This window comes from Manis pentadactyla, chromosome 8 (genome assembly GCF_030020395.1).
Source record: "Manis pentadactyla isolate mManPen7 chromosome 8, mManPen7.hap1, whole genome shotgun sequence".
NCBI lineage: Eukaryota > Metazoa > Chordata > Mammalia > Pholidota > Manidae > Manis > Manis pentadactyla.
In genome coordinates, this window is record NC_080026.1 from 4,425,307 (window position 1) to 4,496,321 (window position 71,015).

A 71,015-nucleotide genomic window follows, 5' to 3' on the forward strand; every position below is an offset into this window, starting at 1 on the left:
TCGGGGGTGGGGCGGGCCGCCCTCCTCACAGGGTGCCCGGGGCAAGCGGGCACCTGGGTCCCCGACGGCCTCCCGACGGTTTTGGGGGGCCCGCCTTGCTTTGGCCCTGTCACCACTCCTCCTGCTGAGTTTGCCTTCCTCCAGCGTACTTCCCACCTTTTAAAACTGTGTTGGCTGCTGAGTCAACTGGTTTTTGGCCATGCAGGTGCCCTGCATTCTCTCTTCCCCTACAGAGCACTGCCAGTTAAAAAAAAAAAAAAAAAAACAACTGTGTTGGGCCTCATCTTGTCTCACCTTTCTCCTTGTCCTTGCGGACTGATGCCTTTTCACAGATTTCGTCCCTCTTTTTGGAGGTGGGGCGTGGATTTGGGAGGCGGTGAGATGAGGTGTGCGTGCTCAGGTAGCCGTCTTGAGTCAGAAGTCTGTGTCTCTCTCCATCTTCCAGAGGCCGCCCGGCCCCGGAGGAGCCGGAGGGTATGTGCCTGGGCTTCTGGAGCGGCCCAGTTCAATGAGGCTGCTCTCCCGCTGCGGGCCAAGCAAGCAGGCCTCAGCCTGGCCTTCAGGGGCCCGGACAGGGCCCGGAGCTGCGGAGGGGCCTTTCTGATGGTGTCTGTGGCGGACCTGTGAGGGTGTATGTGTCTCGGCTGGGGGAGGTGGGTGAGCGTCTGCCCCAAAAGGGAGGCTGGTGCCCAGGACCCTGGGGTGGGCTGTAGGAGGAGAGGTAGTGATCACGTGCCCCGTGCCTAGGGATGGCCTTTCCACATGTGCTTGCTGGTGCCTCTCGGTTACACACGCGTGGTCATGATTTCTCATGTATTTTTCACAATGACCTTGGAAGTTGCTGCTATTACTCCCATTTAAAATGAGGACGTTCAGGCCCAGATGGGGCCAGTGTGAGTCTGACATTGCAGAGCCAGGACGTGGGAAGTGCCTTGAGTCCTGACGCCACATTCCGAGTCTTTGAAGCGTGTGGGGAACAAGTTAGGGGCAGAGGCCACACAGAGCAGCGGGGTGTGGGTGTTCATGATTGGAAGCTGAGTTATCTGTCTGATTTTAAGCACTACACCCAGTTCTCCTCTGTTCATCCTGTGGTCAATATTTATTCTCTGGTGAAGGAAACGCTCAGAAAGAGAAATAGTTTTGAAAAGAAGCAGTCATTGCCGGGAGCCTGCGTGGGCTCATTGAACACAAGTCATGGCTTTGTGACATGCAGTTTCATGGGGCAGATGTGCGGAGCCATAAGACCCGGTGCTTTAAATAAGTACATTGTGAGTTCTGAAAAAGATCTGACATTTCTAATTTTGTTACTGTGGACAAAATGGGAACATGGGCCCAAATTCAGGTCTGCAATTAGGTGGACACAGTGTAGGCTGAGCTTCATGCCTCAGCCTGAGGAAGGAGCCTTGTTCGGTCCGGATGCATTTCCTGCACTGTGGCTGCAGCCTCCGTGGCCGTGACCTAGATCGTGGCAGGTTCCCTTACACTGTGCTGGAGGAAGGAGCTGGGCAGCTGCCGTGTTGGACGAGAGCCTCCCAGCAGTATTGGAATGGTAACTAAACGAGGGTGGTGGGCCTCAAAGACACAGCTGGGGGCCTCGGAAGCCAAGCCGAGGGGCTTGGACGCAGGGGTTGTGATGTGAAACGTAAGCTTTCGCAGATGGTTCATGGTGTTTTATACTCAGCCCCGCTATTGAGACCATAGCCAGCCTGTCAGGGTTGCAGCAGAGTCAACCGTGAGAGCCCGTGGGTCTTCCTTCTTTCATACCCACTGCCCATCTGCACCCCACTCATGTGTGCCCCTTTGCCATCTATCCATCAATTGACATCAACAGATCTACCTGCTCACCACCCATCTGTGCAGCTACCCATCCATCTACCCAAACACCCATCCACCTGTTTACCCACCCACTCATCAACTCAATATCCACATCAACCCGCCCACAGCCCATCCTCCTGGGTACAGCACCCATCGGGTGCCTTCTCGGCCTCAGGCACTGTCCCAGGGGCTGCAGAGCTGACAGGTGAACTAGATGCAGCTCCTACTTTTAAAGCCCTCCCAGCCTATCTATGGGTGGGCACGTTGAGGGGGGGGCATTACCATAAGAGGAAAGGAAGGCTGGGGTTTTTGGAGGAAAGTGAAGGATGGCAAAGGAAATCCACTGAGGAGCTAAGCAGAAAGTGCCCTGGCAGGGTTTACATTTTAGGACCATCCCTCTGGCAGCTCTGGGCGGGATGGATTTCAGGGAGAGGAGAGGCCAGGTAGGTGGTGGGTTCTAAGTCTCCCTGAGGGATGATGTAGCCCTAGGGAACAGGGGGAGAAGGATCAAGGAAGGCCACGGGGCAATGCCAGGCTGGGGTCCAGGATGTCTGATGTTTCTGACTGGATGGGTATTTTAAGGTGTGGAGGCAGAGATCAGGCAGAGGCCCTGGGCCCTGAAGGCTGAGATGTGGTGCTGGCCTGGTGAACGGTATTCTCTCATTCCCCAGCTGGTGCCCTTCAGTTCTTCCTCTGCCTACCGCCCTTGCTTCCCCTGCCTCACACTTCCTGGTTCTAGAATTATGAGAGCTGACAGCTGCCAAGGGTCAGGGGAGAATAAGTGAATTTCCTGCTTGTAAATCACCCGAGAGCTCAGACCATTCTTTGCAGTTTCACACTGGCTGCAGCCATTTGTCTGGATGATACATTTATTTATTACCACATTGAGATGTATGTGCAAACTTAAAGTGCCAATGATTTGCTTGCAAACATCAAAGGTAGGAAAAGAAAATGAAATTGGGCATATTAGATTATTTTTTGTATTGAATTCAATGTCTGCAGCCTCCCATTTTTCTCCATTTCCTGCCTTTTCTACAGATCAATTTGTTTGACTTTCGCTGGAAATATTATTTGGTATCAAACTCTGTGGGCAAAACCTAGGCGTGGTGATCTCTGTCCTCCTAGAAGGGCTGTTGAGCAGGTCTGTTCCTGGGCCGTGTGGGGGTGGCTGCCTCCCTGCCTCCACCCCTCACACCCCAGCGCCCCAGTGTGGGGCATAGCCACACACATGGGCACACGTGCATGCACTGCACACACACACGCACACACTTACTGTCATTGCATAGTGATGGGGGTTAAAAGAATGAGCCCCTCATGGCTGGAGGGTAATCCGTTTGTCTGTGAAGCCTTCTGGGCTTCATAAGGAGGGGCTCCAGGTTCCTTCTTAGGAAAGATGCAGGGTGCGGGGTCACACCTGTGTCTTGGGTGTGTGAGAACAGGGCACATGTGCAAAGTGCAGCCCCGATCAGGATTCAGGCCCCTCTGCCCCATCCTCTTCCTGGTGAGGCACAGCAGGCCTCACATCCAGCCATGTGTCTGGGGAAGGTGGTCACCATCCATGCCTGCAATTGTGCAGGCAGCGTCCCCAGCGCCCCCTCTCCCCCCACAGCCCGCTCCTGTCCCTCGTCTTGGGTCCTCTGTCCCTCCCCAGGTTCCAACCTCATCTCCAAGCTCATCCCACCATCTCCTCACCTCTCCCTAAAACCCCTCCCAATCCAAGGGATTTCTCTGCTACCCTGAGCTTGACCTGGTCACAATATCACATTACCCATCTTAATTTTTAATCTTTTTGTTATTGCTTCCCCAGGAACATTTCCCTGGCAGAGCAGAATGATGTATAGGTCAGCACGTGGAATGTCTGCATTCTAGCTGGCTTTGCCCACCTGGCTCTGTAGCTCTTTGGGTCTCAGTGCCCATTTTTGTTAAATGGGGCGATTCTTGCATTGCCAGGTTTGGGAACCACAGGAGGGAATGAATGTAAACACACCCATCTAAGTTAAAAATGCTCTAGAGCAGTGACTTACCCTGGGCCCCTCAGGGTCCCTGGCTTCCGCCCCATTGACTAGCTGTGTGGCTCAGTGTCTCTGATCTTGGGGTACCTCCCCTGTGGCCGTTCTTCAGAGGGCTGTTCTGACCAGGGGGCAGCAGGGCTGACTGACCGCGTAACCACATGCTTTGCTCAGGCGAGCTTCCGAGCCCTCAGCGAACTGCAGGGACCATTGTTCATTTTAAAGGGGCGTCAAAACACGTGAAAGTTGGATGATGGAGGAAATGTCATTATTCATGAATCAGGAAAAATTCAGGAAACTTGGGATCCGGAGGGGGAAGGGGAACCTCAACCCCGTGGAATCTCTGTTCTACTCTGGGGTAAAATGACCTGCCCCAGGGAGGCGGGGAAGAATCTCCGAGCCGAGCTCCCCATGGCCTGCGGCCTCTTCTTCACAGTACTTCCTGCCGTCTGTCTGTCCTCCCCCATCCTGGGTCTGGTGTGAGCGGAGGGGCAGGGGGCTGTGCAGGCGCCCGGTGGCCCCGTGCGCTGGTCCCGGGAGTTGGGCTCTGTGGGCGCTCCCCAACCCGGGGCTGGCGGCTCCCTCCCCACCCCCCACCCCGCTGCCCTCAAGCTCAGCTCTGCCTTCGCCTACAGGAAGCTGGTCTAATGAGGCGCACTTGGCGGCCTGCTGGGGTGCGCAAAACTGCTCTGTCAGCATTTTTTCAGCCTCTAATAAATTCATAGGAAAAGTTCTTGCAGACAAAAGCTCTGTGCTGGGGAGCTCCGCTCAGAAAGGCGTTTCCTCCCGGAGTCAGTGAGGAATCAGACTCCAGGGCTGTCCGCTGCCCTGGTTTCCTTTCGGGGCAAGGATGTAGGGGTGGGGGGGCTGATGGGGGAGGAGGGCGGGAGATGCCGCTGAAGATTCCAGGCTTGCCCTCTCCCTCCCTCTCCCTCCGTCCCACTACGGGGTCTGTGGCTGCCCTGCTGTTACTGTTTAAAGACCTTAAACTCTTCGGTCACAACCTCTGCCAGAAGGGTGCGTGGGGTTTTGTTGGTGAAGCGTTCGGTCCCTGAGATGGCACACCTAATGCTAGTGGCCTCTTCGCATGCTGACCCTTGGTCCTGGCTGAGAACCCTGGGGTTTCTGGAGTCCGATGGGCCTGGCTTATGTTCCCAGACCTTCCTCTTAGTAGACTGGAGACGTGCATGCACACAGCGCCCGGCTCGGAAGGCACAGCGTCGCCCTGACTCGCAGGTGCCTCTGCAGCTTCTCACACACAGCCTCGCTTTTGGGCAGCACGCAGCCATTATGAAATAGTCTATCAAGTCAGAGGTCGTGCCAAAGATGAACACAGCCGGACGCTGGCTATAGCACTGAACCCCGCTTTTAGTTTGTGAGCACTGTGGTAGAGCTGCACCCAACTTGAGCAGGTGTCTGGGCTCTGAAGGGGGGATGAGGGAATGGGTGGGGAGCTTGAGCAGAGCCAGGCAAGGGGACACCACACAGAGCGGGTGGAGGGTGGGGGGCGGCAGTCCTGTGCCTGCCAGCTGGCATTTAGGAAGCCAGGCTTCTACCCTCCCACAGAGAAGGGGACAAGGGGCCCATCCTTCCCGATGATTCCGTTTCAGAGCGCTGGCTCCCAGGTACTCCCAAGTGGGGGGGCGGTCCACATACAATTCCCCAGGAAGAGGGCACAGTGGAGGTTTACAGCTGTAAGCTCCCCAAGGAACCGCTCTAACTGGGGGCTGGGGCCTGGAGTCAGGCATTGGCTAAAACAAATGGCAAATGCTTTTGGCAGCCTTGAGCTTTCCTCAGCAGGCTTTTCAAGAGGGCTGGGCTGTCCCAGGGATGTGGCTGTAGGCTTCTAGAAGCCACCTTAGAGTTTAAGTCTCTTGGAGTGGGTGTGGGCGGGTGGAGGAAATGCCTTGAAAGTGGCAATTCTCAGGCCAAGGACGAGGCCTTGCTGAGGAGGCCCCCCAGGAGCCCGACTGGGCTTTGGTCCAGGAGAGTGTGTCGCCGTCAGCAGGAAGGCCAGCAGCTGCTGCTCCTCTCCGACTGCAGCGGAGAGACCTGCCCCGGCCTCACATCGGGATCGAGTCCAGCGTGTTGCTGCCATTGTGGGCCCGTGCCAGACCTGCCCCTCCGGGTGCAAGACGAATGTAGTGATTCTGTCTGACATGCACACGAAGGGGCAATGAGCATCTGTCCTGCAGGCCCAGAGCTGCTCAGACCCTGGCCTGGGCCTCTTGTGCCCATTGCCTGAGTGCCCGGGAAGGGTTCTTTGCTATCTTGTTTCTTCCACAGATGGGTTTGTTCTCAAAGTGGGTGGAGGCCAGTGAAGTCGCCCCTTTTTGCAGGGACGGGGCTCTGTGCTCCCCAGGGCCTCCTCCTGCAGAGTCCTCGGGTAGGAGCTCCGAGGCCAGGGCAGGTGAGGCCGTCTTCATCTGCATCTCCCTGGTCCTGCACTGGGTGGGCCTGTCCAGCTCGGGGTGCAGGCTGGAGCCCACCCGTCCTTATCTCCACCTCCAGAGGGCTGGGCTGTTCTCTGTCCGGTCTGGGCTGCGCTGCTTTCCAGGTGAGCGGATCACCACCCAGCTGACTGCAGTGCCCTGGAGGTGGCCTGGGCCTGTTTGGGAGGGAGAATGCAGGCCAGCACTTGGCTCCAGCCTCCTGGCGTCTCCTGCACCTCTTTGGCATCTAGCTCTGTGTGGTGGCTGCCATGCTGGGCCTCGGGGGCCCACCTTCCAGAAGCTCTGTGACGGTGAGAAGCGTGGGACCCGCCGCTGTGTCTAAGGACCTCCCTTGTGGCCCCTTGTGTCCTGTTCTCAGTCTGAGAAGCTCTGCTCCTGGGCTCTGCTCACATTACACCAGCACTCAAATAGCTGAGGCGCCGGTGCAGGGGCACACGTGTGTGCCGGGGGGGACTGGTGCTGATGGCTGGGGCCATGCACGTGTCAGCTGTGAGTGCGGCTGAGGACAGACAGGCTGTGCCTGGAAGGGGCCGATCCCACTGGGAAGACTGGGCCCAGCCACACGAGTGCTGGGAGAGTGGAGAGGATGCACTCAGGGACAGAGGGCAGAGGGACCTCACAGGCTGGACCCCCGGGCTGCCATCAGGCCATGGCCCCGGGTCAGGCTCTCACAAGCTGACCAACTCGGGGGAAATTCAGAACATCAGGCTCAGTTAACAGAAGCAGGTGGTTTAGGACGCTGGGTTCCCCGGGGAAGAGGAGGGCGAGAACCGCCTCAGGCGCCCCCTGGTAGGGAAGCCCTGTCTGGCCCTGAGAGCTTCTCCCAGGACCCTCCTAGGACTCCACCTCTGAGTCTGGGCCGCGGACTCAGGGGAAGACGGTGGCATTGGGCTCAGGCCTGGGGTGGCACATAGGACCCATCACTTGTTGCTCCTTCTGGACCATCAGTGCCTGAGGACCTGCTTCCGGGAGGAGGGTGCGGACTGCCTCTGTCAGCTCCTGGCCACACAGCGCGACCAGGCCCACCAGGCCCTCGCCCCCCAGCTCCGCCCTGAGGACCCCCTCTCTGTTTCTTTCTATGTCTCGTAAGAACACCATTCTCAGTCCTTTTTAGAGGAAGCTCTTTTCCTTCAACATCTGGGTCTTTGTTATTATTATTATTTCTCCTTCTTCTTCTAGGATTCAGGAAGGAACCCCCTCCTTCCTTTCCTAAACTGTAGTGTCTTGAGGACCATCCGTTTATAACCGGCTGGGCAGGGGCCCAGCGCACGTGGCTGGCTGGGGGGACACTTCCCAGGACCCACCTGACACCATCTCTTGCAGTTTCCTCTCCAGTGCCCTGATTTCCCCCTCGTTCCAGGACTGAGGGTGCAGGTGTTAGGCCAGCTGGTGTTGGCTGACCTGAGGCGTCATTCTGCCCCGCCGGGTTTCTCCAGGTGTGGGATGCAGGTCCACCAGGCGGGCTGCCGGGATGGAGGTGGGGCAGCAGCCTCACTTCCCTGGGCACCTCCAGGAGGGGCACAGGCTGGCTGGGACGCCCTTCCCATTTGCTATATATGTCTCTTTGCACAGCCTCACGGGGGACTTGCAACCCCCTTAGGATAGGGCAGGAGTGTCCTCGGTGGCCAGGTGAGCTGCCTTCTTATACCTGCATGAGAAGGGCTGGGGGCGGGGCTGCAGCTTGGGGCCTGAGCCTTCCGCAGTCACTCACCCGGGTGGCTGGTCTCGTCAGCTTTCCCAGATCAAACCTGGGGTAACAAAACCACGTTCCCTCGGAGGCGGTGGGTGGGGCCTCTGTCCACGGTCATCAGGCGTCTGGGCAGCGCCCGGCTTCCTCCGTCTGCTCCTCTTGATGGGAGGCCCTCCGTGTTGGGGATGCAGTCTCCTTCCCGAATCTGCCGCTTCCTAGTGGCAGTGCTGTGAGGTGGGGGGAGAGCGGCCCACGGGGTGGAGTTGACCCGGGTAGGGGCCCCAGCACACCGCTCACACCCGGGGCAGGGGGCAGGCACGTTTGCTCACTTGAGCGCCCCCATTCCCAGACTGTGTGGTGGGGGCACAGTGAATACCTGCTAAATACATGTATGGATTTGGCACCAAAGAACTTAAATGTGAGAAACAAAGTAACAAGATAACCCCAAACTGCTGGGCCTTTTCCCAGGCCCCTGCCCAGCCAGCAATCCCTCACTCTGTGTTTGTGCAATGACGTTTTAACTTTGGAGCTTGAATCCAGGCAGACGGCCACCTCCTGGGGCAGCTGCTCAGGAAGTGTGTGGGGGCTCCCCTCTGCCTCACTGGTCTGCAGAGGGGGCCTCAGCTTGCGGCAGCCAGCCGCACCAGATTCCTTCCCTTGGGGCTGGCACAGCTGGCTCCTTGCTCTCAGGAGCCTGGCGGGCCTCTCGCCTGGCTGCCCTCCCGGTGCACAGGAGCCAGGCCTGCCCACTGTGCACAAGGAGCGCCCAGTGCCCTCGCGTCCGGCCTCGCTGCCGACATGCTGCCTCGCCTGCTGTCGTGTCCCTGGTCTTCTGTGGCTGATGTCTGGTTCTGGTGCTCCGGCCCCTGGGCTCCTCCTAAGCAGGGTGTACTCCCCTGTCTGGCTCCTTCTTGAAGCTGCCAGCATTCCTGGCTCATGAACACATCACTCCAGTCTCTGCTTTCATCATCTCGGAGCTTCTCCCTGTGTGACTCTCCTGCCCCTTCCTACAGGGACCCTTGTGATTAGAGGAGCCCCCCTGGGCAGTCCACGGTGATGTTCCCAATTCAAGGCCCATAATTTGATCACATTTGCAAAGTCTCCTTTGCCATATAAAGCAGCATTCACAGCTCCAGGGATCCGGATGTAGACATCTTAGGGGGGCGGGGTGCTCCCTAGGCTGAGCGAGGACTTCACCATTTCCCGAACGCGCCCAGTGTTGAGAGAGCAGAGCAGAACGAGTACCAGCTGGAATTCAGGGGTTGCGCTGGGACTGTGGCCTTCCCGCGTCTGTGTCCTGGCAGGTGACGTTGCCCCTCCGGGCCCAGCTGGCTGGAGCGGGTCTCGGCGTCCAGCTTCCTGAGGCACAGGCAGTGCCTCATACAGCCTGGTGACAGGAAATCAAACAACCGAGTGTCTTTGTTACAGGCTGGGAAAAAGACAAGGGTTGGGTTAAGGCATCAGAAAATGAGGTGCAAAATGGTGTCGGAGCCTTTATTTCTCAGCCCAAGCTCAGTCACTGCTGATTAACCCCCATATTAGTTCCAGAGGTCTGAGGACCACACATTTGCCCACCACTGTTTAAAATCATTTGCCAGGCACTGCCCAGTGACTGCAATTCACTTAGGGGTGGGTTCCGGAAAGCAGGAAGCTTCCTCCTGGGATGCAGGTCAGTTCAGGAGGTGTTGGGTCTACGCAGGCCTGGACAGAGGGCCCAGCTGAGCAGCACTGGCTCCGTTGTCCCCGCTGGGAGCTCTGGAGCTGGGGTGACCGGCAGAGCACAATGGCCTTGGGGTGAGGAGGGAGCAGGCCTGTATGCCAGGTGCCCACCAGTCATACGTGTGGCCATCTGGGGAGGGCTGTGGCCCAGGGCAGCCCCCAGGGGGCAGCACTCCTAGCAGCTGGGGGACCCAGGTGGAGCATCACAGCCCCGCAGACACCTGTTTCATCTTCCCTGCTTGCCCCACCCCTTTGCCAGAGGTGGCCCCATGCCCGGATGCTTTTCTCTTCTGCCTGGTCCCAGAGCCCATAGGTAGCTTCTCCGTGTGCCCGGCTCTGCTGGGGGAGCACTTCACCCACAGCCTCTGGTTTGCTGGTGGAGACTGGCCATGTCCACACCCCACAAGCTCTTGTGGCCGGATTGCAGAAGAGTGTTTGCTGGTGAGTGCACACTATGGGCTAAATGTCTGTGTCTTCCCCAGATCCATGTTGAAACCCTAACTCCCCCAAAAGTGATAGTATTGGTACCTGGGGCCTTTGGGAGATGCTTAAGTTGTGAGAATGGAGCCCTTAAGAAAGGGATTAGTGGCCGACCCCACGGAGCTCCCGAGTCCCTCCCCTATGTGAAGCTGGGAGAGTCTGTGACCCGCCACGCTGGCCCCCTGATCTCGCACTTCCGGTCTCCAGAACTGTGAGCAACAGGCTTCCCTGTTTCTGAGCCACCTGGTCCGTGGGTTTTGTTGTACCCACCCGAACAGACGTCGTCAGCCCCTCTCCCCAGCAGCCTGCCTGCTGGACGGCAGCTCTACGTCCTGTACCTTTTTCAATCAGGCCCTGGGTAAGCGTGTAGTTCATTTATGTTGCATGATCTTCTGAGTACAGAGGCTGTAAATGACTTGAAATCTAGGACAAGTGACTTTTCAAGCCTCCAGATCAGAACACTAACCTTCTAATCTTCTTGATAGAGTGGCAAATGCAGGGTTTAATTGAGTTGTGTTGGGATGACGACAGCCCAGGCAGCTTAATGAAAGCGGGTGCGGAGCAGAATCTGAGGCAGAACTTGCTCTGTGAGCCATTTTGAACTATCACGGGGTGGGAGGAAATGCAGGGTGCCGGTGGGGGTTTCCGGGCTGGAATGTGTGACACCCGTGTATAGACCCCATCTTTTAACGTGAAGTCTATTACAAATAACAGGCTTAAATGCAAGTATGAGGGGCTTAATATGCACAAAGGTGAGCTTTATTCCCCGTTTATACATGGGGACCCCATGTATAGACCTAATGGGCCTGGTCTGCATGGACATCTCAAAACAGCAGTGCACAGGAAACACTGGCCCTTCTTGAAGTAAATAAGTGTTGTGGGCGTTGTCCTTGTGTTGATGAAATACAGGGATTCCCGGGCTGGCTGAGAGGGGCAGCTTTCTTCTCTGCCCTGGAGGAAAGGAGGAACTCTTTCAACCCAGAACCTCGGGCATTGCGCGGGAGTAGGAGGGGGCTCACCTGCTGCTTTCCTCGGGATGGGCTCATCCCAAGGTGGGCTTCCCAGCAGGGTGGACACCTGGGCAGTGGGGGGCTCCCAGGGCAGGATGCAAGCCAGAGTCACCTATGCAGATTCTCTGGCTCTGCTGAGACCCACTGACCTGGGCCTCTGGGTGAGGACCTGGGTCATTTATAGTTTTTAGAAGGTTCCCAGGTGACACTGACACCACTGGCTCAGCACAGCCTGCGGAGTGACATTTAGGATCTAATGCCAGGACAGGCGAATGCCCCCCCACATCGACCCTCAGAGATGTCAGTGATGTTCGACTATGTCCCCCCTCTCTTTCAGCTAGTGGCCCTGCTGATTAAAAGCAGAGCTGATATGGACCAAGTACTTGCTACATGGGAGGCCTCTGCAGCCTTGTGAGTGAGGCACTGTCATTGTCCCATTTTATAGATGACGGTGTTGAGGCACAGGGAAGCTTGAGTGACTGGTTCGAGATGCCAGGGCTTGGGGGTGGCAATGCCAGTGTTGGAACCTGGCCTGCAGACTGCACACCACTCTAGATTGTCTTCTATAGAACAGGGTGTCGTGGAGCCCCAGTGGGTGGCAGCAAGGGCTGGACATGCAGTCCGAGGTCTGCTGGCACAGCTGAGTGTGCCTGGATGGCCACTGCCCCCTGAGGCTCTGGCTCCCGGGACGCAGGCTGCGCGGCCAGCGCAGGGCTGGGCTGCCGCCTCCAGGCCTGAGCTCATTTTCCTACATACCTGGTTCTGGGGTCCCACTGTGCACCGAGCTGTCATCCAGGTAGAGTTGGGCTGCCTTAGTTCCCCTTTCTAATTTGGGCTCCTACCTCTGAAGAAAAATACCCTTCCTGCTTCTTCATTTTTAATAAGAAGTTTTCAATTAAATTTTATCTTATACTATGTTCATCGTGGTTAATTTGGAAAATCTAAAGTGTAATGATGCAGAAAATTCACCCATAATTCTCCCATTCACTACGAACATTATCACGTTTTTCTTTCTAGTATTTTTTAAACTTATTTTCTTTCTTAAGTGAATTCATACAGTCAATAAAATCCTGAATTCTGATTTTGTTTCTGTACTAAATCACAAACGTTTCTCCAACATCATTAAAAGCAGCTTTTTGTAAACACATTTTCATAGTTGTATAATAGCCCACCGATATGGTCATTTATTGCTTTCCTACTTCTCAAGTTTGGGTTGTTTTCAATTTCTTGTTATGATAAGAATGCTTAATGGATATCTCTGCAAATCTTCATCTGCATCTCTGTGAGATCCTGTAGAAAAAATACCTGCGGGTTATTACAAAGACTTTCTAATACAAATTGCCAAGTTGCTTCCCTGACAACTTGTGCAACTCATCTTCCTGCCCTTATGAGTTAACATTTGACCTCAGAGAGGTGCTAAGAGCCCTCAGTTGTAAAACAACCCTTCATATTAAATCGAGGCCAAAAGAACAGGGGAGCAGCCCATTTCTCCAAGAAGGTGAGCCCCGGGGCTGCTCAGCCTCTACTAAGGGAATATGTGGTCTGTGAAACGGGGAATAAAGCTCACCTTTATGCATATTAAGCCCCTCATACTTGCCTTTAAGCCTGTTATTTGTAATAGACTTCACGTTAAAAGATCCATTGGTAATTTATTGCCAGAGAATTTTAGGTAGGAATGGCTTCTGTATTTTGGTGTATTTCTGCCCAGTCACTTGGAGGAGTTATTAGTTTAATCTTTCTTTTGACACGTTAAAAGCTTTCCCTGCTCCCCACCCCCCAGGTCCAGCCACAGAGCCTAGGAGGAGGGGCCAGCACTAAGTCCCCCTCTTGGTGTCATCCCATCCTAGCTCCTGTTTGGGCCCCGGCAGGCCTGGGCACGCACATGCTCGTGCCCACTGGGGAGTGGGGGGCTGATGCTGCTTCCTGGGGTGGAGCGGGGGTTGTGCAGAGACAGCTTGCAGCCTGGGCACCATCCTGCCCCCTCCCTTGGCCAGGACAGGCTTCTCAATATTTATTTTTTGGACCTGGATTCCTACTCAGAAATCTCAACACTTTATCCCTGGAAGTCATTGCCAATCACTGTAAATTACAATTTACTTTGTGCAGAGAATTGAACCCCATCCCCACCCCCACCCCACCCCCATTTAGCTGTCGCAGTTGCAGCCCGCGCCGCAGTGTGTGATCTGTAATCGCCAGCTCTGCCGTGCCTCTTGGCCACTTGTCCATGAGCTTCTCCAGGGAAGGAAGTGAGGGCCTCCATCCTGGTGGAGTTTGGGCAGCACTGGGCAGTGTTTTGGGGTGTAGTGGTCCACACAGGACCTTTCACTGATGGTACCTCATCCCCTTGTGCTTAAATCTGCTGCCCCCTACTCCCAGAACCCCTGCTGTTGCCTGGTGCTGCCGATAAAGGGTCCACTTTGGGCGTCTTTGATTGCCCAAGTCCCTCCTCTTCTTGACTGCCTGCAGTAGAGCTTTTTTGCTGCAGTTCCTCTAAGCAGTCATTTTCCAAGGGACAGCTCAGAAAGTTGGTGGGAGCAGAGGCAACATTTGAGGAGATGGAGGCAGGTGGCAGGTGGCCCTGTGGGGACAAAACACCCCACCTTCCACCCGCTCCCACCTTCCCTTCACTGGGGACCCCAGCCGTCAGCAGCAAGAAGCCGGGTCTGGCTGAGGGGGATTCTCGAGGCCCGTGGGGTCACTCTGCAAAAGTAAGCAGAGTCCTCATTTCCAGGGCCTTCTCCCTGCAAGGACTGTGAGCTCCCGCAAAGCGTGGACCGTGCCTGATGACGCTGCTCCTTCCCTTGTGGTTGACTCCGTAGATGCACAAGTGCTCGTTGTTAAGGAACCCCATTCACCAAATAGTTAAGGAGCCCCGGCTGTGGGCAGGGTTCTGGGTGCTTGGCATTGCTGCCCCCAGAAGCCTCCATTCTTGGGGGAGCGAAAGGAGTTAACAGTAAACAGCCTTTTGTGAGTTGTGCAGTGTGGTGAAGGCGACAGTACCAGATGCAGGAGAGCCGAGAGTGGGCTTGGGGGGCCGACTGCAGCTCACTAGGTGACCTGGCAAGCCGTGAGGAGCTGGTGGCATTAGAGCAAAGACCTGAGGAGGAGAGGGTGTTGGCTTTGCATTTATCTGAGGAAAGAATGTTGTAGGCAGAGGAAAAGTGAGTGCAAATGCCCTAGGGCCAGCGTGAGACTTGGGGGCTGTGTGCAGAGTGGCAGGAGCAGAGACCCAAGGACACTGCGGTTGGCAGGAGTCAGAGGGAGCTGGGATGGCTCCCTGGGGCCTGTGGCTTCCCAAGGACTTGGGCTTTCTCTCCAAGGGAGGCAGCAGCCCTGCAGGATTGTGGGAATTGCAGGGACCAGTTGGGAGGACTGTACAGTAATCCTCGTGGTGGCTGATGGCAGACGGGACAAGTGTTAGCTGTGGACAGGGTGAGAAGTGGTCAGATGCTGGGTGCGTTTTGAAGGCAGAGCTGGCAGAATTCCTAGGACATGGGTTTGAGATGAAGAGTGGTGTCAAAGACAGTGCCGCTTTCTTTGACCCAAGTGGCCAGAGCTATGGTGGTGGTGCAAAGACTGCGGGCGGCGTGGGACTGGGGCAGGAGGTGGGACTGACCACAGGTCGGGCTTGGGCACATGGCTGTCCTTGACCCTTGTTCCCCAGCTTTCCAGCTCTGGAGGTGCCCACCAGACACCTAGGTAACCTGGATGATGGGTGGGAGCAGGCAGGAGGGCGGGCTGCTGGCCGAGGCTGGTGCACAGAGGGCATCCGGGCAGGCCCTCTGCTCCGGCTCCTGCGGTCCCCGCACGCAGGACAGCCACAGCTGAGAGTGAGGATGGCAGGAGGTGCTGGAGTGTGTGGGGCGAGGTGAGTGGGAGAGAGCAGCCACCTTGCTGTGTGGGAGAGGGCACACCCTGTGGGGGCCTTGGGGACTCACGTGAGCTCCATGCATTATGAAAATTTGTGGAAGAATGCAGCAATCCAATATAGGCTGTGCTTTAGTGATTCAGATCCTTTAGGAATGAAGGTGTGGGCTTCCCGGCCAGGGGAAGAACCCCCATGGGCCGAGGTGCTGGCAGAGGGCACAGGGAACAGGCATGGGTGGAGGGAAGAGTTGTATCCAGCCAGGGCTGTGAGAGACGTGCATGAGGCCTTTGCTTTATCATGTATCTGTTTACCCGTTTCTTTCCTTCTGTCTGTGTGCTACTCACTAATGCAAAGTACACATTGCAGGATCTCCGGTGGGAATTGTGACTGAGTTGGAAATGGGATGAAGGTCCTCTAGAGACAGACCGTGGCTTATAGGGCAGGCCTGGGGAGGCATTGAGTCTCTGGCCGACTGTGTGGATTGTGCAATGGACACACGGCCCTGTTGCCTTCTTGTTTGAAGGTGGCTGAGCTGGCAAAGGCCCAGACTACCAGCTGTGTTGGGGGCTCTGCGTCACCCCCATGCTTTCTGCAACACTGCCTGGAACCACATTTCCCAGCATCCCCTTCCCCATGGCGGGGGGAGAGGCAGCCGTGTGCGATTCAGGAGGTGGGACTCTGGATGATTTTATCTACGTTTAATAAACTTTCCTCATAAAATTGACAAGTGGTCCAAAACTACTGCTTCTAATAAAGCATGGGTGGGCGTTAGTACTGATGATGAGAGCGGGGGAAAGGAGCAGGGGCAGAATTGGAGGCAGGTGGCAGGTGGCCCTGTGGGGACAAAACACCCCACCTTCCCTTCACTGGGGATGTGAAAACACTGCTGAGCTCGTTGGATTTTACGAGTTTGTATCATTAATAAAACTTAAAAAAATTATATAGTAAAAAAATAGATTAAAAAATAAAATGTAAAATAGTTGTTTATGTAATATTACTCTCACTAATCAAAATTATATTCTCAGTGTGCCTGTAAGGTCCCGTGGATTAGCGGAGAAGCACACGGTCATCGCTTGCCTACAAAGATGCCCGTCTGTGTGTGCCTTTGTTTGGCTGGGGAGGCTCTGAGTAGCGGGCACTGTGGGGCTGGTAGGAAGTTACATGTGAAAGGCTTTTTCTCCCATTGTATTTTCTAACTGGTAGTTTTCTACATAGACAAAAGCTAATTATTTTTGAATATCAATTCCATATTTAGACACTTAACTGAATTCTCTTATTTTTCAAATAGCTTTCAGTGGATTCTCCTGGCTCCTCCAGGTATACAGACAATAATAATTTTGCTTCTGTCTTCCCAATTTTTCTATCAAACTACCAGCCCCTGATTGAATTCTGTACCATCAAACCATAGAACTTGAGTGCATGTGTAAGCTATTCTAGAAGTTAAAAAGACATCTTCAAAATCATTTTATGGAGCTAGCATAAAATGCACACCAAAAATCTGACAGCACAAAAATAAAAATTCATATTGACCGATGCAAAAACTTGAAAAAAAGTTTTAGCAAATCAAGACCATAAAGAAATTTAAAAAAATAATGCAATATGACCAGCAGGGGCCCATTCTAAGAATGCAAGGGTATTTTACTGTCAGGAAATAATAATATTAGAAAAAAATAATTGGGAAGTAATTTCCCTTATTAAAGAGTCACAAGAACCAAGAAAGCACCTCTGATTATCTCCATAAGAGCCAAAATGGCCTTTGATGAAAGAGGCCAAGTGCGTAGTCACACCTGACCCGGAAATAAGCGGGCACTTCCTGCATGTGGTTAGAAACAAAATCAACGAGAAACCAGCTCCCCATGTAACAGGGACACGTGGAGACATGCCCGTGAAAGACAAAAACGAGGTGAAGGTGATCTTTTTTCCCACTATTCCTGGACCCTATTAACTAAAAGCACTAGTTAAAAGAGCTGGAAAATAAAAAGGAATATGATATAAAAATTGGGAAGAGGGGAGCAAAATTATCACCACTTTCAGGTGATGTAATCGTGTACCTGAAATAAGCAGGAGAATCTAGTGAAAACTTTTTGAAAAATAAGGGAATTCAGTAAAGTATCTGCGGATGGAATTGGCATATAAGATATTTCTCTATCATAATTCCTTTGATATTTTTTCTATATTCTACCTATTTTTTTTCCTATATTCAAATTTGGTAACTCATATTTTCCTGGGAAGTCATTCATTTCTTCCAGGTTTCATATGTATTTGCATGGATTTGAGCAAAAAAGGCTTTTACTATGTCTCGCGCATATTTCCCTGCAGTCACTTCAGGTCAGGGCGTTTTGTTGTCTTTTTCCCTGGATTGGAACAGTTTGCGGCAAACCCTCCCTTTTCAACTCCCCAATTTATTTTTTGCCCGGTTCTGCCCTGCCCCATCCCCACGAGGCTGACCTGTATGGCTGTCACCTGAGCCACCTTGTGGGCTGGCTGGCATCCTGGAGGCAGGAGGGCAGGAGGGGGCACTGCCCTCCAGCTGGCTCTGTGGCTCCATCCCAGGGGGTCCTCCACCCACGTCCAGTCCTAGGTGGGGGTGGCTCCACCTGCTCCCTGGCCCCTGGGTGTCCCCACTTCCCTCCCTCGTCCCCTTACCTTGTCCACACCTGGTTGGAGGCTGAGGCCTGGGGTCCTGGTAAGTGCCACTGTTTGGAACTGTCCCATGGGCATTGAAAAGGAGGGGATATTCCGTTTGCTGGCATAGTTTCAAATGTACTGATTCACTTAGTTACACAGCCCCCACCTTAATCTCTTGTCTTCGCGTTTTGGTGATTGATTGGGCCCAGGAAGAGAGGGGGAGTTAAATCATTTTGCTACTGTTGTGTTTCTGTTTCTCTTTGGATTTACTGTAGTTTTTCCTTTTATAATTTGGTGCTGCATTATTTGGTACATAAATTTTCCTGACAGTTGGAGCTTTATTGTATATTATATGCTTTATCATTATAAAGTGCCTTTCTTCTTCTCCATAAGGCTTTTCCCTTGAATTGTTCTGACCGATATTACTCTCCCATCCCAGCGCTGCTTTGTCTGTGTGCCCAGGACGTCTTTCCCATCCCCTGCCTTTTAGCTTTCTGAGGGTTGGAGCACCTTCCTGTTTAGATGCATGTCTCTCTTCAGCAAGCACATTTTTCATATACAATCTTTAAAATGTGAGTTTATCTGGTTACTGATATATCTGTCAAGTTTGGTCTTCATCCTATCATCTTTTGTATGTTACATTAGTGAATTTTACTGTTTTCCCTGTGCGTGTTGTGTGTTTGTAGTCTGGACATTTTCTTCCAGTCATATGGAGGTTGATTGTCTTATTTTTAGTTCCTCTGTTTATATATTACACTTAAAACTCCATTTCTTGATTCATCAATTTTCAGACAGTATTTAATAGTCCATTAGGAAACATGAGAAAAAGGAAAGATTAGCCTTTCTTCCAAATCCTTTTCCTGAAGTTTGGGGAGTTTACATCATTCTCACGTGGCTAACGTTAGAATATTGACACGCTAGAATCATAGTTTGAGTGCCTTTGGCCTTTGTTCGGTAAGCAACCCACTTTCTGGCCTTCCCAGTCCTGTACCAGGCATCTCTGTGTGTACCTTTCCTGCCTGGCGGTTCTCAGCCAGTAGGACTTTCAAAAGACCTTCCCAGGCACAGTATTTTGGGTAGTTGCATGTTTGAGATTGTCTATTGCTCAACTTGGCTTAGCATGAATTGTTTAGGTCACAGCTTATTTCCCACAAATGTTGAATACATTCCTCTGTGGTCTTCTGGAATTTTGTGATGCTGGGAGAAATCTGGATGCAGCCTGATTCCAACTTTGTAAGGAATTAACAGAAAAAAATGTTTTGGTCCAGATGCCTAAAAAATTTCTTCTTTATCCTTGATAAAGTGTGCTAAGATATGCTTTAGTGTGGATTTTCCTGTATCATTTTCTTCTGAGATATGGTGTGCCCTTTCAGTCTGGACATACAGTTCTCCCCTACTTTTAGAAATATTTTTTCCTCTTCATTTACTTTGAATATTTTTATTCCCATTTGATAGGTTCTCTAGTCTAGGGATACCCATTATCCATAAGTTGGGTATGTGTTTGCTCCACATGTCCACTGATTTCTTTTAAATTACTTGAATCAATTTGTTTTTTCATTTTGTGTTCACTTTGCTTATATTCAATATTTCCTCTTTGCCAGGAATGTCTTTCCTTTGCTATTTCTAATTTATTGATTGGCTCTGAAAGGCACTGTTTGCTTCATTGCCTCTTTCATCTCCTCCTTCTTATGCTGTTATACTATTTTAATCACTTTTAAAATCTGTAAATCCCCTCTAGTGTACAGAGCCCTTCTACATTCATTATCTCACCTAATCCTTATGATCATTTTGAAGAGTAGGTATTATCTTTTCCCTGTAACATTTTATTATGCAAATTTTCACATACAGAAAAGATGAGAGAGTTTCACAGAGAACCTTCACTTTCCACCACCTAAATCCACCCACGTTTGGTTGATGTGCTTTACCACTGTTTGTCCCTCCCTGTGTGCTTTCCATCCATCAATCCTTATTTTCGATGCATTTCAAAGTTGCAGACATCAGGGGACTCCCTCCATGTGTCTCAGCAGAGTCATCATTTTTTGAGTTAACCCCTGGCCTTTGCATGTGTGCAAAGCTTTAACATCATGCACTCGTGGGGGATTTTCTCCTGTTTCTCCCCTTCCCCACCTAGAGTGTATTGTTCATCTCTTTTTGCCTAGTGTGTTTTCCCCTTAAATTTATTTCTCTCTTCTTTTCTGTAGCTACGATGTCATCTTTTTTCATGTGAATGCGAAGCTCAGTGGAGGCCGCCTCTGCTGCAGCCTGGTGGGGGAGCCGTGTCCTTGCCTGGGCCTCTTCCCCACCAGAGTGTTGGCCAGGGGGCTGGCATGTCACACTGTGCGCTCTGCGACTCCTGTGCTGGGACATGGGGCAGTGCTGAGGCAGGTGGGTGCTGGGCTGTGCCCGGTGTTTCCCAAAGAGACTTGTTCCATGTCTTCCTCCTCTGGAGGATGCAGCCCCGAGCCCTGAAGGAGGCTCTCTGGCTTTAATTCAGAGCCTTCACTCCCAAGGCTCAGCTGCAGGCCTCCCCTCTTCCTGCCACCCACCACTCCCAGTGACTCCCTGGGGGCACAGAGTGGAGCCCCAGGCCAAGTCTTGGGGTGGCCTGCCCTTTGCTCTCCTGGGCCCATCCCGCAGGTTCCTGCTGCCCCCTGAGACCCCCTCTGCTCTGCTGACAGTTTATTTACTGGGGAGCATCAGCCCTCTGTGAGAGGCCCCCTTGGGGAGAACAGCCATTCTGCGGCTTCCCTGCAGACTGCTGAGGCCACAGTCTTTCCTCCTGGCCCCAGAGAGGGCGTTGCTTCAGCACCCAGCACTCCAGCATCCCCTGTCCCCCACCCATCGTTCACCAGCTTCTTACAAGGAAGGGCCCACTGGAGCTGGGCACCATGCCACTCCAGCACCTGGGTTCATTTTTATCATTGCTTCCTGAAATTTCTGTTGAGGGCATCTCCAACTCACAGTAAGTTAAACCACATCCTGTTCACTTAATACTATAAGATGTGACACGTTGTGCATGGTCTACCGCCGTGAGGCCGTGGTGGCCGCGGGGCTCCTGCCCACCCTGCCTGGGCCGTGCCTCAGGACCCCTCGGGGGGATGGTGGCCCACAGTCCAGTTTCATCTGAAGAGCCAGGGGCCTGGGAGACCAACCTGGAGCCCCCAGAGCACGAATGCTGATGGAGCCGTCCTCCCCATTCTGAGAGAAGGTGCTTTGCTGGCCCCTCAGTGTAATGAGGGCTATTGGGTCCCACCTGCCAGAGAAAGCAGAGGAGGAGAGAGGGAGCTGTTCACCCTCCGTCAGGCGGGGGGAGCCCTGAAGATTGGAGACAAGCAGCCCTGGAGAGAAGTGGTCACCAGCAGGACTGCGTTTCTCGAAGACAAACTTCGGGGTGTCAGTGGGTACAGGACACGTGCCCATGGGCTGCATCTGGGGAGGAGACACCTGCTAGAAAGGGTGTGACAGTGACAGGAGTGACCAGGCCGGCGATCCAGATCTCACTCTCTGCTGGGAGGACTGCATCTCCCCTCGGCTTTCGGAGGCAGAAATAAAACAACGGAATAAGCACAAAGCCTATATATCCAGAAATTCTCCTGCAGGGCACTCTCCCCAGAAACCCCTCTGTGTGAAGATGTGAACAGGGCTCTTAGCTGGAGTGCTGCTTACAGCAGTGAGAAAGCAGGATGCCCACCAGGAAGGGACTGGTTAAATAAATCATGCGATATTCACATGCACACATTCTAGCAGCAATTAAAATAAATGAGCTAGATTTATATGAATTGACTGCAAGAGAGCTTAAAGCTGCAATCTGAATGTGGTGAGTGAAGAAAGCATGTTTCAGAATTAATAATTCAGTATGACTTTATGTAAACAGTAAAAATAAACAAGGCATTGCTCTTCCTTCTTTTGGAAGCGTATCTGCAGAGTGAAATACGATCTTAGGCTGGGAGGAGCATGCACCAACCTCAGCGGGGTTTGCCCGCCCGTTGGGCCAAGGAGGGGCTGGGACTGGGACTGGGGAGGGCACAGAGCAGACTCAATCATAGCTGTGCTATTTTATTTCTTCAGAAATCCCCTAGGCACTTAGGGAAACATTAACATCTGTGCATTCTGGGTGGTGGGTACACAGGCTGTTAGAGTTCTCTTTGTAAGTTTTTATATTCTTGAAGTACTTAAGTATGCTTTCCCCCCTCTCATGTCAATAAAAAGGCCCTGGAGCCCCCGGTGGGAGGGGAAAGTGGGAATGGACAGAGCTCGCGGACTTGATGGGTGGCCATGCAGCCGGGACCCCGGGGTAATGAGCCTGGGAGCCCAGGGCCAGGGTAACTCACTTCTGATCCCGGCTGGCCCAGGCGGTGACAGCTGTCCCATCGCCTTGTTTACAGTGAGTGAGTGGCCCTCCACCTGCCCGTGTCCTGGAGCGGGGGCGGTTCCTCCCCGTGCCTGTCTGCCCACGCCCCCTGGGGATCTGGCCCAGAGGGCCACCCTGAGCGCTTGCAGAATGGCCAGGCTGGGAGGCACAGGGTTGGGGCAGTTTCCTGCAAAGGGCAGGCCTTCCTTTTGGGCCCAGCCAAGGAAGGCCTGCCCAGGTCAGGGGTGGGAGCCAGCCTGGGGGGTCGGGCAGGGGTGTCTGCTTCCGCCCTGCCAGGTCTCCGTGACACACCTTGGACGGGGCGGCCTCATGGCCGGAGTCCTCATCTCCCGTCTGCCCCGGGGGGGAGGCAGGAGCAGAGCTTCAGAGTGCTCCCTGTGCCACCCTGGGCTCCAACTCATGAGGAGGGCTCACAGCAGAGCGACAGCCGCAGCCACCACGAGACCTGGAATTTTGGATGCAAAACGCTCACAAGTTAAGCTACCTGGCATCTCCTCTGTCAGGGAGCTGATACCGTTCGCCAGCCAAGGTGCCTTTGTGTGACGTTCAAAGGTAAAAACATCTGAGCCTTCGCCCAAGAGCCTCTGGGGAGGGGCGTTGACAGGTATGTGGACAGGCCAGCTCAGGTGGCTGGGGAGACGGGGAAGAAGGCCCATGTGTCTGGGCTCTGTTTACGTTTATGGGTTCTGCTCTTTAAAATAAATAGTCATGAGTCTTATTGCTCATTAACCCACCAAGTAGGAATCTATTCCATGTGGCCTTTGTGCCGGATCCCATGCTGGGAGGGCTGGAAGGAATCTTGGGGGCCCTTGCCCTCTCAAATCTCCCTCCTTCCGTGTGTGAATCCTACGGGAGTCCTGCTGGGGTGTCTGAGCTGGGAGCTGGAAGGCAAGTTAGAAAGCTCTGGATGGATGGGAGGGAGGGGATGGATCCCAGGCAATTTCTGGAGCAGCTGTGTGCCAAGGCCAGGAGGCTTGAGAGAGGGTAGGCGTTCAGGGAGCCACAGGCTTTTGGAGTGGGTGCACACACACACGTGTATGTGTGCAAGCAGAGTGCTGGTGGGCACTGCTTATAAGCGTGCTTGTGTGTATGAGTGTGGGTGCGTTTGGGAGGGGTGTGCAAGCAGGAGATGAGGCTGGAGGTTGACAGGGAGCAGAGTTTGAAAGATATTCGGTCCTAGGCAACGAGGCTGGCCTTGTCTCCTGTGGGTGGGGACGGTCCCTGAGGACAGGAGAGGAGGAGGAGGGCCAGGTCAGGCTGTCTGGGGTGGAGGCGGTGTGGGTGTGCGTGTAAGGGTGAGGCCTGTGCACTGATCCTCAGGTGCAATGGGACACAGGCTGCCCCCTCAGGGCCGTGCAGGTTGAAGCTCATGCCAGGCGACCCCCGGGCCCGGGCATGTAGGCTATCCCGTTTGTGATGGCCGAGCTGGCCCCCTCCAGTCTCTGGAAGCAGACGGGCAGAGGCGCAGGGGGAAGGGAAGGGGCCGACTGAGGGCGAGCCGCACAGACCGCCCCCAGATTGTGCTCCGCAAACCCGCTTTACTTGCTGCGGACCACATGCCCCTCCCAGGGGATCACAGGGCACCGGGGTGGCCCAGCACGGAAAATAAACACCCAGTCAATGAACCAGGTCTCTGGTTAGATCCCTGCTAAGAGGGATGCTCACTGCTCTAGCTTGCGTGAGGCCTTTCACTTCGCCAAGGCTCAGCTTCTGCAGGGCTGGGAAGTCAGCACTCAAAGGAAAAGGAGAAGAAGAGCAGGGCAGCTCACGCGGGCACATGCCCGAACCCGGGCAGAGGGAGTTCAGTACAGGAGGACGCTCTTGCTCCAAGAAGTAATCACATGTTGAGGATGGACATATAAATCTGGGCCTAAGTGAGGATAATTAGGTTAGCTTTTATATATGATGATTTACATTTACTTTGGAAAAGATAATGTCAGGTTTTTCTGTGTTGATAGTTGTATCTTGTCTCCTCTTTGGGCACCACGGTTGTCCACAGAATCCCTTGAGGCAGTGGAGTGGAATGTATGATCATCGGGCAGGAGGCAGACTCAATTTCTAGTCCTGCTGCCTGACCTTGGGCAGGACTCTTCATCTTTCTCAGCCTCAGTTTCCCTGGTGGAAAAATGATGGGGCTGCACGAGGTCATCTCTAAGGTGTGGCTGATGTAGTGTTCAAAGATGCACTATGCCATGTGCAGGAAACACCTGTGTGCAGAATGGCATCCCTGTGTTTTGCCATAGCCTTGACATGAAGAACAACATAAACAGACTAAAATAGGAATAGAAACAGGATACTGAAATCTTTAATCTCCTGAACTTCTAATGTTTTTTTTAAAGAAAATTCACTGTCAAATCCCAACATTACTTACTCACTTCTTGATTTTCCACCCTGCCTAACTTCAGTGATACGCTCTGCACGTTGCACCAAAAGCCCAGAGGTGTGAAATGGATTAGCTCTGGGGAAATTGGGAGGCGAGTCTATTTTCTGTTGATTATACAAGTGATATGCTCTAATAGGGTAACATTTAAAAGTACAGAAAAATCAGCAGAAAACAAATGCCCATAACATTACTACCCAGAGGACAGCATTGCTAATATTTTATGTGCTTCTTTTTAGGCTTCTCTTGTCATACACATTCAAATGTAGAAATTTTAGAATTACAGAAAACCAGAAATAGAACAAGCGGCCATTTATCCACCCTGTAAAATTAACAAATGTAGACGTAGAGCACATTTCTCACAGGTTTTTATTTCTAAAGAATTAAAACAAGGCATCCAGTGGAGATCTTTGTGGTCTCCTATGTCGGACCCTTTCCAACAACCTATTCCAAGTGTGTCTTTTCAGTCTGATTTTTGGGAGTTCTATGTTATATACTGGCATCCACAAGTGACTTAGAATATTGTTTTCTGTGCTTCTAAAAATGTGTGTGAAATACTAAAAGCTGTATTTTGTAACTCTTTTTGGGATTGAACATTATATTTCGAGAAATGTCTGTGTTGATACGTGGCGATCCAGTTTGTATGTAAAGGCTGGATAGCATTTTATGGAATGACTATTCCATGCCCTATGTATCCATTCTGTGAGTGGTAGACATCTGAGTTCATAAAAATGTATATGCATTACGTATGTTTCCACATTATATTTATTTTTCAGGAAATACCTCATAATGAAAATTCCCTTGTTTCATTGACAATTCTTAAAAAACATAATATTTGAATACAAAATATTATTCCATTTTATGGTTGCAGCAAAATTTATTTAGCCATTAACCGCATGGTCTGGTGTTGTTCAGAAGAGCCACTGAGCTTACCCAGTACCACGGATTCACACGAATAAAGTTGAATTTGAGGAACCTATGACATCTATGGGTTCCGACAGATTTCTAGCTATGCCTCTTGTAAGCTGGGTGAATCTAGCAATTCCTTACCTTCTGGGACTCTCCAATTCCCACCCGGACTGAGGGCCGTAGTAGTATAGTCAGCCCCTGAGGCTGCGGGTGGTGATGCATGTGGAGTGCTTGGCCGGGTGCCAGTGTCGCTCATCAGGACTCGGGTCACTGTCGAGAGCTGCTGAGAACTGGGTTTAAACTCTACGACTAGTGTTCTCTTGGGAGCCTTGACATTACAGGTGCTTTGTTCTGGGATATACACATAGTCTGGTCATTTCTAGCAGCTCCGTGGGGGCCACTGCCCCTGGTCTGGTTAGCACAAGGGACTCCCCTCTGCCCAGCTGCCTGCCCTTCCCTGGGCTCTGGGCTCCTCCCGCCTCTGCGGGTGGCTGCACGCGGGTGGGGCACTGCCGTGAGCTGAGGCTGTGTGAAGACCCTCCGCTCCTCCCCGCTCCCCAGGGGCAGGCCGGGGGTCCCTTCCTTTTGCGTGGGAGTTTGGGGGCTCTCACTGTCTCGTGGTGATGGTGGAGTCCCAGAGACAAAAGCCTGTTGCATTTTTCCACAAGCCCCCTCAATCAGTTTTTGCAACCAGGGATAAGGAGTAGGGGAAAAAGTGGCCTGATAAGATATGTTACCCTGTCCTGAGTTACTAATCGTTAATTTTACTTAAACTGGATTCACCCAGCCAATATTTTGATATTTAATAACCTGAAGGTTTTTGACCACTAGTTAAACATACAAGAATGACCTAACTTAGGGATGTTGGCTAGGGGACGACGCCTGCGCCGAGGGGATGTGATGACCTGCACACTTAAAGTAAGACATTCAGGCACCAGAGAGCAAAACCCTTGCTGGCTGCGTATGCTGGATGGGAAGGCAGTGGGGAGCTCGCCTCTCCCTTCCTGCCCTGTGCCCTCCCATCCCAGGGATCCCCAAGGCAAGGTGACCCCCTGGATGGCTGTGTGGTTTCCACTTGCCCTGAGGCTGCTGCTGGCCCCTTCCTCTCTCTGCCAGTGCCTTCTGGTGGGTTCCTTCTCTGGCACAGGGCAGGGGGCTGCTAAGCCCTGGTATAAGGCCCCTGGACATAGCTCGGGAAATCAATGCCCTGCGTGGCGTGGTGCCAGCCATTTAATGACCTCCTTTCTCAGCGAGGGTGTCACGTGTTCAGTGTTCTTGCTCACTGCCCAGCCATGTCCCTCTTCTTCTCAGGACACTACTCATCTTCCAACCCCTTTGGTCTCAGTGACGGCGTTACGTTCCTCTCACTGAGAGCACCGGGAGCCCTCCCTCACCTGCTGGCCCCTCACCACCTGCATGTCTCCAGGGCCACGTGCAGCCTCTCCCTGCACCCGGCTGAGGGTGGGACTACCCGCCGCCCCTCAAGGCCACATTTCTTGTCTTGGCACCTGATACTGTGGTGTGCATTTAACACCTACCCCCTCTGCACTGGCACCCCAGCCCACTGCAGGCTCAGACTGACCAAGGACTGACTTCTTTTTCAAGGTTCGTTCCTATGCAGGAAGTTCTTTTCCTGATCTCATGCCCTTCAGTGAGCCTTTGTTCAGTGAATGCACACGACTGGCCCTCTAATCTATATTCCTAAATCGGACCTCTTCTTCCTGCTGGTTCCTACACTAGTTGCATCCTTGGGAAGTGCCATGAGCCGTCCACACCCAAGGTGATCTGAATTCGAAGCCAGTGTCTTCTGTTTTAAAATGGTATGAATCCCGTCTCCCGTTGTCCACTGTCCGGTCTAGAGTCATTATGGACTCTGGGCTGAATGAGGGTTCCCTGTCCCACTGCGTGGCCCACCACATCACTTCCACCCTGTTCTCTCCCTGGGACTCAGTGATGGGGTCCAGGCAGGACTAGTCTGGGTGATGCCGGCTCCCAGACGCCTGGTCCCTGGAGCCAAGCAGAGGCTCTTGTGGTTCTGTTTCAGCCACGACCTCAGGGAAAGCCAGGCTCAGGTGCCCCCCTGACCCCTGCCATCTCGATTTCGGTTGACAAACAGATAAAGATGGTGGGTGGAGTTCATCTCCATCATGGTGTCCCTGCGTGCTCTGTGCCAGCAGTAATTGGCAAGCAAAAATTCCAAGCTTGCTCCATAATTTATAGTGGGGGTGTAATCTATTCTAGGCACTTGCAAAGTGAGAAACAATAATTCCACCAATTAACAGAAAACAATGATCACAAAATGCTACACAAAAGCTGTCTATAAAAAGACATACTGTGTTCAAATAATACATCAAGAGTGATAGTCATAAATAACGTAGTCAGTGGGGCAGAGAAGCCTCCCCACTCATCCGGAGTAGCAGGTCTTCCTCCACTTAACGATGGGGTTATGTCCCAAAAAGCCCACTGTAAATTGAAAATATCGTAAGTTGGGAGTGCATTTACTGCACATAACCTACTGAACAGCATAGCTTAGCCTAGTCTACCTTAAATGTGCTTAGAACAATCACATTGGCCTGCAGTTGGGCAGATCATCTAACCCCAACCTATTTTATAATGAGGTGCTGAGGACCTAGTGTGTCTACTGAATGCAGTACTGAAGGGGTTGTGGGTGCAGAGCGGTTGTCAGGGTATCATTGTTGACCTTCGTGATGGCGTGGCTGGCTGGGGGCTGTGCTCGCCGCTCTGCCCTGCAGCACCAGAGGGGGAGGCGCCCCGTGTTGCCAGCCCAGGAAGAGCAAGATTCAGAGTCCCAAACCCAGCTCTCACTGAATGCACATCACTTTCACACCATCGGAAAGTCAAAAACCCCAGGTTGAACCAGCGCTAACCCAGGACCGCCTGTACCTCACAGTGAAGAATGTCTGAGGCTCTAAGGCCGGCAACCAAACTCCCGGCCCCCAAACTGAAACCCAATATGGGGAGCGGCTGGGAGGAAATCCCGGATGCCAGCCCTGGACCATTATCTTAAGGAACTTTAGAAATATGAAAAATACTATTTCTGACTGAATTGGTAGGCTCATGTCCCAAATTTAATGAAGGTCCAATAAAGCCGTTAACTGAAGCCATTAATCAAGCCCAAGAAAATAGACGGGGTTTGGGGAACCAGCATTCTCGGGGCTTCAGAGCATCTGTGTACGACTTTGAGGGAAAAGGCTGTACGTAAATGACTGAGGTTGGTGGCATCACGAGGCAAAGGCACCTGCTGTTACTCCTGGGCATCCTCTCATTCTCGCTCCTTGGTCTGAGGCGCCCACGGGAGCCGGTTTGTGTCCGAGCTGAGGAGCGGGGGATTCCAGGGCCCTGCTGCACCCTAGGGACTGTCCCCATGTCCCTGGGGGACTGCTCTGCACCTGGGATCTAAGGGCGGGCTCAGTGCAGGGAGTTCTCTTTACGCTGCTTGGCTCCCCAAAGTCCAAGCAAGGAGTGAGGGGGGCAGGGGCTTTCAAAGGCTCGTGCGGTCAGCTGCAGCCTCCTTCGATTTGGGAGGCCTGAGAAGTGCTGCCCGAGGCCCCGAGGCACCTCTAAGTCAGGCTCTGACTCAAGCCTTGGCTCTGATTCCTGTTGCAGGGGGCACAGGGTGGCAGTGCGGGGGGGGGGATGGCTGCCACGGTGGGGGGCAGCAGTCAGAGCGTGGGTCACAGAGCGGCCATGGAGAGCCCTTGGGCAGCACTGCAGGCCGCTGGTTCTTTCTCTGGGCACTCTTCTGCTTTAAAGCCATGTGTCCTTGGCATGACGTGGAGATGCCTTTCACTTGATAACTAGACCACCTCGCACCCGGCCTCTCCCTCTGCTCTGGTGTATCCTGGTTATTAACCCATAAAGCAGCCCTCAGCCCTCAAGACCTGAGTACAGTTTGAGCTGACCTGGGCTTGTCCTTCATGCCAGTTTAATGTCACCTCACGCGGGCCACCTTCAGGACTCCCCTGGCCCAGGTGAGGCATGCCGGTCAGCGTCGCACACCTCTCCTGTAACGCTTCGCATGGCAGCCCTGCGACAGCCTGTCGAGTCACTTGTCTCCCTCACCGAACCATAGGCTCTGCGAGGTCGTGACCTGCTTCTAGCCCCAGACCAGGGCCCCCGATCACCATCTGTCAGGGCTTCCTTCCTGTGCATCACCGCACAGACTGGGCTCTGTGGGGAAGGGGTCGGCTGCTCACCCGCACGCTCTTCACCCCTCCAGCCCAGGCCAGCCTGCGTGGAGTCGCATTACTCCCGTGGGCCCAGGATGTCGCTTGGCCCCATGAATACAGAGGACTTTAGGACTGACAGCTGGGCAGTGTCACTGGGAAGTCAAGTCCCCCGGGGCCCTGGGGAGGTGATTCTTAAGTACCGGAGGGAGGCGGAGTTCAGTTCCTGCGCTTGGCCTCTGGGGAGGCCCTGGGTTAAAGGCCTGCATCCTGAGGGATGAGGCTGCCGTGTTTGAGCTGTGCCTGGCTCAGGGCTGACCGGAGGCACCGGCGCTGCTCCAGACGGGGCTCTGCCTCTGTCGGTTCCGCCCATTTATTTGCCTTTCTTTGCCACCACACCACACTGACTTAAAATTACTGCTGTTTATAATGCCTTGAAATCACGCATGTTGGTCCTCTGACTTCCCCCTGCTTTTCAGTTATTTTGGGTATTCTAGGTCCTTTCCATTTATGTATGAATTTTATAATCAGTTTTTCCCTCTGTAAAAAGAATTTTTGTGTGATTTTGATGGGGATAATGTCAAATCTGTGATCAATTTGAAGAGAACTGACATCCTAAAAACTTGCCCCTACTGACCCATGACATGATCTATGTCTCCTTTACTTTCTCTCAACAGTGTTTTATAATTTTCAAATCTTTTTGTCCAATTTATTGTCAAATGTTTCATACTTTCTGGTGCTGTTATAAGTGGTATTAAAAAATTTCCAATTTATGAGTTATTGCTAGCATATAGAAGTACAATTAGGTTTTTGTATCTCACTCTGTGACCTGCAAACTTGTTAAACTTACTGATTAGTTCTAGTAATTAAAAAAAAAGTCCCACTGGATTTTCTATGCAGATGATCGTGTTGTCTGTGTGTGGAGATAGTTTTACTACTTTCCAATCTGGATGACTTTTCTTTCTTTTTCTTGTCTTATTATGCTGACTCAGACCTCCACGGAAATGCCGACGGACGAGGTGACAGCAGACATCCTTGTCTTGCTCCTGATTCAGAGGGAATGTGTTCAGGCTTTCATCCACTGAATGTGAAGTTTTTGTAGGTTTTCTTGTGGATTGTAGGTAGAAGCACCTTTCTATTTGTACTTTGCTGAGTGTTTTTTTTTAACCAGAAATGGAGGTTGGATTATTTCAAATGCCTTTTCTGCATCTATTGAGATGAGCATTGTTTTTTTTGTTTTAATTTTTTAATATTGGGGCTAGTGTTTTGAATGCTAGCCCGATCTTGCATTCCTGGGATAAATCCCACTTGGTTGTGATGTATTATTCTGTTTATATATTATTAGATTTGATTTACTAAAATTTTGTCAAGAATTTTTACATCTATATTCATAAGGTGTATCAATCTATAGTTTTATTTTCATGTAACATCTTTTTTTGGTTTTGGCAGCAGGGTAGTGCTGGCTGTATGCATCAGGAAATGTTCCCTCTTCTTCAGTTTTCTGGAGAAATTTGTGTAGAACTGTTATTATTTCTCTCTTAAGTGTTTGGTAGCATAAATTAGTGAATCCATCTGGGTCTGGAGTTTTCTTTGTGGAAAAGTTTTGACTACAGTTCTGTTTCTTAATGGATAGTATAAGAATAACTAAGCTATTTTTTTTTGAATGAGTTTTTGGTAATTTGTTTCCTGCAAGAAATTTGTCCATTTCACCTAAATTTTTAGATTTATTGGCATAAATATTTTAATAATTGTATTACTTTCCTAGGATTTCTGTAACAAATTACCATGGCTTGAAACAATGTAAATTTATTATCTCCCCGTTTTGGAGGCTAGAAGTCCAAAATCAAGTTGTTGGCAAGGTTGATTCCTAGAGGCCCTGAAGAAAAATCTGCTCCATGCCTCTTTCCAGCTTCCAACGATTGCTGGCAATTTATGGCCTTCCTTGATTTATAGGCTCTTTATTCCACTCTCTGCCTCGATTCCCCTCTTCTTATAAGGTCAGTGATCACTGGATTTAGGGTCCAGCCCACTCCAGTAAGTCCTTATCTTAACTTGACTATATCTGTAAAAACACTGTATCTAATAAGGTCACATCGAGAAGTTTCAGGTAGACATGAATTATTTTGAACACTATTCAATCAGCACAGTGTCTCTGTACTATCTTCTTAATATCTGTAGAATCTGTAAAAATGTCACTTTTCTCATTCATGATTTTGGTAATCTCTTTCTTTCTCTCTTTTTTTCTAATGTCTGGTTAGAGGTTTAACAATATTAGTAATCTTTCCAAGGAATTGGCTTTTGGTCTCGATATATTTCCATTGCTTTTCTGCTTTCTGTCCCTCTATTTCTAGTACTGCCTTTATTCTACTTACTTTAAATTTAATTTTCTCTTGTTTCCTACTTCCTAGAAGCTGAGAAAATGGCTTTGAGACCTTTTTCTGCTTAAATATAGGTGTTAAGTGCTTTTATTTTCTCTAAGTACCCGTTTAGTGGCATCCCACAAATTTCAGCATGCTGTGTTTTCATTTTAATTCAGTAAAAAAATAAATTCTTTTTTTTTAGGTTTTCTAGTCCTATTTAATTAATTAGTTAATTTATTTTTATTTAGGTGTGTTTGACATAAATTCTATTAGTTTCAGGTATACAACATAATGATTTGATATTTGTGTGTGCTGTGAAATAATCATCGCAATAAGTCTAGTTAACATCTGTCACCACACATACAGATTTTGTTTTTTGTGATGAGAATTTTTAAGGTCTACTCTTAGCAACCTTCAAATATGCAATACAATATTATTACCTATAGTCACCATGCGGTATATTACATCCCCATGACTAATCTATTTTATAACTGAAAGTCTGTACCTTTGATGCTCTTCACCCATTTTGCTCTCCCCCCTCCTCCCTGGCAAAATCCCTGGCCTCTGGCAACCACCAGTCTGTTCTTTGTGACTATGAGCTCACTTTTTTTTTTTATAGATTCCACATGTGAGATCAGGCAGTATTTGTTCCCTTCTTCTGTCTGACTTATCTCACTTAACGTGATGCCCTCAAGATCTATCCATGTTGTCACAAATGGCAGAATTTCATTCTTTTTTATGGCTGAGTAATATTCCATTGCATGCATGTGTGTACACACACCACATTTTCTTTATCCATTCATCCATCAGTGGACACTTAGGTTGCTTCCATATCTTGGCCACTGCAAAGAATGCTGTATTGAATCTTTTCAAGTTTTTCTTGATAAATCCATTTTCTTCAGATAAATATGCAGAAGTAGAATTGCTGAATCATATGGTAGTTCTATTATTAATTTTTTGAGGAACCTCCATAGTGTTTTCCCCGGTAATTGTACTAGTTCACATTCCCGCCAATAGTGTCCAAGGGTTCCTTTTTCTCTACATCCTTGCTAACACACTTTTTTCTTGTCTTTTTGATACTAGCCTTTGTAACAGGTGTGAGGTGATATCTCATTGTGGTTTTGATTTGCATTTCCCTGATGATTCGTGATGTTGAGGACTTTTCCATGTGTTGGCCATCTGTATGTGTTCTTAGGGAAAATGTCTATTCAGATCCTCTAGCCATTTTCTGAACCAGATTGCTTGTTTTTTTTGGTGTTGAATTGTATGAGTTCCTTATGTTTTTGGATATTCACTGCTTATCAGATGTATAATTTTCTCCTGTTTGGTAGGTTGCATTTTCATTTTGTTGGTGTCCTTTGCTGTGCAGAAGCTTTTTAGTTTGATGCGGTCCCACTTGTTTATATTTGCTTTTGTTGCCTTTACTTTTGGTGTCAAATCTAAGAAATCATGACTAAGATCCATTCTGAGTTAATTTTTGTGTATGGTGTAACACAGTGGTCCAGTTTTATTAAAAGAATGTGGCTTTCTGTTTTTTCCCAGCACCATTTATTGAGAAGACTGTCCTTTCCCCATTGTATATTCTTGCCTCTTTTGTCATAAATTAATTGACCATATCTGTGTGGGTTCATTTCTAGGATTTCTATTCTGTTTCATTGATGTGTGTATATGTTTTTATGTTAGTTACATACATTTTTGATTACTATGGCCTCTTAGTATAGTTTGAAATCAGGGAGAGTTTTGCCTCCAGCTTTGTTCTTTCTTAAGATTGCTTTGGCTATTAAGGGTATTTTGTGGTTCCACACACAACTTTTAGGATTATTTGTTCTAGTTCTGTGAAAAGTACCATTGGAGTTTTGATGAAGACTATATTGAATTTATAGATGCCTTTGGTGGCATGAACATTTTAACAATGCTAATGCTTCCAATCTGTTTAGCGTGGGGCATCTTTCCATTTATTTTTGTCTTCAGTTTCTTTCATCAGGTCTTCCAGTTTTCAGAGTACAGGTTTTCCACCTCCTTGGTTAAATTTATTCTTTGGTACTTTATTCTTTTTGATGCATTTGTAAATGGGATTGTTTTTTCTTGATGTCTCTAATAGTTCATTATTATATATAGAAACACCACAGATTTTTTTATATTGATTTGTATTCTGCAACTTTACTAAATTTGCTTATTAGTTCTAACCACTTTTTTTATGCTTAACTTTCTAATTTAACTTTTGATTTCTTCTTTGTTTCATGTGTTACTTAGAAGCATGTTATTTAGTTTCTAGATATTTGGGAAATTTTCAGATATCTTTCTGTTATAGATTTTTAATATAATCCCTTTGTGACAGAGAACAGATTGAATATCCTGTGAAGCACTTAATATTTATACAGATTTATTTTATGATACAGAATATGGTTTATCCACATCAATGTTCTGTGCACCCTTGAAAAGAATGTGTATTCTGCTTTTGTTGGGTGGAGTGTTCTGTAAATGTCTTTTGGGTTAGGTTGGTTGAGAGTGTGATTCAAATGTATTCTTAGTGATAGTTTGTCTACCTATCAATTATTGAGAAAAGGTTATTTGCTTTTTGAAGTTCTATCAGTTTTTTATTCATGTAATTTGAAATTCTGCTATTTGGGGCATAAATAGGTAAGATTTTTTTTTGTTGTTCTTGTGATGAAATGATGGCTTTATTACTATGAAGTAAACTTTTTGGTTCATGGTAACATTTTTTGCTCTGAAATCTACTTTATCTGATATTAATACAGCCCCTCCATCTTCCTGTTGCTTAGTGTTAGCATGGTACATCCTTTTCTCAACCTTCTATTTTTTTAACTTATTTGTGTGTGTATTTAACATGTATTTTTTGTAGGCAGAATATACTTGGGTATGGCTTTTTCATCCAATCTGACAATATCTGCCATTTGAGTGGGAGTATTTACCCATTTATATTTAATGTGATTTTTGATATTGTTAGGCTATTCAATGGATATTTTTGTGTTCCCTTAAATATTCTTCAGCTTTGTTTGGGAAACAGTTAAATACTCGGAAGCAGTTTGAGCCTTTGGGGTCTTGTTTTGAAGATTTTTTAGAAGGAGTACTCATCCTAAGTCTAGTGTTTACTATTATTGAGACCCCATAAATCTTGAGGTTTTCAGTATGGTTGTGAACAGACACTATTTCCAGGCTTGTTTTAGTGTCAAGCACTGTCACCTCTCGTTTGGGGTCATCCTTTCCTCAGCCTTGAGCAGTTTCCCCAGGAGTATGTGCTGGTTAGTTCTCAGCTGAAGAGCCAAGGTAGGGCCTCTGTAATGTTCTAGAATTTTCTTCCTCAGCATCTCTTCCCTAGCACTCTTCTGTGGACTCCAGTACACTTGGTCTTCCTGGGCTTCCAGTCCCACCTCTTCAACTTAGGGAGTCTGCAGGGCTCCTCCTGAATTCGCCTTCTCTGTGCTTTGACGTGGAAACTTTCCCAGAGTGATAAACTGGGGCGATTTTAAGGCTCACCTCACCCTCCTCCACCTCCACCCCATCTCTCAGGAATCATTATCTTTTGTTGCCTTAAGTACAGTGTCTTGCAATTCTTTGTACCCTTAGGGAAGCCCAGTGTTAAGCAGACACACCCCCTCTTCAGATTCATATCCTCCTCAATCTGTCCCGTCAGAAATATGCTCTCACCTTCAACAACACTTTAAACTCTAATTTTATTGCTTGAAAATCAGATGTAGTTTGTCGATGAATAATTACAAATTCCAATTTGTGAGTAAAAATGATCACTTTTGTTAATGTTTTATTTGCCAACTGTAAATACATTTACCTGCTTCTAGCTCACGCGCCTCTAATGTCATATTTAGGGATGTTGAAAGACAGAATGAAAAGTGCACTGGATTTTGAACAGGACAGATCTAGCTTCTTTGAAGCCAGCTGTGGTCAGCCAAACTTCCCTTTCCCCTCGGTCCGTATTTTGTAAGCATTACGTGGGATGTGGGCGAAGCTCTAGGACACTGAGTAGATGGCAATAGCTCCCACTCGCCCCACCTCTCCTGATCCCCACTGGAACCCCCTTCTTTCCCCCCATTTTATGTTATTTCTTTTGGCTGAGATAAGCCATGAACAATAGGACCTCGGGGTTATTTCTGACATACATATGTTGAAATCCCTCTTTGGGGTGTGTTTTGGGTGGGTGGATGAACAGCGTCTTGCAGTCAGGTTGCTGAGCAGCCTTTTGCCATATGGTGTTATTTTGCTTCAGGAAATCACTTTCTCTAGTGGTAGATATGAGTCACCAGGACATTTATGGAGTCATAGCTCCTCAGGGGAGCAAAGATCTTGAGGGACTCCAGAGAGGGTGCAGCTTTGGCTCCCCACTAGAGGCAGGCAGAGCCTGGGGAGCAAGAGTGACAAAGGGGGAGGCAGGACGGGCTGAGGTCAGGCTGGACGTGGAGCTCATCTCTCTTGGTTCCTGCTGCGGCGTTTGTTCTTACTCGTGAAGAGTTCTGCCCTCACAGAGACGCCGCTCACACGTGACAAGGGATTATTAGAATCATTTGGGGTTCATCTGGACTGTGACTCAAGTGGTGGGGGCTCGAAATGCTTTTAGCGTCATCTCAGTTCTGTTGGCAGCAAAGCGGATAAGCAGAATCACTCGACTACATCCATTCTCTCCTCATGTGTAAGACAAAGCCTGCCAAGTTCCGCCCTTAGTCTCCACTGCTTGGAGTGCATAGTTCATTATCTCATTTTTCTCCTTCATTAAAAAAAAAAAATCACACAATTTCTCTATTAATAAAAATGTGAAAGCCAGAGAATCAGAAAGAGGAATTCTAAAAAGTCATCGTGCTTCCTGACAAAGACAACCGCTGTTAACATTTTGGGATACTTTCCCCCATTTTAAAATAAATCTAGGTATGATTTTTTGCATTCTGTTTTTTGTTCTTTTTTACACAGCTGTGATCATATTCCATATTCAACTTTATATCCTGCAGTTTTTATCCTATTTTATTACAACAGAAAATTTTTCCATAGTTATTATAAATTCTTTATAAAAATAGTTTTAGTGGCTGTGGAATATCTCATCCAGGCACTATATTAGGGTTATTTCACTCTTGGACATATAATTTTTACCATAATAACTGAATTCTAGAGCTGAAATTACTAAGAAAAGGTCTAGAGCATTTGCTAAAATATTGTTCTCAATATACAGTAGTACATGAACATTGTAAAGCCATGTACAAAGAAAATAATCACGTGTCCAAGAGAACAGACAATAAAACAAAATAAGTACCTTGCTATGTTCAGCACCCACCTGCCAGCCCACCATCCTCCATTAAGCACTTATAACTCTTGTTCTTCTGGAAATTGCCTCTCCAGCTGTAAACAAGAGTTGTCAAACATTCTAAACCTTTTTCTAGTAATTTTAGTTCTAGTATTCAGTAACCCAAATATTATAGGTCTAACTAAATAAGTACCCTAATTAATTGCCCAGACAGGTATTATGCAGCCACTAAAATTATTTTTATAAAGGCTTTATAATAAACATGGAATCAAGCATGACTCTATTCTTGATTTATCAACTAAAAATCATGTATTCAGTCCTCAATAATAAACTGAGGAATTTAGCTCACTTAAAGTATCCAACCCTTCCCCTCACCCTTTTCTCCCCCAATTTTAAATACTCATGTTACTACCTGAGATCTCATTATCCTGACACCTAAATTTTGAGCTCACCCCTCTATTTCGTAGGCATCCTCTCTGGGAGGACCTTACAGTTCTTCCACTACACAGGGCGGGAAATGGGGACCCCTCTTGCTTTGCCTCTTTCCCACTCTCAATTTCTTCTAGTATTCTCCGTCTGTACCTGCTACCTTGACAACACCTAGGTTTCAGTGAGGTTGCTACTGACTGGAGCTCCACCAAGTAGAAAGTCCTGGGGTAGGAGGAGGGCCAGTTAGTGTCGTGCATTGCAAGAGAAGGTGGGGCACAGACAACCTGCCCTGCGTTTGCAGCGCATGAGACGGGCTTGCCCAGCATTGTGGGTCCAACAAGAGGGGGTGAGTTGGAGGCACGGTGGCCATGTTTACCGCTGTTCATCTTTTGGCAGCCTCATGCCTTTCTGGAGGAAATGTTCGTTTGCACTGGGGCGAGGAAAATGGCCGGGATGGCTTCCTTCCCCTGCCATCCCTCCCCGCCTGGGCAGGGAGCTCCTCCCTCTCAGGGGCCGTGTAGACAGATGGGTTGCGGGCTCCCTCTGAGGTAGCTGGTCCTGGGGGTGCCCACCCTGCTGATAACCCCTGGGGACCAGGTGCTTTAGCTGCCTCCGCCCCGGCTGGCTACGGTGTTCCCCGGGGGAGAGGCTCCGTGACTCGGATCCTCATGTGCTGGTCTGCAGATCGCTGCAAGAATTCCTCCCTCTCAGAGCTCACAGGGGGGACGTGTGTGGGAAGTTGCCTGGGGTACAGCCTGGCAGAACGCTGGGGCTCCATTTGATGAGCAGAACCATGACTTTCTCCAGCCCCGGCTCTCACCAGACCATGTGGGCATCTGTGCCCTCCCCAGCAAGACTGCATCGAGGGTCTCTTTCTGCAGGTTCTAGGTCACTATTCTAGGCCCTGGGGAGATGGCAGTGACAAAGGAGACCAGGGTCCCTGTGCCTCCATTACAGGGAGGCAGACACACACAAGCAATGCCACCGCTTGTGTGGTGTATCAGGAAGGGGCGGGTGTGCTGGAGAACATATCCAGAACAGGGCTAGGGGCGCAGATCCTGCCCGGACCCCGCCTCTGCCACCCTGGGGGCTGACCGTCCCTCCTTCCTGCTCCGGACCTCTTCCGCCACGCCTTCGTGTCCCCAGGCCCTGTACACGATGCTCTTGGCTGTGTCCTGGGGCCGGTGAGCAGACAGGCAGTGAGAGGAAGGGACCCAGGCGCTGCGGGGCTGGAGGAAGGGGGAGAGCGGGAGGCGTTGGGCTCCCACAGGAACACCCCCTAGGCAGGGTCTCCCCTTCACGAGGCGCCCCCTCCCCTGAGCTCCTTTCGCATCCCCAGAGGGGAGCTGGGAGGGGCCACTGCCCTCTGGCCTCTCAGCGCCGTCAGGGACTGGCTTCCAGGCCCCGCCTGCGCTGCTGTCTCTTCAGCCCTCAAGTAACCCGCACGCCCCCTCTGTGGAAGTCCCGCCGTCCCCCCAGCTTCTGTAGCCGGCTGCGGGCGCCAGGCTCTGCAGGCACGTCCGCGCTGCACAGAGGGCCCCGTGGGTCATGACCCGGCGGCATCACGCCCCGCCGTTCCCAGAGGCAGAGGAGCTGCGCAGGCCCTGGAAGGGCTCCTAGGAGGAGACGGGGAAGGGGCCCAGGGGCCGAGGGGCCCGGCGGCAGGAGAGCACGTGGCTGCCCGGAGGGAGCCGGCCGCTGACTCCGGAGAGGGGCCTCCGACGGGCGGGTCCCGGGCCGGCACCCGGGCTGGTGGGAGAAAAGACCGAGTTATTTTCAGGACAGCTGGGGATGTCTTTTCATTATTCTTTTGCTCGAAATAGAATTACCTTTCTAAGTGAAATCCGACAGGCGGCCCAGGCGTCCAGGCGTTTTGCCTGGGCCGTCCGGAGGAACTGGCTTCCTCGCCCACAGATGCTTTTCCTTCCAAAGGAAGGGGGAGGTAAGGTTCTGCTGGTTTAAAGGAAAGTGGGAGAGCGCAGGGGCTGTGCCAGTGGGTGACTGTGGGAGGGGAGGCAGGGAGCCGTGAGCAGGGAACCGGGCGCGGCGGCCCGAAGCCAGCGCATTCCCAGGTGGGCGTGCGGGGCCCTCGGTGCTGGGCTGCCGGCTCAGCCTGGCCCTGTACCCGCAGAACCCTTGTCTGGACAGTGAGTTTGCGGAGCCCCAGGAGCCCATGAGGTGCAGCCCCTGTGCTTCACCCACTGTGGGACAAGGTCACGGGACAGCCGGGGGGAGGCGGAGGGAGAGACAAGAGGGAGGCTGGCCAGCCAGAGAGCAGGGCCCGGGCCTGCGGCCACGGCCACCCTCCGTTTCCCCACCCGGGAGAGGAGGCGGTGTGGACCCTTTCTGCCCCTGCTGGGTGGTCCAGACAGCAGGGCTGGGGAGGCTCTGCACTGTCCCTGTTGCCCTACAGCTTTGGACCCTCCTGGGACACTAGGACAGAGGTGGCCATGAGCTCATTGTTCTCACTGGCCTGGGTCTGGGTGACCTCCAGGCCCGGTGGGCACTGACCCCAGTGGGGCGCCCGTGGGTTTCTCTGCCGGGTGTGAGCATCCCAGGGCCGGAGCTTTTCCTTCATGGAGGTGGTCACCGGGTGCCGGCAGGGCCTGGAGCTGGGAAGCACGGTGCAGGCACGGTATTGTCGCAACAGAAACAACTGCCTCCTCGGGGGGCCTTGAGTCAAAGATGAGGGAAATGCGGCCTGTACCCCACTTTTGGAGGATTAATGAAAGCAGCCTACTAAGCACTTGGCACAGCACCCACGGTCGGGCAGGCTTTCCAGGGTGCCCTGGCATGCCCGGGGCTGGGCTGCTGTGTGCTAGTGCTGACTGACTGTTCGCACCCCTGCCCACGGATCCCTGCAGCAGCGGGTGAGTGGGGGTGGGATGGAGCCCCTCACGGCTGCTGTCATGTCTGGAGACAGGTCCAGCCCCTCGTCCACCTGGATGGCCCGGCTTCTGGCCCCCACCATTGCCCAGTCACCTGTGCTCAGCACACCCGGCCATAGTCTGTTGTCTGTGCAGCCCTGGTGTGCTCCTGGGAGACCTGGCAATTGGCGAGCTTGGATGGCAGAGATGGCACAGACGGACAAGGCTGGTGATGCTGGCTAGTGGCCTGGCAGAATTAAGCCCAGGGACCTGAGGAGACCAAGGGGAGGGCGCCCGGGTGCACGGGGCGGAGCAGCAGCCTCCTCCTAGTGGGACACCAAGGGCAGGTGGAGAGGAAGGTGTTCAGACACTGGAGAGGCAGGTGAAGAGGTGAGGTAAAGCGTGAACCCACAGTCTGCGTGGTTGGAGGGTCCGTGGAGAGGGCAGACAGGCTGGCAGGGGAGGGGCTCGCATCCTGCAGTCAGGGGTCTGTCTGTACTGCTCCTTCCTGGCCCAGTCTCGGGCTTCCCCCTAGCAGGAGTGATGCTGTCCCCTCCCAGGCCCTGTGGGTGCCCCACCCCACCCCGCCCCACTGCTGTCTGCTCTGCCCCTGGCTGTGAATCCTGTTCTGTCTGCCCTGCCCCCGAGCTCCCCTGTACCTGGTATCTGGCCTGTGTGCACTGAGTGGGTCAGCAGTGGAACGCCATAGGGGAGAGCTTCCCAAAGGGCCGGAAGAGGCTTCCTTAAAAAAGCAAGATTGGACATGTGCAATGTTCTTTCTTCTATGAAAATGTCATTTAAATGACAGGAAAGGAGTAAAAAGAAAAACTCATTGCAAGATAGCCAGGGAGGATGTTGTATTAGAAGAGAAGCTCAGAACACTTGGGAGGTAGACGGGTCAGTAGTAAGTGACTTTGCATACAGAAGAAAGCTGAATGCTAACTGTCTGCCACTGTTTCAAGCCCCAGAGAGGCTATGAATAGAAAGAGTGGTATGTGGGTGAGGGTCCGCCTCTGTGAACGGGAGGGTCAGATAACATTTTGAGGCAAGCTGCCCTGACGCAGGCTCCGACCGCTGTGATGGCATTGTGGCCTGTCTGTGCCTCTGCTACCTGGAACCTGGTGATGTCATGCAGCAGAGGACAGAGCCCTGGCATCAGGCCTGGCTGTGGCCCCGCCCTGGTCAGCCATGTGGTGGTGACCATTTTCCTTGGTAAACTGCTAACAACCGGGCCAGGGGTGGGCTGGAGGAGAGTGCCCAGGGCAGCCCTGCAGCAGGTGATGCTCTGCTTCTGGGTGCCCCCTGAGCACGCGGGTGCTGGTTAAGGCCCACACTTCTGCTGGACCGAGACGGCTTTACTGAGAGGTGTCAGACATCGGTGGACCATCACCTTTAACTCGTGCGGGCAGCTAACCGCCAGAGCATTTCAGCTTCCCTGGCTGCAGCTGCAAAGTGCTAAGCTGACTATGGAAAACTGCAGAATGTGAATGTTCTTGCAGAGTTTTCAGTAGAGATAAGGGCTTGCCGAGGTTGGCCGTGGTGTGAGTCAGCATCCTCTCAGCCTTACTGCGGCTGTGGCCCTCTGACCCTGTTCCTCCATGGCCCTGCCAGGCAGAACCTGGGACTGTGTGTGCTCGGTGCCACCCCAGCAGCGTGGATTGACACCCACCCTCTCCAAGCATCCTTTCCTGTAAGGCAGTGGGGTGGGCAATGTGGGCCTAGTGAAAGAAAGGACACTTGGCTGGCCGATCGCAGCTCACCTGGCCAGCTGCCATTTTGGAAGACTCGAGAGGCAAGCCAGTTCTCCACAAGTGCTCCCCCAGAGCACTGCTTCCAGGACCTGAGGGGCCCTGGGAACGGGGCATGGAGAACCCCGTCTTGGCTGCATCCTGCAGGGAAGCTGCAGGGGCTCTGGGCTGACAAGCAGACCCTGGCCCCCCTTTCCACTGGGGGCTCTCTGCATGCCCCATGTGACCCCCGCCGATAGTGTTTCCTGAGAGAGGCAGACAGGCTCTCAGGTGTCAGCAGTGCGTGCCAGGACTCTCCTCCCAGGGAGCACTCTCCCATCCGTGCGGCCTCTCGGGTCAGCAATCGGGCTCATCGCCTCCCTCTTCTCCTCTCTCCCGCATCAGCAAGCATCTCCAGGATTTGACCCCTCCTGCCGTCTCCCAGTCAGCTGCATGGTGACTGCCGTGGCCGCCTACCTGGCCTGGCTGCATTCACTTCCTCCCCCGTGTCTGTACCTGGGGTACAGGTGACCCTGTCACACCTGTGGTATATGAGGTCCCTCCCCAGCTCAACCCCCTAGAGGCCCCCATCCCTTCCAGAGGGAAAACCAATGTCCTCAAACATGTGTCCTCACCACCCTCTTGACCTTCCAGCAGCCGCCCCTAGCTCGGCCCCCACCCCAGGTCCTCCCTGTTCCCTGTGGCACCTTGCTCACCCTGCCCCAGGGCCTCTGCCCATGCCCCTCCTCTGGGGACGTCTGTGTACCTGCTCCCTATGTTCTCCATGTCTCAGACAGCACCAGGGGCTTCTCTGCCTCAGATCGGAGCCCGGACACTGAGTGGGCTGCACTCCCAGCTCCCTTTCTGGTTTTCTCCACTGCACTTGTTATTAGCTGGTGTAGTTTATATTTATTTGATCATTGGCAAATAACAATGCTATTTGTTCATCTGATCATTTTGAGTCTCCCCCCTGGGCCGTGAACAGCATGTGAACAAGGCTCTTGTTAGTGTGGTTGGCTGCTCTGTCCCCAGGGCTCAGATCCCGGTGCGCACTGGGCCCGAGTTCTGGCCTGGCACACGGCAGCCACTGGCCAGCGCGTGCTGCGGACAGCTATGCAGGCTCCCGCACTAGTCACAGGCTGCCCTGTGAGGTCACCTGCAGCTTGCAGCCTGTGCTGTCGGGGCTGCGGGAGGCCCAGTCATGGGGCCACGGGGATGCAGCCAATAAGGCAGACCCAGAGCCTCGCCACCCCATTTGCCAGCTTCCCAGATTCAAGCCCAGCTTCTGGTTCCTGGGCCGAGTTATGTGAACTCTCTGAGCCTCCGCGGTCTCTTTTGTATAATGGGGATACCACACCCTCACCCCCCTTAGTAGCAGTAGTGCTGATGGACAGATCTCCAAGGTGGAGGGGGCAGTGGGACCAGCACTCCTACTTCTGTCCCCAGGTCCTACTGTCCTGTGAGGTTTCTCCTTGGGATTGTAGGGGAACGTTTCCCTGAGCCCTGGGCCCTGGACCCCGGGCTGCTTAACTCTCTGGTTTATCAGTAGCCCTCAACATATCCATTCATAAATACAGCTGAGGTGAGTGGGATGTGCAAAGTCAATTTCCTGCAGGCTCCTAGCTGACTTATGTCTCCCAGCTCACGGCTGGCGGGGCTGTGCGCGTGAGACCTGACATCTCCCCGTGCTCTGTGAGGCTGGCTGGCCTGTCCACCTGCCAGAGGCCAGGGACATGTCCTCCCCACTGCTGGGGAGAGGGGTTCAGGCCACCGCCTTCTGGGCCGGGCTGCCTTCCTCTCCCTGCTTCCTGGGTGGGTCAGAGCCCAGCTCCCTGCTCAGGAGTGGCCTGGGGCACACAGAGGTCTGGCCTTTCAAGAACCTGTATCTTTCCTGTCACTTAGTGGCATCTGCAGGCTGCTGAATCTTGGAGAGGCCTGATCTTCTGCTGGTGGCTCAGCAGGACAGGTCAGAGTGTCTGGAATTGGCAGCTGCCCAAGAAGGGCTGGGGTCCTCTGTCAGCCTGTGGGAGCACCCGCAAAGGTCTCTCCACGTGGGCAGGGCATGGCTGCTCTTTAAAATGCCACCATGTTCCTTGCACATGGGTGATGGGACAGTCCGTAACCGGGGCAGGCCAGCAAGTGTGGTTGGGCGGCATTCTCTAGGTGGGGCTGACCACCTCCTCATCAACGTTGGATGGGACCCCAGTTTTTAGGGAACCTAATCAGTAATGTCATAAGCACTGCAGAGTTATGATGACAGAGGGTGGCTAGACTCAGTGTGGTGGCCACTCTGCAGCGTATATGTAAATGTTGTACACCTGTAGGTCAGCTGTGCTTCAAAAAAAAAAAAAAGCATGACCCCGTCCTGTCTGTGGGCAGATGAGGCCTTCAGCTCCGAGAGCGACGGTCCAAGCTTTGTAGAGGCTGTTCTGGGATCACGCGGCTGTGATAAGCATGGCCTTTTGGCTCCTTTGTTCGGAACAGGAGGTTCTTATTGGAAGGCAGCTGGGCCTGGAGGTCCCGTGCATGGGGCGTGGCTGCATACACTCCCCCATTCAGCACTCATCCAGGGTCAGCCTCCAGGCCCACAGACTCTGCTCCCTGGAGCCCCGGGGCACCCAGGAGCATCTTCTGAAGATTCTGTCATTACAGACATGTTTCAGAGAGACTAGAGAGGTGCTGAAGGGGCAGGTCCAGGCTTGGGGGCCCTGAGCAGAGAGATGGGGGGCATGCAACTGGGCTCCAGGCTTTAAGAGGGTTGGGCTCCTAGGGTGTCTTCTCACAGCCCTGCAGCTGGCCACTCTGGTGCTGCCTGTTCTGCTGGCCTGGGCAGGTCCACAGGCAGTGAAGGAGACAGAGAAACAGAGGGCAGGTGCTGTGCTGTGAGAGAGGGGCGCAGCAAGACAGGGGAGGGGTACCAGTCCAGTCTTAGGGGGATGTAGGAGAGGCAGGGCAGGGAGCTTCCCGGAGGAGCTGATGGGTGAGGGTGGCCCGGGGCAGGATGCAGAGGCCCAGGCAGAGAGAGGACGGAGCGAAGCCGGGGAGCGCGGTCTGTGTGTGTGTGTGTGCAAGTCAGCAGTGACAGCAACGAGGGAGGGTGGGACAGAACGGGAGGTGGGGTCCGCATAGGAGCCAGAGTAGGGTGTTAATGAGTTCTGACTTTACCTTGCAGACAGAGGGGGGCCCTTGCAGGGTTTCAAGAACCAGACTGGGTTTGGATTTGACATAGTGGATGAATGTGGACGGGGGCGCAAGGGATGGTGGGAAGCACGGAAGCCACAAGGGAGGCTGTGGCAGTGATGTCAGCCAGACGGGGCACAGTCCCTGATGGGACACAGGAGAGAAGCCAGGCCCATCCACCAGGGCCACCAAACTTGCTAAACCGGCAGTGCAGCGGCTCCGAGAGGCCGAGTGCGCCTGCCCTGAGGGACCCGTGGGACGAAATGGTTGCTGGGCCTGGAGCGGACAAGAGAGCGTGTTCAGGACTCCATGCAGGCGCTGGGGGCCGTACCCTGTCCTCTGCTTCCCCACACCAAGTGCACATTGGACCCTCCCTCTCAGCTCCAGCCCTCCAGTGGCTCCCATCTCTCTGGGGAGCCCCCCAGGCCCCAGCTCACACCTGTTTGTGCCCAACTGGCCACCTGCACTTTCCTGAGTATCACAAACCCGCCCTGCCCTTGGCCTGGGCACACGCAGCCCCCTCCCCAGAGATGTCCCCTCCTCCTTCAAGTGTTGGCCCGAGTCTACGTGGGACGGGTCCCCCCGACTGACCTCCCAAACCATCCCCACATCCGTCCGCTCTTCCTCTGCTCTGTTTTTCTTCTCTACGCTTCACTGCAACCGACAGACGTTTATTGGGTGATTTGTTTCGCTTCTGTCACCCAGGGGAATACAAGCCGCTGAGGATAGAGACTTTCTATCCCCAGCTCCTGAAACAGTGCAAGGCTTGGTAACATCGAATGAATGAATGAACAAATATCATACACTTTGGGGAAAAGCTTCCAAAACACGGGTCCGACATCAGTGAGCAGGGAGAGAAAGTTCTGGATGGGGATTCCTGCCTCACGTGCTGCCCCGCTCCTCCTCCAAGCTCCCAGCTCACTGGAAAAGGAGCCGCACGGCTTGAACTGACTCCAATGTGCCGAGGGTGGGGGCTGGGGCCCCCCCGGCCCACCCAGGAAGAGGAAATGGCTTTCCAAGCTGGGTGCATCAGCGCCCCCGGGGCTGCACAGCTCCTCAGGCCTTGCAAGCTTCTTAATGACTCTGGGAGCTGAAGGAAAAGACTGTAAGGGCGCTCTCTCAGACTTAAAATTAAATTCTGCATTTTCCTCAGCTCAGGGGAATTGATACTGTCATTAGTCTGTAATGTGTTTCTCAAAATTCTTCTATTTTAGGAAATTAAGCAGGAGAAGAGGGTGGGAAACAAAAAGGGGGACTAGGAGGACGTGAGGACACCCCAAAGGCGGGAGGAGTGGGGCAGGCGAGAGCCCCTGAAACCTGTGCCTCGGGGGCCCTTCCTCCCAGCTTGAGGGGGGGGGTCTTGCTGGGAGTATCTTTGCTGTTGGTGCTGCGAGGAGGACCTAATGACGCCCAGGCCTTCACAGGGGCAGGGGGTGGGGGCATGTCCGGGCAGGGCAGGGAGGCCCGCTGGCACTGGGGCGCAGAGTGATCAGCCTGACCTGCTCAGCACCCCCTCCAGGAGGCCCCCCACCCCACCCAGCACTTCCCTCCCAGAGCTCTGCCTCTCATGGGCTGCCCGGCCTGTGGGAATGCTTGTTGGGGAGGCTGCCAGCCCTTCAAAAGAACTGGCGGCAGTGGGCCCTCGGGTGCCTTGGGGTGGGGCTTTGCTGGTGGGGGCAGGCAGCCAAGTGTGAGAGGCCAGCTCCTGACAGGTCCGCATGTTGCCCTGGAAATGGAGCCACAGTTTCTGTTGACCTTAGGGCCAAAGAGTCATTAGGGTCAGTTGCTATCTGGCCAAGAACAGCAAGTGCAAAGGCCCCGAGGGGACATGCTTCTGTCTTGTTTGAGGAGCAGCAAGACCTCCAGAGCCAAGTGAGGTCTGGGATGTGCTCCTTCTGTGGGGGCAGATCCTGCAGGCAGCCCTGTCACCGCTCCGCATGGCTCTGAGATGCGGCCAGGGCAGGCCAGCCAAGGGGGCTGTGGTCTAACCTACAGCGGGGTCCCTCTGCCTGCTTTGCTGAGGGGAGTCTGTCAAGGGGTGGAAGCAGGGAAATGCGGGCAGGCGAGAGGTGAGGGTGGGCTTGGGCCAGGTTGGGGGCAGGGCAGGGTCAGAGAAGGGCTGGGACCTGGGATGCGGTGTTTGGAGGGCAGAGCTGGGAGGAGGTGGGTGTGGACGGCAAGGGTATGGGCTGGTGAGGCGTGTGTGTGGCTGGGTGTCTAGGGGGGCCATGACAGTGGGCAGAGTGGGGGTATTGCCCACTCAGGCCTGCCAGGATGGCCCAGAGCGACCCCGGCCTCAGTCAGCGTGGTCACGCATGCTATCAAGACCAAACCTGCATTATAGACTCTGTCCCGGACCCAGGGCTGGAGCAATTGTGATTTGACCCAGAAGTGGCTTCTAAACAGACAGCAAATACCCAGCTCTGCCTCCCTTTGACTCTGTCACGGGGTGGGGTGCGGTGGGGGTCTGCCTGTGCAGTCCAGGCAGCGTGTGCCGAGACCCCTCTCCAGTCCCCTGTAGTCACATTTCGCCAGGCCCGGGGCTGTTTCATATTTGCACCAAGCCTTTCTTCTGAGCTTTCTTTTGCTTGCAGTTCTGGGTGCTTTTTTGTTGCTATTGTGTTGTCATTTTTTAGCTTTGCTTTGCATCTTGGTTTCATCCCCACGATTTCCCGAGGTGCTGGGAGGTCTCAGCACCCCTCTAAGAGCCGCCTCTGTCTGCAGAGGGCCCGCTCCCTGCGCCCTCCCCGCACGCTGGGGCCTGTTCCTGGCCTGGCAGCTGCCTGCCTGGATAACGTTTTCCTCTTTCTCGGAGGTGGAGCCATTGTGATCTGGTCCTATGTCTTCCTATTTCTTGATCTTTACTTTCACTTTGCTGGAATCTTTTAAAAACAACTTCCTAAGAAAGTGAGTTTTAGAGTTAAAATTTTTTAAACCACTGTCTTTCTAAAAATGTTTTTATTTTGCCCTCACATTTTCAGATAGTTTGGCTAGGTAAAGAATTGTACAGTGGCACAAAGCCTTTCTGCTGAGAACCTGCGGGAGCCTCCGTTGCCTCTGGATGCTGTGTGTTTCTGCTGGTCGATGCCACTGTGACGTTTGGATCTTTAAGGGTGATGAGTTCTTTTGTCCAAGAGAATCGTATTTGCTCCAGCAAATTCCCATCTATTTGTTTTTGGATAATTTTTGACTCCTTCATTTTGTTTGTTCTGCCTTTCGGAACATTTATTGGTTAGTTGTTGAGGCTTCTAGACCGATTCACCTACAGTTTATCATTATTTTGCTGAACTTTCCTTCTACATTCTGGGAAAATTTTTTTTGTTTTTATCTTTCTATTACATTGTTCATTTTGGCAAAGTGTGTGTAGTATTCAAGAGTATTTTCTTGTTTCTTGATTTTATTATTTTTTTAAATGACAGCCTGTTCTGTGGGTGCCTTCCTTATCTTCCCAGATCTCCCTGGAATGCTGATGGGACGTCTCTCTCTCACTGGTGTTCGTGGAGATCTGCTCGTTCTGGAGATCGCCAGATGCGAGCTGTTTGTCTGAGACTGCCGCTTCTCTTTTCGCTCTTTCCCTTCCGGGCTTCCTTCACGCCGTGATCCTGGACTGCTCCTGTTTGAGAGCCAGGCACACAGGTCTGAAACTCAGGCTTTTGGGAATTGCAAGTCACAATTAGGAACCCCTTTGGGCATTATTCTAGGGCACGTCAGAGCCATGAGGCTGGTGTGGGGTGCCAGCCTGGCCCCTGGTTCTCAGCAGCTGTGACACTGCTGGTCACCCCCCCGTCACTGTGCCCTCTGCCTTCTTCTGGGCATCTCTTCATCTTCCCGACCCTGAGTTTGGAGGCCCCAGGGGGTGTCCTGGTCCTCTTCTCTCCAGGGTCTCCCTCAAACTCCTGGTTTTTAGAGACGAGTATGTACTAATGCCTCTAGAGTGTGTCTCCATCCTGGGGCTCTTGTCAGGACCCCAGACTCGGCACCTTGCAGCCTGTCCAATCTCCACTTGGTGGTCTAATGGGCATCTCAGACTTCACCTGCCCTCCTCCAAGCCTTTCATCCCAGCAAAGGGCAAGTCCTCACAGCTGCTCAGGGAGCTCTAGACACCCCTCCCTGCCTCTCTCTCTCACTTTACACCCAACCTATCGGCACATTTTACAGGCTCTTCTCTGACACTGTGTCCAGAATTCCACCTGCTCTGTCTCCTTCCTCTCTACCACCCTAGTCTGTCTTCTATCTACTTCCACCACCACTTACCTGGGTGCAGTAACTTCCTAAGTAGGTCCTAACAAGTCCTGCTTCCTCATTGTTTATTCAGGGAATCCTTGTAGTGTCTTCTGTGGCTCTTCACAGCCCCTTACTTATGCATCTGCCCCATGTGCCCTGGGCCTCTGCCAGGCAGGGACAGATATGCTCGCCATGGTGCCTCCAGCCCTTAGATCGGGGGACCCATGGAAGGGGTGCTGTGATGTTTATTTGGCGAGTGGCCGCCACATCCTTACTTTCCTATGGGCAGAGCTGCCGGCCGCTCACCTAACAGCCATCGTTTCTTGCTGCAAGAACTCCCACCTGTCCAGGTGTCAGCTTCAGCAATGTGCTCAGGGAAGGTGGGCCACATACTGGAGGGGCTTCACAGGTGGTTCAGACCAATCAGAATAATCCCACTTACTGGGACTGGTCAGTGTCGGTGAGTAACCCCGTTCATGAGGTATGAGGGAGCGCCGGCTGGGGGCTTCTGGGAGAAAGGCTTTCTTCTCCGACAGAACCACTGGGCCCCACTGGGAAGGCTTTCTGCTTCCATCTGCCTTTCTTCCTGTTTCCTGGGGTGTGAGGAGGTAATAATAAATGCTCTAGACCATGATTACCACCAGCCACAGCCAGGGGTTCAGTGTGGTGATGGGGGGCCTGTCTTCCCAGACCTAAAGGGAATCAGTCCTGTTGCACGCAGGGGCCTGTGTGTCCATGGCATGTGCTGCCCCTGTGAGCCTAAGTCACGAGACACGGCTCTGTTGGATGGTGCAGTTGTTACCAGGTGGTGACTGTGCACAGACACAAACCTCAGAAATGAGGAAACCCAGAAATGTGGAAAAGAATTTAGTGGGAGGAGGCAGGCAGAGTTATTGGAGGCCAGGAACCAGAAAGCCCCTTGGAGTTTCCTGGGAATACTGAGGAAGGCGTTAGACCTTCAGCACGGAGCAGGCACGGGTCAAGCCAATCTTCTGTAGACTTAAATGTCAGGCAGACCTGAGCTCGTAGCTCATGCTCCCGAAATGCTCTTCTGTTCAAACAAATTGCTTTTCAGCTAGATATTGAGTGACTGTATAACTCTGAGGGGGGAAAATATGTTCCCAGCCTGGATCAAATAACGTTTGAAGCCGAAGTCAGTCAAAGAGAGAAATGAAGTTGGAGAATCACTTTTATTGCTTACAAGGGGTCATCTACTGCTGCAAAAGGGACCCCACCACACCTCTCTGGTCCAGATACGCCCTAGCTCCCCCTTGTAATCCCCTATGATATGGAGATGGACTGCTTCTCTCCACCCCTTGGAAACACCTATTGATCTGGAGAGGCACTAAGGCCAGGTGAGAGATTCTGGAAATACTGCAATTTTGCCCACAGACAAGCAGAATATTGCTTCACCTCCAAACGTTCAGTCCCTAATTCCAGGAATCTGTGAATATGTTATTTCACCTGGCAAAGGGACTTTGCAGATGTGATTATGTTAAGGACCATGAGATGCAGAGTTTCTCCTGGACTTTCTCTCCAGGGGGTCCAATCTATCTCCTGAGTCCCTTAAAAAGTGGAAGTGGAAGATGGTGGAGGAAGGTCAGAGGGATGGGACACGAGAAGGACTCATCTTGCCATTGTTGGTTTGAAGATAGAGGAACTGGGGCCGTGAGCCCAGGGGTGTGGGCAGCCTCTAAAAGTTGACAGCCAGCAAGGAAATGGTGACCTCAGTTTCACAAGGAAGCAGATTCTCCCCTGGACCTCCAGTAAGACACAAGCTTTGCCAACTCTTTTAGTCTAGTGAGACCAGACCACTTGGGATTCTGACCTTCAAAACTGGAAGATTCTCTGTTGTTTAAGGCCTGTTGAGTTGTGGTGATTTACCGGAGCGGTGTGCAAGCCTGGCTTGCCCCAACTCTGCACTTTACAAAGGTCTCAAGACTGACCCTTTCTCAGCTCCTGGGAGATGACTTCTGAGCCCTTGGAATATCCTGCCTGATAACAGGGCCTTTGTATATTCTTGTGTATCTGAGAATTGGGCCATGACAGACAGTTTATGTTGACAATGTGACTTAAGGCTGTGTTAATCTGCTAGGGCTGCCATAACAAAACACCACAGACCAGGGGGCTTGAGTGACAACAACAGAAAGTTACTGTCTCATATTCTGGAGTCTGGAAGTGCATGATCATGATATTAGCATGGGCTTCTTGGGCTTCTTGGGCTTCTCCGGAGGCTTCCCTCCTTGGCTTGTGGAAGGCCTCCTTCTTGCTGTGTCCTCAAATGAACTTTCCCCTGTGCACACACTTCTTGGTGTGTGTGTGTGTCCCAGTTTCCTCTTCTTATTAGGGTATTGGTCATATTGGATTAGGGCCCAGCCTACCAACCTCTTTTTAACTTAATCATATCTTTAAAGGTCATGTCTCCTAACGCAGTCACATTCTGAAGTGCTGGGGGCTAGGGTTTCAGCATATGAATTCTGGGAGGGGGTGCACAATTTATCCTGTAACAATGAATGGCTGTTTTTCTCTGCCTGGGCCCTAGGCCGTGCTGTGTATAGTTTGACCGCTGAGGGGTTGGAGAATGGGCTCCATGCCTGTGTGACTGACCCCCCAGTGAACACCCAGGGGCCGTGCTGCACCACGGAGTCCCACGTCCCTGCTGGAGCGCTGAGTGCTTGCTGTCCCTATGACTGCACAGGAGGGCACACCTGGAGGCTTCTGGCTGGTCTCCTGGACCTGCCCTTGGCACCGTTTTCCTTTGCTGCTTTGAACCTGTAGCCTTTCCTTATAATAACCCATAACCACGAGTATGAATGACTTTTCTGAGTTCTGTGAGTCCTGGTGAATTGTCAACCGAGGGAGGTCCCAGGGATCCCCCCAATAGCAGCAGCAATGGGAAACTAATAAATACTGAAAAGTATGCCTATCAAGCTTTCTTGATTTCTGATGGAACATTGCTTAGTCAGCTAAGACATCGCTTTCCCTGGAGCCCCTGTGTGAGTGCAGCTCTCAGCCTTCATGGCCCGCGTGGGGGTAGTGCCGGGCCCGGGGCAGAGGTGGGAGGGGCCTCCTGGTCCCACTCCTGGTGGGGAGCTCTGTCCGTCTCCTAGGACCGGTGAAGTTCCTGCTCTACGCTTCTTTTTCAAGGAAATGTGTTCTAAGCAGGATCTTAATCTAACTCTGAGAAGGGCCCGGCTCCCCCTTCTTTGAGGCTGAGTGGCCAGTGGCCTCGGGGCTGTAGGCTGTCCTGCTAGCGTGAGGGAGGCTGGGACGGGGCTGGGGGTCTGCAGAAGTGACCCATTCCTGCCTCTGGCCGTTCCGTGGAGCAACACCAATGTCACTCTGCCCACTGACTCCCCCAGGCCTGCCTGGACGAGCTGCAGTTGAGCCGAGGTGTTCCTTTGCTAGGAGCTTGTGAGGGCCAAGGGTGCCACCCGGGAGGCGGGTGCAGCGCAGCTGCCCTGCGTCCCCCACCGCAGCCTCTCCCCACATCTGGCTGTTCCTGCCCCGGGCCTTCTCTTCCCCTCCTTTCAGGCGGCCTGTGTGGCCTGGTTGCTTTGCAGTGCGCGGCAGCTGCGGCTCCGACACCCCCGGGGGCAGGGCTTCTGGGGGTTTCACACAGCGCGCAGCCTGCATGCAAAAGCAATAAAGTAGCCAAGTGAATGCCCCACACAGTCATGGGGTAGTGGAGGAAGAAGTAATGGGGTAACACCATGCAGCCACCTGTACGTGGGCAGGGGGACAGCAGGCAGGACGATAGAGCTCAAGAAGATAGCCACATGGGACAACTCTCGGCGGGGGTGCGCCTTCATAGCCCTGCCCAGAAATGGCACGAGGGCTCAGGGCTGTGTGAGCAGGGTGTGCGGGGGGCCTGGGAGCGCCTCCCAGGCAGGAGGGCCAGGGATCCAGCTAGCGGCGATGTGCTGCTCATTAGGAACGCCCAGCCCGGCCGACCACACACTCGGCTCTTTCTCTGGAGCTGGAGCACCAGCCCGACCCTGTGCTTTCGTCACGGCCCCCTGGGCCTGCTGAGTAAACTCCTTTCTGGCCGGGTGGCCTGCCCCAGGAGGCTGGGCTGACCCTTAGGTCCAGCAGATTCCTGCCCCTAAGGCAGGACCTCCTGGTTTGCTGTTTTTCTTCTCCTTTCCCCCAGGAAAGGAGGCATCTGGGGCTCAGAGGGGGTTGGCGCAGCCCTGCCAGGACAGGCTTGGGTTCGCCACCTCTAAGTGCCCTCCCTGAACACGCTGATGCTTGTCTGAGAGGCCCTGATGTCTGCCCTAGGTCCTGGGAGCCTGGCAGGGGGCTGTTGTAGGGATGGGCGTCCTTGGGGGAAAAGCTACTGGCCTATGGGGTGGAGGCTACAGACCCCTCCCCTCTCCCCTGCAGGGGTCTCCTCAGGGCTTCTTTGGGTTCTGAGCTCCCTCCTTGCCTAGCAGGGCCAAGTCCCCCTGTGGCAGCAGGTCAGCAGCCCCTCAGGCTGTCTGGGCTCAGGCCTCTGGGCCTGCCCTGACCTGGAGAGAGCACGGAGTCCCTGGCCCGGCCCTGTTGCCCTCCAGGCACCCCCTTCTCACTTCCGCAGAACCGCCCTTCTCTCCTTCTCTTCTACCCAGCCACCACCTCTGGGTAACCAGCCTGGACCCCAGACTGACGGCCCAGTGAGCCCCCTCTCCAGCGCCCCCCCACCAGCCCTCCCGCATTGCCTTCCAGCGTGGCCCTCCCAGGCCCTGGCTGTGCTTACCGTGCTGCCTAACGAGCCCCCCCTCTCCATGACACATGATGCCCATCGGCTGTGCCCACGATCCTGTGGGTCACTGGTTCAGATGGGACACAGTGGGGCAGGCCTGTCTCTGCTGCATGGCGTCCAGGGTCTCACGGGGAGGACCTAAAGGCTGATCAGTGTCATGGGATGAAGCAGGCTGTCAGCTGGGCCCGTCCAGCTGCTAGTTGTAACTTCTTCATGTGGCCTCTCCACATGGCTCAGTCTGGGCATCCCCAAGCATGGTGACTGGATTCCAACTAGAACCAGGTGGAGGTGGTACTGCCTTTAAGGACTAGCCTTGGAAGTCGCACAGCGTCACTTCCCTGTAGTCATATACCTTCCCAGATTCAAGGCAACGGCCACACAGACCCCACCTTCTCCATGGAAAAGGACCAAAAGCACGCTGGGGGAGAGGACTGGGGTGGGAGGGACTGTGGTGCCATTTAAAAATCTGCAGTTGGCCATATTGCCCACACACGTAATAAATCCCTTCCTTCCCTCCCTCCCTCCCTCCTTTCCTTCCTTCCATCCATCTGTCCTTCCTTCCACCACAAGGTTACAGCCCCTCCTATCTGCCAGGTGCCTGCTAGCCACCTGGGGGAAATGGCAAACACCAGAGACATGTCCTCGTGACTGCAGCGTGCAGTGTCCAGGGGCGGCTGAGGGAAAATGGAGCAGAGCTCAGTGCCCGAGTGGACCAGCGTCTCAGGGCATGGTCAGACCCCGCCAGGCTAAGCACTTCGGTGGGCTGCCTCCAGACCCTGCCAGGGACTTTCTCTCTCTCTCTCTCTCACCCTTTCTCTTTTGCTCACATTCACTCATCCATTTTATCAACACACATTTTCAGCCATTTCAGTGCCAGACTCTGTGTAAGGCATGGAAGTTATGGGCGATTAAGTCCAGTCGTCTTGACTACAGGCTAGCATCCTTAGCAAGACCCTCAGACCCCTGAAGCCCTGGGACTGGACCTGGCCCACAGCAGTCCTTGGGGGGAGCAGACTGGCCCTGGAAGGTGGGGAGTGGGTGATCTGGGAGGAGGGGCAGGAGGACCAGCACGCGGAGCCCTCCGCCTGGAAGCTGCCGCACGCGTGCACGCGTGGACTGGCTCTGGGGCTGGAGACGGCAGAAACTGTGCCCGCCCCACCCCGGCAGGCAGCCTCAGCTTGCTCAGATCTTGTTGGAGAAACATGCCATGAGGAGTAAATGAAGCAATTTGTATAGCCAGCCAGGCTTTGTAAATACTTTGTGTAGTGGTAACTACCTTGGCAATTTGGGGAAGACCGTGGTCTTCTCAAAATAATGATTTTAAATGCATGAAATTAAATCCATGGGATTACAAAGGAAGCCAATTACAGTTGACTGTTGAACAACAAGGGTTTGAACCATGCCAGTCCACTTACACACGAATTTGTTTCAATAAAATATTGGAAAAGTTTTTGGAGATTTGAAAAACGTTTTGTCTAGGTTACTTCACTGTAAAAACACAGTATAGAAAACATATAACATAGAAAAGTATGTGTTAATCAACTGCGTATGTTATTGTTAAGGCTTGCAGTCAACAGCAGCCTGTTATCACCTAAGTTCCTGGGGAGTTGAAAATTGCATGTGGAGTTTTGACAGCCTGGGGTTGGTGCCCCTAACCCCCACATTGTTCAAGGTCAGCTGTGTATTGAAATGCAGTTATCAAAACATTTAAAAGGCAAATTTGAGTTCAGCAGCGTGTGCATGTGTTCACTAACACGTCACTTAGCTGGCCTAGTGGGCTCTCTGACTAGGGCAGTGATGAGGTGGGGGATGTTTCCAGGTGTCTGCACCGCCCGTGTCAGAGAGGAAGGACCTGCGGTGTCTTCAGGCGGCAGTCGGCACTGCTAGTGCTACGGGCTTGTTGCTCACACTCACCACTCACCGTGGGAGGAAGTGAAATTTATCAGTTCCAGGTTTGTGAAAATAAAGCTGTGATGTCTTGCCTCCCCCGTGCAGGACTGCACCGAGTCCTTAAATCCCCAGGCTCAGGCCTCCTGAGGGGCGACCTGGTGCTGGGGGTGCTCAGGAAATGTTTCAGAGCCTGCTGGCCGTGGCCGCCGTGCCCCTTCGCGATGGGGAATCCCATTCTGTAGAGCCCCTGGTTCGGTCTGAGCCAGGGAGGCCCGGTCCGGACGGATGGTGCTGCCCCCAGAGACCGACGTTCCTGCTGCTCGGAGCAGACGTTCCTCGGATTACACTGATATTCAGGGTTGGGTTTCAGCCACATTTTCAAATTTTTCTCTCCATTCGCACGGAAACCTGAGAAGCCTCGGTGGTTGGATCGCATCATTAGTCACTGTGGGGCTCCTGTGCTAATGCTCAGTGGGAAGCTGCCCTCTGTCTCTTCTCTCTCCTCGGGTTTTCACTCTCTGCGTCTGAATGAGGGTTAGACAAGCCCACAGCCTCCGTTCGGTGCCTGCTCTCTCCCAGGCACCAGGCTTCTCCTCTGCCTCCCCCTGCCCGTTCCACATGGACCCCTCCCGCCCTGCTGGGGAGGGACACACACACACACACACACACACACAGACACTCACACAATTTCTTTGTTCTTTGCTAAGAACTGGTTAGCTTACTGCAGAAGTGCTAATTAATCGGGGCAAGATTCAATCGCCAGGGAAAATTGCACAATGGAGATAAATGGTTTTGTGGAGGAGAATGTCAGAATTGCTCTGTCTGTATTTTCTGCCTTTTGTTTTCTACTGAAAATTGCAGTGAAGAGGACACTGAGGTCCTGGCTTTCAAAGGCTCTTATGGTTTGACTCCGAAGGGCTCCTTAACACCAGGTCCCCATCACCTCACCATCAGGGCTGTCCTGTCCTGGTGGCAGGTCGTTCACTGCAGGGGGCGGGCCAAGCAGGGGCTAAGTCCAGTGCCCTCTCTTGTTCCTGGTTAGGTCTGACCTCAGCTGAGACCTGACGTCCCCACTGCTCACACTGCCCCAGGGGCCCCTGGCACTGGAGTCCAGGGCAAACGGACTTTCTACGGAGGGGAATTTCCTACTTCCAGGGCTCCCATGTGTTTGTCTGGTGGCCCCTTCGTCTTGGGTGGGAACATATCACGGAGCCTCCCTGAGCCCAGCTGGCATGGGATGCTGAGGGGCTCCCAGAACAATGCACATGCACACACAGACACAAACACACATGTGCACACATACACACATGCCATTCTCTAAATGAAGCGTGCTCGTTGCCCAGCCCCCATTCCTGAGCTACTGGGGCTGAAGCATCTCCATTCAGAACCGTGTCCCTGTCTGTACTGAGCTGCTCCCAGAGCGGTGGGTGGGCATTCGCTACCTCAGCCTCCTATTTGCATAACTAAAAGAGCCACCCAGGGTTTAGCCCAGGACAAAGGGACAGTTGCACCTCCTGGTTAATTCCAGTCTCCTCTCCAAGTGTGGAACTGCTGGTAACTTTTAAAATGACAGTTTGTTTTTAGCTCCGAATTGTTTATTATAAGGAGTGCCCTGGGCAGGAGGTGACCCTGGGACCGGTTGGGACAAAAGCAGGGAAGGATTAATGCACTTCAGACACGATCTCCATTTTGGTCCCTGTGCTCTTTGGTGATGAAGAGCTGGAGGCCAGAGGGCCCTGAGGTTGTCCTCTGGTTTCTTTGTATGGAGAACAAGGAGTGCACCCCAAAGGGGGCTCCGTCCATTGCCGGAGGAACTTGTTTTTGTCTCGAACAAAGAGCCCTGCCTCCATCTTGCCATTTACTGGTACTTTGGCCTTGGGTCCAGGTTTTGGCTCCTGGAATGGACACGGCCAGGTCCTCACATATCACCCTCAATGTGTGTTCAGGTTTGAGGCAACTGGGAGAAAAGAAGTCTTTGTTAATGACATGGACAGAAATGTTAAAAAACAAAATTCAACTGAGCAGATTTAAAGATCTAATTGGCTTTATTCAGTGAGTCCTGAATCAGGCAGCATTCCATGTAGCAGATAGAAAGGGGCTCCGTGGAGCTGTACAGATGGAAGGTCTTTATAGGCAGAAGGAGGTGGGCAAGGAAGGTGATCTAGACAAGAGTGGATTGTTTCAGGCAAGGTCAGCTTCCTTTAGGGGATGGCAGGGGTTTATCAGGCAGATTACCTCACTAGTCCTGACCAGGAAATTCCAGACTGATTTCAGTCACATTCCTGGGAGAGGCTGAAAGTTAGGTGAGGTATTTAGTCTTGGTTTGGTGATGGGGGCTTAGCACACGTCACTCCATTTTGGGTCTGTTGTTTCTTTTTTTTAAGCAGAAGGGAAAGATAGATACAGGTGATGCTTCTCTGACTTAGGAGGGGGTCTTTGGGCTCTGACCTGGACCAGAAGCCTGAACACAAGCCTCTCTTGCTCACAGGTCAATGATCTATGGAAATAAGGTATCTGAGACCTGGGCTCCCAGCAAATGTAGAGATACCCCAAAGGGAGCATTTCAGGTTGATAATAGCAAAACACTTTTAGGGATCTGTTCAGACTGCCTCCTCCTGCCCAGCTCTTTGGTTCTTGCAAAGGTCCAAGTGTGAATGAGCCAGCAGGGGACCCAGCACTCGGGCCAAGAGGGCGCTAGCCGTGCCCAGTTCCTAAGCCCAGGGGAGGGCAGAGATGTCCTCTGGCCAGTGGCATTGCTTACCTTCTGATTCCAGGGCCTTGACCCCTGCTGCAGGAAGGGGTGGGGGCAACCCAAAGGCTGGGGCTGGAATCACCCAAAGGCCCCAGGAGAAGCCGGAGAAGACCAAGACTCCCGTGACCAGCATCGCATGTGGTTGTGCTAAGAGTGCTCACAGCCAGGGTCCAGCTAATGAGGGAAGGCCCCGTCCCTGTTCTGACCAAGCCTGAGAAGCTGAGCCTATTGCATTTTATTGATTGCAGGTGAGTACCAGCCCCACTCCCTACAAAATTCAAGGGGAGGGCCGTGGTCATCAGCCTCCATGGCAGGAGTGCCCAGGCAGCTCTGTGGAAGCGCAGGAGCGACGGGGACTCTGGCGGGGCATCGCTGGAAGAGCCCTGTGGGCAGCACGGCTCCGTCCTTCTCTCAGAATCCTTTCCACTCCCCAGGCTGAGCCAGCATTTCCCTTCTACGGGAGAATCCACAGCCCTCATTCAATCCAGCCCTCTGCCTCTTTGCATCTCCACCTGAGCAGCTAAACCACCAGAGGAGGCACACAAGCCCCTGGCTGGTCTCAATTTGAATTTGCAAGTCCTGCAAGCAGCGTGGCAACTGTGCCCTTTCCTGCAGGACTTCCTGCTCGCCTCAGCTCCTGGACAACTGTAGGAAGGCAAGTAGTACTTGCCCAGCAGGCTGTCTGCTGAGCAGTCAGCGAGGGCGGGAGGCACTAGGCGAAAGCTGTGGGTCAGGCCAGGGAAGAGTTGGGGGCCCCCAACTGTGTGAGATCCAGGGGCAGAAACTCCCGGGGGCTATCGCGTCAGTCTGCTGTAACCTACACCCCGGCACCCCCTGATGGTGCCCAGGGAGGCACTGGCGCTTCTCCAATCAAGCAGCTTAAGTGCCTCAGTGAGAGGGCTGGCCCTCTCCGGGAGCTGGTCCCACATGTGTGGGCGGCGGGCCACTGCCCCGGACCGGGACGGGGGGACGGGTGAGCACGCAGACTGTGGGGGTGGGGGACGGGTGAGCACGCAGACCGGGACGGGGGGACAGGTGAGCACGCAGACGAGATGGGGGGACGGGTGAGCACGCAGACTGGGGGGGGCTGGTGAGCATGCAGACTGGGGGGTGCGGGTGAGCAGCTGCTGTGAACTGCGAGCCCCCCTGCCCCGCCCCTGGTCCCGACTGCTGCCTGGTCACCATTCTCTGAAGGGCGGATACCCTGCATCCGTCCGTCATCCGCTGGCCTTTCTCACCCACTCTGTGCAAAGGCGCTGTGACCTCTGTGTGTTTGGCAGCCCAAACTCTCATCCCACCAACAGAGATGTACTTCCCACATCCGCTGTGCCAACCCGGGGTCCTCTGGGGCAGAGGTGTGGTGTGTCCTGGTCTCTGAGGTGTGGACTCCTGATCAGACCCTTCCTGGGTGCTAAGCACCCCGGGATGTGGACTGACGCTGACTTAGGTGCACATCTAAATGGCACCATCTGTTCTCAAGTGCTTTAAAGAAAGTTACAGGCACTGTAAGATATGATGAAAAATATGCTCAACCTTCAAGTTCTGACAAGTGCTTCTGGGAGAGCCTGTGTGTGTGTGTGTGTGTACAAGTGTGCACAGGTGTTTGTGTTGTAGCTGTGCACAGCTGGGCCCATAATGGGCTGTGTAACATGCAAGCAGCCGCTGACCTCTGGGTACGCAGTTTCACAGCCCTGGCACAGGCGCCTGTCCCTGAGCCTCTGAGTCCCCAGCACGGAGTGGGTGGGGCAGGGGGGGAGGGGAAGGAAGGGGAGCAGAGGAGCAAGGGGGAGGGCAGAGGGGAGGGGGAGGACGGGAGGGGACAGGGAGGCAGTGAGGGGCGGACATTCTGTTGCTCCCAGGTAGAATGTCCTCCTGAGGACCTCTGCTCCCCTCTTCAAGCTGCCCTGCCGTCCCTTCCAATTGATTTCGTGGAGAGCTAGGCTGCGTGGAACGGGTACACCGTGTGACCTTCTCCAGGAGAGGAGGGCTGAGGACCCACAGCCCTACCCTGTCACTCTGCAGAAGGACGGGGCTGGAGTTCCACCCCTCCCAGCTCTGACACTGGGAACATACGGCTGCTGTGGCTGTTGTGTGGGTGTTGGAAAAACAGGCTTCGGAACAGAGAACGTGAACGCAGCTCTGAAGTTGATGGGGGACCAAGAGGGGCTGGCCCCCTTCCGCTCTGTGGCATCTGAGCAGTTCCCCTTTTCTGTGGGAACCACTTCACCTTCTGCTTTTCCAGTGAATACATTTGCGACTTTAACGTTGCGTTCCCGGGGATTTGCTTGGTTCATTAAGCAAAATGATTTACTGTGATGGCAGTGTTTGCAGCTCGGCTCCCCCACGACAGACCCGAGTCTGTGCTGTCTTCCAGAGACAGCTGGGAAGGGAGCCCACTCCTCTCTGTCACCACCCACCACTCTTCCTGCCCCGGACGGATGAACTGTGCAGGGCCGAGACCCTGGTGGTATAATCCTAACCGATGAATTCACCTCTAGAGCCCTGATCTAGTGACGTCCTCATGCATGTGACAAACGTCTGGTGGATGACTTTGGCTTGCAGAATATATGCTCCCAGAATCCAGTCTATTTCTTAACCTCAGACAACTAAGTGGAGGCCAATGTGAATTTTCTTGAGACCTGATACACTGTAATTCAGTCTGTGTTTTATGGCTAAACCCTGGAAATGAGCTAATGTCACCTCAGATCTAGATTTCCAAATATCATCTGGGTTAAGCTGTTAGAAATCAAGTGGCCTGTTCTTTGTGGGGAGGGTTGCCCTGAGCCTCCCAACAGAGCTTCTGGGTATTGGCAGCCCCTCCGGGTGTGGAGGAGAGCATGGCGATTGGGTGTGAGGCCAGGGGCGTGGCACCTCCTCTGGAGGGCCTCCCTTGGGGAGGACGCTGTCTCTAAGCTCCTGGGCCAGTTTGCTTCCAGGTCAGGCACAGATTCTCCGTGGGGCGAACAGAAAGGTGCTCCGTGAGCTGGGAGGTCTCCGCAGACAGGGATTGTCCACCTTCATCTTCATTTCCCGAACCCTGACCCCTGGCAAGGGTCTGGCCAAACACAGTGGCATGCTGACCACTGGATGTTGAAGGACACTTTGTGGCTCGCTGGGTCCTGCCGGGCCGCCGAGGTGAAGCGTCAGTCTGGGAGCTGCCTGATGACAAGAATTACAAATGGCTCTAGTGTGTGTGGCCACAGTGTGGCGGGGAGCTTGGCCAAACCGAGAGGGGGCACCCCCCGCGACGGATCTCCCCACGTGGGCCTCTGGGCCCCTGGGCAAAGAGAAGGGCTCTGGGGGTGTGAAGGGGGCTCAACGGCGCATTCCTACTGGTCTAAAACACGTTCTTAGCACAGCTCCTTGGCCACTTTTTGTCCCACCTTATTAGAAGGGAACTTTCTAGAGGCACTGGGTCCCGCTGTGTGATTTGGATTGTGACAATAGCTAGCACATGGCTGGCACTGCCTGAATATTTAAGAAATAATAATAATTATCCAGCCGATAGGCCTCCCGGGGCTGCGGTGTCTGCCCTCCCTGCTGCCATGCATGCCAGCTCCCCCAGAGGCTTCCCGTCCCTGCTGCCTTCACCGTTCGGGGCCGCCGTCCGCACTGACTGGGGCCTTGCGCATCCTCGCCTCCCCGGAGTCTCCTGGCAAGGTTGGGGCAGGGGCGTCTCCCTTTCCTTCTAGGGCCCACGCTCTTCCTTTTGTGCATTTGGGAGTGGCCACAGGGACAGGATCACCTAGAACAACCAGGCCCACTCACTGTGCTTTGTGGGCTGTTCTGAGCATCAATCAGGCCCAGGCAGCAGAGACCTGGGCCGTGTCTGCGGGCGCTCAGTGGGCAGGCGGGGAAGCTGACAATCATCCAGCCCTCCTGCCTCCTCCAAGGGCCGTGTGCATAGTTTGTAATTAGCAGGTTCTTTGTTTTTGCTCCCCAAGGGCCTGGAAACCGTCCTCTTATTTCCCTCCTGAGTAAAGGTTTTCTTCATGGATGGAGCAAGGCGCAACATCTGCCCAGGCTTTGCTGGACTATTATTTATTTGATTTGTAAATTTTTAGGAACCCGACCAGGTAAAGTTTTAATGGAAATGAGTATAAGACTTAAAAAAAAGAGCCAATTGTTTGGGAAATAATGCAACTTTTCAAATTATGAAAGCCTTTCCCAAATAAGCAATTCTTCACATTTTCATTTAAAAATGTTCATGAGACGGTATATGGTTAAATTTGTATATAAACTTGGCTGGGACACGGAGCCCAGATATCGGGGCAAACATTATTTGGGGTGTTGCTGTGAGGATGTTTTTGGAGGCGATTAAAGCAGATTGCCCTCCATCATGTGGGTGGGTCTCGTGCAATCGCTCAAAAGCCTGGACAGACCAAAAGGCTGACCTGCCCTCCAGTAAGAGAATTCTTCCTGCCCGTGGCCGTGGGACAGGGACATCTCTGTTCAGCAGTTTCTACTCTACAGATTTTGGACTTGGCAGCCTCCATAATCACATGAGCCAAGTCCTTATAAAATCCCTCTGTGCACAGTCTGTTGGCTCTGGTTCTCTGGAGAGGCCTGGCTGACACCCCGTAATATTATAGGGAGAACTTCGGGGTCCAGTGAGACTTCTGGCTCCCCTCTTCAGTCCCTGGGCCTTTGGGCAAGTCACTGAACCTCCCTGAGCTTTCATTTTTCTCACCTGGAAGAGTGGGAGCTCTGTCTTACAGGGTCATTTGAGGGGTTCGGTGCTCCAATGCATATTGGTGGAATGTACTGCTGGTCACACATGCCTGACACACAGCAGGCATAAAGGGAATCCTGATATGATTACTGAGTATTTTCTCTTTCCAGCCCTGCATTAAGTATCAGGGTTGATAAAAGCTAGACCTGCCCAAAGAGGGCACAGGCGTCTTCTTCCATTCCCGCTCCAGCCGTGGCGGCTGCAGATGCTTCCTATCTTCCTGTGGGCCCACTTTGTGCAGGGGGCTCCTCCATGGTGCCTTGAGCCTCTGCTGGGAGACATTCCAGGGGTTTCCACTGGCCATGTTCACTCTTCCTCAGATTTCACCTGCTTTCGAGACCCTGTGGTCAGGGCTCTATAACTCTGTTCTCTACTCTCCAGGTGAACAGCTAGTGACCTTGCTGGCTTGATCCTCCGCAAGCAGAGGGAAAGCCCTGCCCCTGCTCCCCCGGGGGCCATTTCTAACAGGGACCTCCTGGAGACTGCCGTGTGGCCTGACCCTTCACCCACTGGTATCACCACTGGTGGACACTCAGGAAAGGAGGGGCCAAAGGACAGAGGGGCCTCCTCCTCCACAGCACCGCTGCCCCCAGTCCAAGCCGTGCCATCTCTGGCCGGGTCTGCAACAGTCGCTTCTTGCCCTGGTCTGGCACAGCTCTTCCCTACCAGCCACTGGAGCCATCACTGGAAAAAGCAAATCTGAGCACCTCATCCTCGTGCTTAAAACCACCCATGGTCTCACTGCCAGGAGGAGACCAGAATCCTTGCAGAGGCCTGCGGGGCCATGGGGAACGCAAGCCTGCACAGCCCCGGACGCTCCCGCCCACCCAGCCTGGCTCCCGGGGGCCTCGCGCGGCGCCCCCAGCACTCGGCTGCCTCTTGTGAAACTCATGTTTTAAGTCTTTCAGAGATGCAGGCTTTCCTTAGGCTTTTTGTTCAGAGTCTATCTGGTAAGTTTTGTTTTTCTAGGCATTTGTAAATTGTTCATTTGCTTTACTGTTTTTAGATTTTTGCTTTATCTGTGGTTATGCCCCATTATCCATCCTGATATGATTTATGTCTACTTTTATTAATTCTTGGTTATGCTTGTCAGAAAGTTGTCTGTTGTATCAGCTCTTTTAATGAACCAGCTTTTGGTTTTTTTAAAATACTCATATATTTTCTATTGCACTAATATCTGCACTCATTGCTTTTATTTCTTCTCTTCTTCATTCAGATTCTGCTGTTACTTTTCTAGCCTCTTTGACTGAGCATTTAGCTCATTAAATTTGTAGCTGTTATTATTACTTATACAAGTATGATGTACCAAGTCTATCCTACTTCAATTTGCTTATTTTTAGAAGTCAGGGTTATTGACGTTAATTTCCGTACAGGAAAATGTGTTCTTTTAATGTATGCTTCACTGACTTTTGACAAATATATGCAATAGTGTAACCATCACCACATACAAGATAAAGGACATTCCTGTCACCCCACAAAGTTCCTTTCCAACTCTTACAATTAATTAATGACCTCCTCCCGTCCTAGTCCCCAGCAACCACTGATCTTCTTTCTTTCCCTCTACTTTGCCTTTTCCATAATGTCATATAAATGTGAACCTGCAGAGTTATCATTTCGTGGTAGATTCCTTTCCCTGATGCTGTTGTCAGGTTCACTCACATCCGTGCATGTGTCCGCAGCCCATCTCTGCCTCTCCCTCTCATTGTTTGCCCGTATGACTACGTTTACTGTTTCATTAACTGATGGACATTTCGATTGCTTTCACTTTTTGGCGGTTGTGAGTAAAGCTGATCTTCATGTGGGCATATGCTTTCCTTTCTTTTGAGTAAATGCACAGAAGTGGGACCTCTGGGGGTCACAGTCAATGCACGTCTAACTGTGTAAGTAGCTCCCAAGCTCCTTTCCAAAGTGGCTGTACCGCTTGCATCCCTCCTAGCGGCGTATGAGAATTCCAACGGCTCCACGTTCCGGCTGGTATTGGTTAGGGCTGTTCTTTGTAACTTCAGCCATTGTAGCCGTGTGCAGTGCTGTTTCATTATAGTTTGAATTTCACTTCCTGTTATGAACTGTCCCCTGTGTCCCTGTCCCCCAGATTCATATGCTCAGGTCTTAATCCCCAGCCCCTCAGAATGGGACTGTATTTGGTGATAGTGCCTTTAAACAGGTGATTAAGTTAGAATGAGGCTGCTAGGGGGGCCCTAATCCTACCTGACTGATGTCCTTGTAAGAAGAGGGAATTTAGACATAGCAAGAGACACCTTGAATGTGGTGCACAGAGGAACAGCCACTGAGGACAGAGCAAGAGAGTGGCCGCCCGCAAGCCAAGGGGAGGGGCCTCACGGGGAGCCAGCCCTGCGCCCTGAGATCCCGTACCTCCAGCCTCCCGAACTGGAGAACGTCACTTCCTGTTGTTCAACCTGCCCAGCCTGTGTGATTTGTTATGACAGCTGAGCCAACTAATGCATTTTCCTATGAGTAATGATATTGTTCATTTTCTGTGCACCATTCATTTATCTTTTTTGGCAAAATGTCTGTTCAAATATTTTGCCCATTTTTAAAAACTGAGTTGTTGGTCTCTTGTTATGGAATTGTAAGTATTCTTTATATATTCTGGAATGGTCTGTTATCAGATATATGTTTTCTCCCAGTCTGCAGCCTGAGTTTTCATTTTTTAAAAGAGTGTCTCCCAAAAACAGGTTTTGATTTTGAGGAAGTCTAATTTATCATTTTTTTCATTTGTGGTCTGTGCTTTTTTTGGTCCCCACTTTAAACATTTTCGCATAATCCAAGGACACAGATACCTTTCTCCTGTATTTTCTTTTTATGATGTCTGATTTTTGGTTTTATATGTTGGTTTATGCTCCATTTCAGTTTTTTATTTGCGTGTGTACATGTACATGGTGTAAGAGCCAAGATGCATTTTAAAAATAAGGACGTCCCGTCTGGAAGACACGCTGCTGATGGCTCCGCATCTCCTCTTTCGGCTGCTGGGCAGCAGAGCAGCCACGGGCACGGAGATCTGTGGGCAGAGGGAGGGTGAAGCTCCAGGTCCCGCATGGGAAGGCTAAGGGCACCACGCATCTGTGGGGGACTTTGCCTGGTGGCCCAGCTCCACCAAGAACATTGTGAAGGACGTTGTCCATGGCCTGGCCGAGGCAGTCCTGTTGCTGAGGTGGTCTTCTGGGATCCACACTTGGTTGGGAAGTGGATGGAGCCATTCACCAGCTGAGGATGCCCAGTACACCGTGGGCAGAGGGCCCTGCCTAGAGTCGGCAGCATGCTCCTGGTGGTCACTGGCCCTTCGGCTGCCCTGGGTGCTATCTGGAGAAGCCTGTGCCTGGGGCATGCTGGCTGGAGTCTCTGGGAACCACACCACCCTCATCTCCCACAGCCCATGGCCAAGGAGACCTGAGGAAAGCTGCCCTCTGACTTCAGGAAGGCCTCCTCCTGGGCTGACAGAGCTGTGGGTGGTGCGGTGGCCAGAGGGGACGCACTGACAAGCCCACCCTGCAGGCTGGCCCTGCCCACCATGTGTTAAGGTGGAAAGGACTTGCTGGCCCTGTGGGCAGTGTGTGGGCTCCAGTCCTGGGAGCCCTTCAGAGGGGGTGACTGCCAGCACAGCCCACCCCTCTGTGGTCCCGGAGGCTCTCCTGCAGTGCCCAGTGGTCTCGCTGCTGCCCCCAGACCGGATGTCTCTGGGGAGCGAAGACTGTGCCAGGGGAGGAGGACCAGGGCCGAGGCTCAATAAGGTTTGTCTTCCCACAACTAAGAAAATAGGAAACCAACATAAGTAAATAAATAAGAAAAAAGAAGGATATGCAATTGTTCCTGCTCCATTTGTTGAAAAGGCTTTCCTTTCCCAGTTGAGTTGCTCGGTGTGGAGAACCGGTTGATCACGTGTGTGTGACCTCTTTCTGACCAAGTTCCAGTCTATTGATTTTTGTGTCTATCCTTATCCCGTGGTCACTATGGCCTTATGGTAACTGTGTAGGTCAGGTGTGAGAGCCCTCCAACTTCCTCATCTTCTTTTTCAAAATTGTTTTGATTATTCTAAGATCTCTAGCTTTTCAGTGGAAATGTTGGAATCCGTTTGTTGTTTCCGCACAAAACCTTATAGATGCTCTTGATGGGTTTGCCTTGAATTTAGGTTGATTTGGGGAGACCTGTCCTCTGGGCAGGGTTGAATCTTGCCATCCATACTTGTTTTATTTCTCTGGAGTTCTAGGTCTTCTTTAATTTCTCTCATCAATGTTTGGGAATTTTCAGGGTACAAAATTTGCACATATTTGGTTGACTTTATCCCTAAGTAGCTGATGTTTTCTAATGCCACAATAACATTTTTAAATATATATTTTAATTCCCAGTAGGTTGCTGCCAGCTTGCCGTTGAATTTGCCCTCTACGCCCGTCGCCTGCCCCTCCCAAGGCCGACCCCCTGGCGCTTGGAGCGATGGGCATGAAGCCCGGCTCTCGGCCCTTGTGGGGGAGGGCCGTGGCGGCGAGAACACTCTTCTGTGCAATTGTTTTTTTTCATCTTTCTTTCAAAATTCTCTTTTGAATGGCTTCGTTGAGGCCTTGCTCACAGCGGCTAGGAAGCAGGAAATGCAGAGCCTCCCAGCACCCTCCCGCCCTTGTCCAGCTCCTCCCCATTCCTGACGGGGTCGCAGCATCCCTCCTAGACTCAGTCTCCATGGGGCAGCATGTCAGAGAGAAGGACGAGCAGCCACAGTGATAGGATCGGCCCGTCATGGACTCAAGCCCGCACCTGGAGAGCTTTCTAGAAATGCTCTGCAGGAGGGATGCATGGGGTTGTTGACGGAATTGATTTCTCTTACTTCATTTGGGAAAAAGGAAATCCTATTGTGAAACTGATTTTAAGTGAGCTTATTATGAAGGCAAAGGTTTTGTGATGTTCTGTATTTTCTGAGATTTGCGATAAAATCCAGCATCTGTAGGAATAAATAATATGTAAACAAAACGCTTGTATAACTGGTGATCATGAGACGAAGGCTTCTCGAGGGAAGACGTCTTCATTGAAAAGCCCCGCGCCCCTCCTCTTCCTCCCCACTGTCTCTGGTACCCTCAGACACGTGCCAGGCTTCCTGCCGCCTGACATCCAGGTCCGCTGTCTTTCTTCCAGGCGGAGAACGGATCCTCACAGGTCCCACTCACACTTCTCTCCTCTGGACCTTGCTGCTCTGTCCTCTCTGTTCCCACGTCCCCCTGCGGTCAGCATTCTGTCGTGGTGGGCTTTGCACACACCTGTCTCTCTCCTTGGAGGAAGACCTGGCCTCCTCCATCTCAGGGTTTCTGAAGCCCCCACAGTGCTGGGCACAAGGCAGATTCGCTGAATGGAAAGAGGACATCGAAAGCCCCCAAACAGAGACTTGCCCTGGATTCCGAGAAGGTGGCTCTGTCCCTGCAGGAGGTGCTCTTCTAGCCCTCCCAGGGGTGCATGGAGAAGCGCTGGCTTGACAGCTTTTGAGTTTCCGGGGACAACTGACTTGGCAGAGGCCAGAAGCGCGGTGGGGCTGTCAGAGAACTTGGGCAGATGGAGCCCAAGACAGCAGAAGCAGAGCTGGGAGGGCCATCCTCTTCCTGGGCCCCTTCAGGGCCCGCTGCTCTCTCACTGCCGGGCTCTCTGACCCTCCATCAGCCCTGAGAACTTGCTGGCGATGCTCTTGATAGTGGAGAAGCTTGGACTTCAAGACACACAGCGACAGACTAGTTCACTGAGATGAAAGCCAGGTCTGCAGCCTCCTTGTTCAGTGTTCTTTCTAGCAGCAAGCAGGGGCTGGGGGCAGGGCAATGCGAGCGGATGAGGCTCAGCCTCCTTCTCAGCGGATCTGGCTGCATCCCAGCTCTGTCACCAGGCAGAGTGATCCTGGGTGAGCCATCCGCCTCTCTCAACACGACGTCTCGGTCTCTCCATCTACAGGAGGGAACAATAACGTCAGCTTCGTAGACTCATTGGATGCCACTTAAAGCTCTGGGCTCCCAAAGGCACATAGTGCTCAGTAACATCTCTACTATTCTGTTTTCTCAGGCTGCCACGTTTATGCAGGGACACAGCCCAGGGGTGTGGAGCTACAGAGGGTGCCCGGGATGGCGGTGGGAGGCCAGCCTCCCTCTGTGCAGCTGCAGAGAGGAGTTGGGGGTGGTACGTGCAGACGCACTGCGTGTCCTTCCTAAGCTTAGAGCGTGGGCCCGGCTGCGGGGCCCTAGGTTCAGGACCCCAGAGAGCTGTAGGGCTGGCTTCGGTGGTGAGCATGCCGGCCCCGCACGTGTCCAAGCAGAGATTTCTCACACGCTCACTGGGAGTGATGGAGAAGGGGTTCTGGGGTTCAGAAGAGACGGAACCCAACAGTCCTGAATGCCTTCCAGACCATGCATTTCTGCGGTGGGCTGAATGATGGCGCCCGAAGACGTCTACATCCTGATCCTGGAACCTGTGGTTATATTTTGTGGCATGTGGGGTGGTGGGTGAGGCTGCAGATGGAATTGCATCTGATCAGCTGGCTTCAAGATGGGAGCCTGTCCTAGATCATCTGGGTGGGCCCCGAGGAAGCACAAGGGTCCTTGCATTGAGAGGGGGTGGCAGAAGGTGAGAGGGCCTGAGTCAGGCAATGTGAGGAGGCAGGCAGCCACTGCTGGCTTTGAAGATGGGAAAAGGGCCTTGAGCCAAGGGACGTGCAGCCGCCAGGAGTTGGGAAGGGCAAGGAAACAGATTCTCCCCGAGATCCTCTGGAGGAACTCAGTCTTACCCACACCTTCATTATAGCCTAGCAGGACTCATTTCAGATTCCTGGCCTCCACAACTGTAAGATGATAAATTTGTATTGCTTTAAGTCACCAAGTTTATGGTAATTTGCTACAGATGCAGAGGAAACTAACACAAGTTCATTTCCTATTTAGTTAGAGTTTTGGTTTTAGTGGGAAAATAGCAAAACCTACAGGCCTACAGTTGTGATAGGCATTTCCAGATGGTTGGACAAGTACAGTCGGTTATGGTAATGTGACAGAAAACGAAGGTGCTGGCCCAGGTAGGGAAAGCTGAGGCAGGCAGTTCAAAGCACTCTATCATCAAGCTCTACAGATGATTTAGTAAAAAATAAAAGCAAACAAAATCCGCATATTGGTTCTTGAGTCCGGGATGAAGCCTGGTTCATGAGCGGGCCTGGCAGCTCCTAGCAAAACCTCTGGAACGAAGTGGTGACATTTTACACCGACACCTGTTGAAGACATTCTAGAGAGAAAGAAAGTCTCCCCTCCCTCTGTGGGTTTGGTGGGGTTCACCAAGGAAGGCTTTTGTTTGTAAAGGCTTA